Consider the following 72089-nt stretch of genomic DNA (forward strand, 5'->3'; position numbering starts at 1 on the left):
TAGAAAGCTGTTCTGGTTGATTTTAATGGAAATGAATCACCTGTGCCTGTCCTGAGTCTTTAGCAATTTACAGTAAATTTTTTAAACATGGTACAGTGTAAATTGTGTTGAATTGTTTCACGAATCCAAAGTACTTTTTTGAGGAATGTATCTGTGGCTGATGGATATTATTATATTATTAATTATTTAATACAAATGTGGTGTAGGGAAATTCTACCATTTTGATCTTTGATGTAGATTATCAAATATAGCAATTTATGTTAGCCATTCAGATGTTATCAAGAGTTTGTTTTTGTGGACAGCTAATTCCTGCTATGAGTTAATAAATTGAGACCAGTAGGATTAGTCACTTCATATTTAGGTAGACTCTTCATCAGGGCTATGTTGCTTTCTTTGGTCTTCTCTATTAGGTGACCTTGGTTCCTTGGCTTTCAGGTAATTTATGTGCCTCCTAAGGTATTTACAAACTCACCACACTCTGGTTACATTTTTTTAGCTGGGCTTCATTCAACAAACGGTTATTGAGCACCAGGTGGGGTCCATACTCTTCAAGGTTCTGCGATACAGTGTCAAATAAGATACGACTCTTGTCTTCAGGGGAGCTTAGAGTCCCTTAAGCAAGTACAATAAATTGATAATTATAGTATAATCTCTTTAGGCTTATAGCAGCTAAATTAGTCAGGACTCTTTAGATTCCAAGTGATTGTGACAAATTAGTTTATCAGCTGGTTTATATTGGCGTTATTTGTTGTATTGCTGGCACTTTAAGATTTCCTACCTGAATTTCATGTATCCTCAAGATTTTAGATGGCACAGCATCTTCATTTCCATCTGTTACAAAGAATCTCATTTACAAAATTTCCTACCTTTGTTAGCAGTAGTTTCCTGTATCTTGAGAAACTAGGGTGTAGTGAGTTCGTTTCTGGTTCAGGTTATGGTGTCAAGAAACACACCCCTTAAAACCATCTATCCGTGATGGAAAAACCAAGAACTTAAGGCCCCAGTGAGATTCGAACTCACGACCCCTGGTTTACGAGACCAGTGCTCTAACCCCTGAGCTACGGAGCCCTACCTCCCTGCCTTCTAGGTGATATGCTCAAATCTTTAGGGTTTGCGTTTTGGTTTTTATTGATTTCTAACAAATTTGACGTTCCGCTCTCACCCCCTTTCCGATTTTCTAGGCTGTGGTCAAATTCCTGCAGTCTCTGATAGTTTTAACACCCCCTTCAATTAGCTTTTGTCAAAGGAGGTATAGTTTTGCTTTGAATCCAGGGCAGTCGGGGGTCAGAGGTTGCGTGTTGACAATAGTGGGGAATAAGCAGCTTGCCCATTTGCCGAGATGTGGAGTTTGGGGTGAGGACGAAGGTGCGCTTGAGTTTATTTACAGCCACGCCCTCCGCTCTGCAGTACTTTTTGCACGGATTGACGCCCAGGTATTCCAGTTCTTAGTGCCTTGGAGAAAAACAGGCGAAATCTGTCTCAGATTCCCCGATATCAGATATCATAAAAGACAGACTGAGAGGTGAGGGACAAGATGAGGCCAGCTGGAAGAAGGAAGTGGAGCGACCTCCGGGTGACAGAAGCAGAAGCCTAGTCTTTGAGGCTGAAATATCTTTTGGAGCCTCGGTCCCGGGAGTAAAGACCAGGGCCGTGTTTCTCATTCGCCACCGGGCGTCGCTGAAACCCAAATAGAAGAGTACAGTTCGAAGGCGCTGTGACAAAGATATCAGAAGACTGTTAACTCTTACCCTGGTAAAGGGGCTGTGAGGGGCATGAAAAAAGCTGTTTGGGGGCTCATTTCGGACAAGCAACGACCATAATGTCAGGAGACCGGGGCAGACAAGAAAACTCAACCACAAATCCTAGGTCCCCCGTCCCAGGGCCCTGCGCACGGAAACAAAGCAAGGATCATTTTCCTTTCTACTCTCATGGTTTGATAGCTGGCTCGTAAAGAAATAGTAGCTCTTAATTACAAACAAAAAACAAAACCAAAAAACACCTCGACTCCTGATGAATACAAGTAAATTATTAAACAACTCAGCAAAATAAGGTTCACCGGTTGGGAAGTGAGGAAGGCTCTGCGCGTCTGTCCCAACTCTAGAGTACAGCTCTCCCAGCTTCCAGAGGGGAGGCCAAGAAATCTACCAATAGCAGGTCAGTCAGCCAGATCTCCAAAAGATCTCACAGGGGAAAGCAATCCCACACTCCACTCCCCATTCCCCAAAGTCATACACAGGCAAAATAATGCCCTTGTCACCTGGAGTGTCCTAAACGCAAATGACAGTTAAACAAAACAAAACAAGAAAGAGGCAGATTAATGAAGTTGAGAGTGAGGGGAGTGAAGGGGACGTGAGGTCAACGTTATCACTGTTATCCATCCGCAGCTTCTTGAACTTCTTAGGAAGTTCCTAAAAACTGCCTCCTGCCTCCCAGAGGAGCCAGTTTGTGCAGATTCTCCAAAATTCTAAACTTGCCTCTGCAGAAGGAATCTTATCTCCTGAAGCTCCTCCTCATCACCCAATATCAGAGAAGGGGATGCTGGCCCAAGAGGGATCGAAAAGTCCCAGCAAGCCTATGATTTGCAGTTTTGGCAGATTTCATGCTGGGTTTAGGTACAGTGTTCACCTCCTATTTTCTAGCACCTAAAGAAATGTATGACCTCAGTGAAATACAGGTCTGTTATGTTCAGAAGAATCACTCAAATGAATAAGCCAGGCTATGTTCTTATAAAACTATTTATGCACCTGAAATTAGAATTTCATACAATTTTCACAGGTCATGAAATATTATTCTTCTTTTGAGATTTTCAACTTTTTTTTTTTGGTGAGGAATATTGGCCCTGAGCTAACATCTTTGCCAATCTTCCTCCATTTTGTGTGTGAGACACCACCACAGCATGGCTCAATGAGTGATGTGTAGTCTGCACCCAGAATCCAAACCTGCGAACCCGTGAAGCAGAGCATGTGAACTTAACTACTACACCACTGGGCCAGCTCCTCAACCATTTCAAAATGTAAAATTTTAGTTCACAGTCCATACAAAAACAGGCAGTGGATGGGATTTGACCCATGGGGCATAGTTTGCTGACTCCCAAAATAGAGTAAGATATAGAATGTCACATATAGATGAATATAGGCTCTCAAAGTCTTGTTTGAAATTTGAGCTCCATTATTTGAATTTATTTTCTTTCCCCTTTTATAGTGTTCCTTTATTTGTAACACTATTATTATTTTTTTGCCATTATTTTTGTTGCAGTTACTACAGCTATGTAACAAGTTACCCCCAAAATCAAGGGCTTAAACATCACAACATTGATTTGAGCTCAGATGTGATAGCTTATCTGGACTCCACTCAAGTAGCATGGCTTGAAAGCTAGGCTATGATCTCTGAATGCTTGCTTACTCACAAGTCTGTTGACTTAAATGATCACCTTAAATTTTTCTGAGATCTGACCAAAGGCTTTACAGTTGTGTCCTTGACTTCATGTTTAGACCATGTTTTCCTGACAATACCCTGGATGTGATGTTTCCCCAGAAGCCTTCTCTTAATTGTAGCATCATTTGTCATCTGGAGGGGCTGGTAATGAGAAATAGTTTCATTATTGAATATCTAGCAAGTCCTAGTTCCTTTATAATTAAGAAATATTTCTTTAGTTTCTCTCTCTCCTCTTCCATTTTACTATAGGCACCTAGGAAAAGCTAGGTGACACATTGCCTAGAAATGTCCTTGGATAAATCAGGAAATTCATTAGGTATATGTCCACTTTATATTAGGTATATGTTACCATGGCAACAGTGTTGCTACACTTTCTGCCACTAGATAGATAACAAAGGTCTCCTTTCTTCCAGTTTCTAACACATTTTTCCTCATTCTCCTTTAAGCATCACTGAGGTTAGGGCTGGGCAGCAGGACCAGTGACAGGAAGAAACATTCTCCTCAAGGTCTTTCCAGTTTCCGCGTGCCCAGTCCCAAAGTTACATAGTTTAGTGTTTGAGACCATGAGGTAACAAAATCTGTATTGGCTTGTAGCCATTATGAACTTATTACCTCTCAGTCCCAAATTCACCCTTTTTGCCTGTTTTATGGAAATGGATATGAATCTTTAAATAGCTTTCTTTTGCCAACTGGCACTGAAGTTTTGTCAGTAGAGGATGGTGGAGAGTCATTTGAAGGAGTGGGTTTTCCTGCTTCCCATGTGTTACTCGGCCTGCTGCTTCCCCAGGGCCTGGCACCTACACCAGGCATGGCTTTCCCCTGCATCAACCCCTGGCAGCAACAAGCAGCCACTCACTTCCCCTGGCATCTCCCTTGAGTGTTTTGTAGTGGAGTGCCCTCGGTGAGAGACCGCTCCAAGAAGAGCTTCCCAAGAAACGTTAGAAGATAGATTTCCAGCAAGTTCCAGAGGGTAGCTTTCAAGCAAGTTCTGCTTGCACAACACCACAGCAATTTCTCTGCTCTTCAGCGAGCCACAGCTGTGCCCTCTCCAAGGCATGGATCTTAGCTAGGGGTGGGGTGAGGGGTAGAGGGCTCTTCCCTTCCGCGCTTTATCTCAGCGATGGGTTAGGGAGTCACTTCCTAAGGTGCTTTATATCAACCCTAGGGGTAGTGACTGCTCTTTATATCTGTTATTCCTATAGTCTTTAGAGTTCTCTTTACTTTTTTACTAGCCAATTCCTTGTTCCTCCAATCCCCTCTTTAGTTAATAATACTTTATATAAACTTGCCCTGTTCAAATTATTGTGTGGTTTCTCTCTCCTGACCAGACCAAGACTGGTACATACCTAACTATTGCTGCATAACAAACCATACTAAAACTTAATGGCTTAACTTAAACAACACTCATCATTCAATTCATCCAATTTCACTGCTCCCCTGAACTTGTAAAGAAAAACTTGAGACAATAAAATAAATTAATATTAAATATTAAAGGGCTGTCTAGGAAGTATACTATGCAGAAGTTCATTAAATATTGACTGTGCTGAGCCCTGCAAGCATCAATCCATCAAAGACAATTGGATTATGGCATATTTCAGTTGCAATTCTGTATTCACATTACATTTTGATAATATCCATTTTCAGGTATCCCAAATATTTTATTTTATTTTATTTTAAATTTTTTTTAAAGATTTTATTTTTTTCCTTTTTCTCCCCAAAGCCCCCCGGTACATAGTTGTATGTTCTTCATCGTGGGTCCTTCTAGTTGTGGCATGTGGGATGCTGCCTCAGCATGGTTTGATGAGCAGTGCCATGTCCGCGCCCAGGATTCAAACCAACAAAACACTGGGCCGCCTGCAGCGCAGCATGAGAACTTAACCGCTTGGCCACGGGGCCAGCCCCCAAATATTTTAAACCTATATCAGAGACTTTCATTTCTATGAAAAAAAAGTATACATAGACTTTAAGGAAGTACAGGAATATACCCGTGCTTTGTAAGGGAGCAAAACCTGCCACCTGAAAATGTGTCTCTTTGGTATGAGGATTATTTTAGGCTGGTTACTTTTAAGAAACAGAGAATAGAGCTATCACCAGAGATGACTATGAAGAATATGACCTAGCTGTGGTAGACTGGGGGCAACGTAGTAAGGCCCGCTTGTTCAAAGTCCTCTCTGCATCCCTTTGTCTCTGTAGGGCATCACAAATGTTTGTTTACCAAACATTTGCTCTTTCTCTTTTCCTGTGAATTGTCTTCCTCCCTTTTGAAGTCTCAGACCTCTGGCCACTTCTTCTTAGCGTGGAAGGGCATATAAGCCTCAATTGCCTGACTGTTGGGGAGCCTCATCTCTTTATGTACAATAAGAATTAAATATGTTTTTCTCCTGTTAATCTGTCCTTGATTCCAAGGGACATGTCAACCAAGACCTCCAGAAGGATAGAGGGAAAATTATTTTTCCTCCCCTACAGCTTCAAGGTATAGGAACCATCCGTTCAAAAATTCAACATATGCATATATTAATGTACACTGTCAATCTTGCATACAGTTGGAATTGCACTGTTGGTATAGGGAAAAAATGTAGCCACAATAAAAACAATAAAATCTATAAATAGTAACATAATTTTTAAAAGAAATGTTTCTCATTTAATTTTAGAGTAATAGATGAGGAAATCACAGATTTAAAATTGATAACTCTCCAGTTTAAGTGTACTATAGATTTAGATGCTTACAGCCTAATTATAAAAATTTGGTGATATTTACTGAAAAGCGTCTGAGAGCCCCAGAGGCAGTAGAGACAGGATTATTACTGCAGAGCACAAGCAATCCTGCAGAACAGAAGACAGTGCTGGGTATTGACCTGTGTAGTGAAATGAATGATGTTAACTACGGCTTCAGGCAATGAAACCACAGTCTGGAGGGGTTGAGAACAATGGGAATGACTCTCGTCCAGAGCAGGGGGGGGGGTTGGCCGTTTATTCCCTGAAAGTTTCCACAGATCCTGGGGCAGCATGAAGCTAGACCAGCTGGATGAGGGTTTGGGTCACAAAGAACACAGTAGCCCTGGGGTCGGTGTCACAGGTGGGGTCAGACACATAGGCGAAGATTTGTCCGAGGCCTGAGGCCCTGGTCTGGTGGAGCAGCGGGGCCGAGGGCGGGGGACTGGGCTGGGCTGGGCTGGGAGTACTGTGAGAGGCGGAGACGCCAGGAGGGAGTGTTCCTCAGGACGAGGGCACCTACGTCTCAAAGGCTGGAGAATTATTCAGTTCCTCACTTCTTAACATTCGTCCTTTCCTGCTTTTCTGTTCCAGTGAATTCGGAGCTCCCGCTTAATCCAACAAATTCCAGAAATAATTTTTTTTTCTGCGACACAGTTCAGCTCTGATCCATTGGAGTTTACAATATAACACTTTAAGAACTTCAAGACAGCGTGTCAGGATGGCCGAGTGGTCTAAGGCGCCAGACTCAAGATTCTGCTTCCCAGTGTTGGGGCTTCTGGTCTCCGCATGGAGGCGTGGGTTCGAATCCCACTTCTGACACACTCTTTTGTTCTTGCCACGGTGAAGTAAAAAATTTCACCCTGACGGTCCGAACCTACGCTCAGCAAACGAAGCGAAACGGAAATTCCCAATGAAAGAATATTGGGATATTTTCAGAGCCATGCCGACACAACCTCCAGCGCCGTCGGAGATCTCTTCCCAGAAAAAAGTACCGTAACAACTTGTGGTTTTTTCCTTAGTGGTTCCACTGATCAGTCATCCACACTTGGGTCCTGGGTTTTTACTGTGGAGAGAATTACTGAAATCTTCACTGGTTTTTTGTACGCGGAAAAGAATCTGTCATAAAGTTGTATCTAAAAGTTTCCTAGTCACCTGCAACTGTGTTACAGTTCCCTAAACTGTAAGAGGGAAGGTCCCTCAAGATTATGACACTGTTGAAAACATTTGGAGATCATCAATGGCAAAGAAATGTTCACGCTGTGCTCCCTCTGAGATTTCTTCTCAGAATGATGTGATTTAGATGTCTGTCCTTTCGTTTTATGACAGCAAAAAATGAGTTCTCTGAAGTTCTACATAGACTAAGATCTTGGTCCTAAAATTAAGATCTTAGATGTTTTGCAGCTTTGACATTAAATAAATTTTTCTTCCTGTATAGCTTTTAAGTTGCTACGCAGCAATTTCTCTCCTAGCAATGCACCTCAGTGAAATTCCAGCTCAGCTCATGGTTGGCCTTGCCTAGTGTGGTCTGTAGCTTTTTGAGGGACCACATTATTAGAGGCCACTTAGATGTCCATTGGGCACACGTATCTCAGTGGCTGTGTGTGGATTTTGTAGTATGCAGCAGCCATAGGTAGAAGCAGATGTGCATGTAGCAAGATAGATTTTTCAAACTGTGTTGAGTAAAAGAAAAAAAATCAAGGTTAACAGTGCCAACGAAAATTACAATCACACAAACCAACGTTTTTCGAGAGTAGATTTTTTCCAAAGAATATTAAATACTTTAGAGAGGATCTAAAGAATATTAAATACTTTATATGTTGGGGGAGGAGAAAGGGCTGGATACAGTGCAGGACAGGGGAAAACATGTTTATGGATCAAAGTAGAACTGAGAGTGACCTTTCATGGGCTGATAACACAAAGAAGCCATGGACAGCCAAGTATGATTACCTTACCTCTGAACCTGAAGGCTCTTTTCCCCTTCCCCCATGATTAAATCCCACTTTTGACACTTTCCTTCTCACTCCTACAGATTTATAAGCACCCACCACTCTTTCTCCCCCCTCATTCTCCTTGAAATGATGAAATTCCAAATTATTTTTCCCCATTCTTCACTTTCATCTTTTCCAACCATTGTTTTGAATTGGGATTATTTTCCTTTTACTGATTTCATTTTCTGTGTTTCAAAGTATTCACAGTATGTTCTGGGCTAGATGGGGAAACCTAAAATGTAAAATAAAATAAAAATCATTTTACAACATTTCCTTCCCTTTATAAAGTACCCAACACATGCTTAGGATGCTAAGTATTCAGATCTGGGGGTCCCTCCAGCTAGGAAACTGTTACGGAGCTTCACAGAAACTTAGGGAGCAATGTTCTGAGAATTTGCCACCTTCCCAAATGTGTCATTTCTTACTTAACCTGGAGAATGGCAACATAAGGTATTCTGATGTTATTTTTAAATGCAAAAAGTAAAACCAGAAAATGTATGTGTTTGCTCCTATAGTATATCTTTCTCACTAATACAAAAACTTAAAGGCTGCAAATCAATTCTGGCAGTTGTAAATTGTTTCCATTTTGTTGCTTTCAATTTCTCCCTGTGGGGAAAAGCAGTGAATTTTCCAGTTCTTTATCCACTGAAAAGGCCTAGGACAGATGTGTGAGAGCCCTTCCAGCTGAGTTACCACTAAAGAAAGCCTAGATCTTTCTCTAGGTTGTGTGGTCATACAGGAGACTGGCTTTTGATTTCTCAACGATTTCCCTCTGGCGAGGCAGACAATGCAGCACATTTCTGCTGCCCACAAGAATCTAGCTTGAGATCGTTCCCTGGAAAGGGAGATCTTTCTGGTTACTTTGTATTTTTATTTAGTTTTGTTTAAGTCAAACCCCCAGGTTTCGTTACAGTCAATAGGGTGACAGGAAGACATGACCTTCTGATGGAAATCCACTACCTTCTCTCTGGGAAGGTGGGTCACCAGCGGCGGCAAGATTTTCAAATGTGCAGAATTGGCTGCAGAAATACTCCAGGTTCACTAATTGGGAATTCATTTATCAACTGTTTGATTAGAGGTAAGAGAGAGGACTTTTCTTTGCTGTAGTGTGTTCCAGGTGCGCCAAGTCTTGGGCGAGCATCCGCCGGGGTGGAGCTGACAGTGGGGGGTGTCTTTTAGAAAGAGCTGAACTCCGAAGTAAAATTGATGCTCTAGTGCCCCGTGGGACCCCAAGATGGGGCGACGCGGGCGGGGAGAGCAGTTGTGACTGGGAGAGCGAGAGGAGAGCTGAGCTTTCAAGAGTGAGACTTTGAGAAGACTGAAAGAAGAAATTTTGGGTCGACTAAGGCAGGACCAAAAGTTGAACCATGTCAGAAGTGGGATTCGAACCCACGCCTCCATGCGGAGACCAGAAGTCCCAAGTGCGGGAAGCGGAAGCTTGAGTCTGGCGCCTTAGACCACTCGGCCATCCTGACATGACAGCTGCAGCTTCTAAAAAGTGATAATTATGTTAATGAACTGAAGACCGCTTCATCCAGAAAGGAGGGAAAAATTTCTAGAAGTTACAGAAGCAAACGTCTTCAGCACTATCTGCAAAAACTAAAGGCAGAAAAGGATGAGTTTTACAGTGAAGCTGGGAGTTGCGCTGGGCGGCAGAATTAATGCAGCTCTAAAGACCAGGATCCCGCACTACCGATCTTAGTCTCTTTCTCCCACCGACCCCTCGCCCCGCGAGTCCCTCCCTGCTGACTGCGAGTTACACAACTGACTTTAAAGAGCAGGGCATTTGGAAGAACAGATTTTATCGGCGCCGTGTTGCAACTACCGTCTTTCAGCAGCTTTACCCAATGCTCACAGTATTTAATCTTAAGTTTTATTAGTGGGGCTAGGCCTGTGAGTGGGACTTAAATATTCCCTGTACAGTATTATTTTCATCATCTTAACGGTTCCTGCAAGAGTACGCGGTGATCTTGAATATTATTGCACAATGCTCCCGTTTCCTTCCTCAAGGTTCCCCCCCAACGCGCACCTCTCTCCTCTTTACTCCCCTTTCCCCCTCCTCTTCTCTCTCCTCCCCCTCATTCCGTTGCCCCTTTCTTTCTCTCTCTCGCTTATCTCCCCCCTTCCATTCATTTGGCCTGCGATGGGAGAAGGGATGTGAAATGAAGAGGCAGGGCTTGGTTTATTACAGGACATGTAAAAAGAGAAATATGAGAGAGGGTAGGACTAAAAAGAAGGTCTTCCTCTTGGTTTAAAATCTCTACTGAGTAAAAAAGAAAGTTTTTTAAGTCCTTCCTGCGTTAGCTAAGATGAGAGGTGTGCATCCAATGTTTACTTTGCGTTCTGTCCCATAGCAACGTTTTTAGTTAGTCCCCCAAATTAATAGCCTTCAGAAACTTTTCATTTCCTACGGAAGACAATCCAAACATATATGCACGGACTGGAAAACAGTTATTGCAAGATGCTATTTGGTGTGTACAACAATCCGGGCCGCGTTGTGTTGTGTTTGTTTTTTGTTTTGCTTTGTTTTGTTTTTGTCTTCATACAGAGAACCTGAAATACTGTTTTAAAGGTAATGCAGAGTAGTAGAAACATGAGGATCTTGAATCAGACGAGTATGTTTGAATTCAATCTCCATCACTTACAAAAGTGTGATATGTGATGTTTTCTATGATTTTGACCATCTGTGAACATTTCCTTCATCTGTATATTTAGGGGAAAATTCCTAGAGAATTCTCAAGAATCTTGGGAGATTAAAAAAGAATTTATGCAGGTATTTTTCCCTAGCAAACCAGGTGACAAGTAGCAGTTGCTCAAGAGACCATCCACCTTCAAGTTTCTATTTATTACTTCCGGCATTCAGACAGTTTTGCCACAACCCAAATTCCCTGCTCCGCTGCCTTTTCTGAACTGTGGTGTTCCACCTTCCAAACACTTAGAAACTGTGCTCTGAGACCCTCTTTTCTGCCAGTTAATGATCTTTCAAACTTGGCAACCCTGTCTTCTTGGTCACGTGCTCTGTTACTCAGCCCTTGACATCCCAGTCAGGACTTCTCCCTCTTTGGAACTCCCAAAACATATTGGTATTATCGATCAGATGAAAAGCTGAAAACCTGACTTTCGAACAACTATAATATGAACACAGTTTTAAATGTTTCACTAATTAGTGAGTAAGCTGATCAAACTGCTTCAAAGCTGATCAAAGGAGACTATGAAGAATAGACAATACACAACCAAAAAGGCTGAAATAAATTTGCTAACTGATGAAAAATTGGTTAATATCCTATAGGGCAGAAAAACAATGTTTGGGATTATCTCTTCTGCTGGGCAGAATTGTATCTCAATTGAGCAAAATCCTTTGCGTTGATGTACTCAAGAATCACTTGCATTATTATCACTTTTCTGTAAGTTAACTTCTACCACCATCGAATTCTAGAACAGCCTAGTGCATAGGAAGTCAGTCAAAGGTGCACACCCCTATAACATCAGATAATTCCTGGAGGGTCTCCTAGGCAATGCCCAGTGCTTCACTAAAGCAAGGACCCGGTAATTTCTGTTGTCTATTTTTAAGCTTTTGACAATTTTTCCTGATACATATAACAGCTTATAGAAGTTGTTTAACAGTAAACTAGTTAGGAGAGTGTTAGTGGAGATGGATACGTGTTTAATTAGTTCTGACTCTTGTCTTAGTTTACCTATATATAAGCCTGGGAGGTGTATATATTTAATTTCAGTGTTGTGGTCAGGTGCAACATTTCAAAATCTCTTACGCTTTCTTTAGTTTACATACTTTCTAATGGACACTTACTTTTCCAAGGTGAATAAAAACAAATGTATTATTCTGCTTTTGTTCTGAAACTTTCTTCTGTCCCTCCCTGCTTCATTATTTAAAATATCAGATGTGCGTAGTGCAAAGGGAAGTCAAAATCAGCAGGGTCCAGAAGTCGTGTGATTTTTGTTTCTCAAGCCCAATACAATGTGCAAGTCAATTAAAAGGTCAAAATCTGGCAGACCAGAGATATAGCCAAGGTCATTAAAAACTCCACAATTGGATTGATTGAAGTAACTAACTCCATATTAATTTCTTCAGGGAAATTTTTGAAGATTTCACTTATAAGGATGTCTTTTAGGATAAAGAGCAGTAAAAATACATTTGCTACAAATTATATCTGTGCACTTGAAAGAAGTTGTTTTAAGAGCTCCTGAACAGAGACTGGGACCCCTTAGGGCAGAAAGAAGGTAGTGTGTGATGGCAGTTGATTGCATAAAGTCATGGAATTTGTCTTATAAGCTTGAGGTCAGTGGAATGAAGACTCTTCTGCAAGTGAGTTCCACTTGCTCAAAGTGGTTAGAAATAGAACAGGTTCTGAGATAAATATATAATGTGGAATTAGCATCTTCAAGTCTCCGTTGAGGCATTTTGGAGCAGAAACCTTTTCTTAAGTCCTCTAGGCTAGTGCTTCTCTCACTTTAATGAGCTTACAAATCACCTGGGGATCTGGTTAAAACGCTGATTCTTACTTAGTAGGTTTGACCTGCATCAAAAGCAATTGTTAAAGCATAGATTCCTGGGCTCCACCCCTCAAGAAATACTGATTCAGTCAGTCTGGAGTGTGGCCCAAGAATTTGCACTTTTAGCTGCCTCCTGGGCGAGCCTGACACTGCTGATCAGCTAACCACTCTAAGTAACACTGCTCCAGGAACCGCCTGGGTGCTTTGTCAAATGCAGATTCTCTTTCAGTAGCTATGGGGCATGTCTGGAGGTTCTGTACTTCTCACAAGTGGCCTGATGATGCTGCTGTTCCGGTACAGGAGCCACACTGAGAACTGAAAGCTCTCAGTAGTTCCCAAATTTTGTTGTACATTAGAATCACCAGGGAAGCTTTTAAAAACTCTGATGTTCAGTGGCACCCCATACCAAGTAAATCAGATTTTCAGGGAGAGGGAACCTACAAAAATTAGTATTTTGTAAAGATCCTGAGATGATTCCTAAGACCAAAATTTGAGAACCATGGTTCCAGGCCATTTCTGTCTACTCTGATTGTGCTACTCATATGCACGTAGTTTTTCATTGTACGTAATAAAATCAGACCAATTTTTATAGTACTAAGAACACTACCTATTGATGAGGATTTTAGGCTGGTTAATTTTAAAAAACTGCAGATGAGAAGCAGACTCTGAGGAGTGGAATTTGCTTGCCCTTGAAGAGATATTTGCATTTGTGAAGGAAGCGGGGGATGACCTAGTAGGGACCTGAAATTGGCCACCCCAGGATACGTCTCTTTGGCATCAGGATTGTTTGGGGCTGATTGCTTTTGATAAACTGGGACAGGAAAGGAGGCTCTGGGGAATGGAACTTGCTCTTGTTGGGACACATTTACATTTGTAAGGTAAATCTCTATCTGTAAAAGGTGCCTCCCTCTCTGTACCAGGAAGAAGAAGAGAGATGACCTTGTCCCTAGAAACTCTTAATGGGGAAGGCAAGAACTTAAGTTGGTTGCTGTCTGGCAATCTCATGTAACTGATTTAGGGTGGTGGCTTCTGACTTTTACTTAACCCGATTTGATTCTTGTCTAAAATTCATGGGATCACCCAATGACCAGACCCCACCTGCACTGATACCATTTTAACTTTTTTTCATGTTCTTTCCTTTGTCTTCATAAAGAGATGACTCACATACCCATGCCTTATAAAATTAGCCCTAACCCTCAACTCGGGGCAGCAGCAGCAGCTCTGCCTGCCCATGGGTCCTGTCCCCATGCCAGCAGGGGCAGCGGAAGTGGCAGCAGGAGCAGCTCTGACTGCCCATGGGCCCTGTCCCCATGCTATTCCACACTATTCTCTAAATAAAAGAGCACTACTGCCAGATCTTAAGAGTCTAAGAAATCTTTCTTTCGACTCCTCGGCTCACCGACCCCGCATCATCTACCATTTAACATAAAACAGATTTAACACTATTCACTATGTAACAACAATAAAAGTAACTGATTCTCCTCCACATCAGGCAGTTGCCACAGGATGCCAAAATATGTGGTAAATTATGTGGGCTCGGTGAGCAGAGGAGTTGAAAGAAAGATTTCTTGGACTCTCAAGGTCTGGTAGTAGTGCTCCTTTATTCAGAGAGTAGCATGGAGTAACATGGGGACAGGACCCATGGGCAGTGAAGAGCTGCAAACATGGGTTGAGGGTAGGGCTAAATTTATAAGGCATAGGTATGTGAGTTATTTCTTTACAAGACAAAGGAAAGATTATGTTAAAATGGTATCAATGGTCTGGTTATCAGGTGGTCCTGTAACTTTGGATAAGAATCAGATCGGATCAGGTCAGGACTCCTATACTTCCTGGAGCATCATGTAGATCAGTATGTAGGGCAGGATGCCTTGGGCTTTTCTCCCTGAGGCAGCCTTGATCCTCATCAATAAAGATGGTATGTTTTAATTCTTATAAAAATATGACTATTTTCATCGGTATCTTCCATACATTTAATTATTAAATTATATTTTATTCATATGTAAAAAGCAAAACAGGTAGTTGAAGGAGATCAGAGTACGCCATCCCAAAATATGCCACTTAAGAGTAAGGATTGTTTTGAACTGAAATCAACAAGCTTTCTGCCCTTCTTCCTGTCTAAAAGCAGGGCATAAATTTCCATTTGTCCTGGTGTCTCCCTCTCCCTTAAGACGGAGAAAACTACTCAAGAGACAATTCTTGCCATCTGAGACTACTCTTATCTGCATAACAAATCCTACTAAACAACCCTTACTTACCATACCATTATCAATCACCTTCCCACAACTTACCTCTCCCCAGAAGCCCCAAACCCCCTTTCCTTTGGCTAGCTTCTTCTCCACACTTTATTTCCTTTATTAAGATGGTATAGAAGCCCCCAATTCTAAACACATCCTTAAGGCACATTTCTTTGTGAACTTCCATGCACATGTGTGTAATTAAAATCAGTTTTTTTCTCTTGTTAACCTGCCTTTTGTCCGTTTAATATTCATGGCCCTAACTACTGAACATAAGAGGGTAGAAAAGAAAGTTTTTCCTCCCCTAGATGGTGTTGGCCAAAAAATATCTGATAAATAATGAAGTTATTAGACACTAGTTAATACACATTATCTGAATATGTTAATAATTAAAATGGGCTGGCATCTTTTCTGATTTGAATTTTGTAAAACCTAGATAACATAATGATAGAAACACATAAAAATTTGTTTCATTACACTTTTAGGTGAAATTTTAAAAGACTGATGGCTCTTGATGTTAATACAATTACATTTACTAACATAGCTAATGGGTTTTAAAAGTTGGGCTAATCTAGTACTGAGACAATAAATATCTTTATTGATTTAAAGGCCTTTTAAAAAATAATTGTTCAACACTGAATTTATGTATCTCTAGAAAATAAGCTCTTTGAAGACAAAGATAAGATTTTTATCCTCATTGCTTAGGACTGTGTATGGCATATAGTAGATGAAAAGATGATTTTCAATAAAAATAAAACCATGACTCTCATCCAGATATAAAAATTGGCACATATTGAAGACTTTGTTTAACTCATAATATGAGAATCAAGCAGATTTTGTAACCAGTCCAAAGGAGAATCCAAAGAACAGGCACATTTATACATCAGGAAAATTGAAACAAGTGTGAAAATGGATATGAAACTAGCTTCTTGTACATTAAGGGAGGGAAATCATTTGAACCTCCACAGGACAAGACAGCTTGCGTGTCTATAGACAAGAATTATTTTGCATTGTTACCAGGTATTTATAATTTGCAGAGTTGTAAATCAAATCAGAATTAAATAACCCAGAGAGGAGTCTTTGAGACAATGTGTTGTTTTCCATTGACTCAAGAAATTTTCCCTACAGTGCTCATGAAATGTTTGTTGATTAAAACAATTACTGTAATGAAAGATAAATAATGTCTCCAGCATCAGGGAAAATTTACTTTATGGGACCTATAGGCCAAACTTCACTGGCTTGTGATTCTAGTATTCTTTCTTTCATCATCTTGCCTTTTTATTGCATAAAACACAACTAACATATTTGAGTTCTATTTTTCTTTTAGGTTTTAACATCTAACTTTAGGGAGATTAAAATTTTTTCTCTCTTTTAAGAGACTTGCTGTTATCTTTTTATACTAACAAAGAATATCAGGATCTATAGACTAGATATAAGCAATCACTGGTGATTCTGTTACTGCATAAAACTGGGGTTCTCTTCCTTGATGATCATTTAAAAACCCTGATTATTATAGCATCAGCTTTTGGGAAAGGAAGTCAACTTTATTCTGTGAGATTGATCTGCAGGGAGACAGGGGGTGTGTGCCTTCAGATCTGTCTCCTGATTCAGGATTTGGGGAGAAATTTAAGAGGTTAGGGATAACAGGCTGGCATGCAGAAACACTGGCAGGATACATTTTGATTGGTGGGCTTCAAGCATTTATGGTAAAGTTTTAAAAATTTATGATAAGGCTCTAAACAGTTATGGTAAAGTTTTAAATGTTTATGGTAAGGTGGGGAAGGAATTTTAACACGAGTTGTTCCTGAATAACAGACCATTTGCTTCTGAAAAGAGTCTGACTTTTAAGTTCCAGTCATGTCCTGGTCCTTTGGTTGCATGGGGAGTAGAATCTTTGGTTCCCTGGTCATTTCAGGTCAAGATTTCTTCTTCTGTACATGCTCTGGCTACATGACTTCAAATTTTCTGAAATATGGTTCTTAAGCACTCTGTTGATAAGAGGTGAGGTCTGTTCAAACTGACTACATGGGTCCATGGTTACAATTCTGCAGTCAAGGCAAATCTATTTTCTCTATTTCTCATTTGGTAATTTTAATCTAGTTTTCATCTTTCTTTATTAGTCTTTCATATTTTTCCTCTCTTAAAATCTGTTATATTAATTCTGGAATACTCACTTAGATATATTTCTTCTACTTAGTCTCTCTTCATTTGTATCAAATTTCTTATTTAACCTTTGAGTGTTTAATGACAAGTATGATATTTTTAATGAAAAGTTCTTAATATTAATATAGTCAAATTTGTCAATCTGTCTTTATCATTGGAATTTTTTTCTTTTATTTAAAAGTCCTTTTCTATCTTTAGTTCTTAAAGATATTCTTCATTGGTATCCTCTAAATGTTTGTATTTTCTCTCTCCTCTGGAATGAAAGTCACTTCAAGGTCAGTTTAGTACAATTCAATTCAGATGACCCCATTAAAAACATCTACTGAAGGAGCACTGCAGGTGAGTGTTTAACAAGTGGGATTTCAAAATGAAGCCTCCATATTTTTTCCTTGAGACATCAGGCTCTCCCTTTGAGGATCCAGGATCTGACTTTTCAAAGTTGAGAGCAAGATAGTAGAGAAAGCTGGGGGAAGGCCAAGAAAGAGGATGAGACACCATGAAAATTTGGGGAGCAGAATCAGCTATATGATTTATGGGACTCAGGGAAAATGAAAATGGGGGCCCCTTGTTCAAAGAGAAGGAGGAAAGTGTTGTTAAAATTATGAAAGTGTACACAAATAGAAGTGGGCTTGAGGCTGACTCCCACCAAGACTACTACCCAACTTATTCCAGTACTGCCAGGCTGCTACCCTGGGGCAGGGAGGACAGACAGCCACTCTGCCACACCCTGATAGGCACCAGGTTAGGCTGCAGGTCCCTGACCCCTCTCCCCTGGATCTCCTAGGGGGCTTACTGATGGAAGCAGGCGTGGGAGGGGGTTGGGAAGGAAAGTAAGGCAAGGTACCAGTGGCAAGGCAAATTGGCTGCTGAAAATTCATCTCTGAGAGACAAGACCTGTGAGAACAGAGGCTTCAACTAAAGCCCCACTCCTGTGCTTGCTCTATGTCCTGTTGGACGTCACTTGCAAAATACATGTTTAAAGATAAAACTACTAAGAGTTTCAATAGGGCAATTGCAGAGCATTAAACCCCAAGAGCAGGGCCCTCTGAGTGCAGGTTTTGCGTGGAGGGGAGCTGTGTTGTGCAATTGCATAGGTCTCAGGACCATACAGCTGGCCCTTTGGGGAGAATAAATCGGATTCAGAATCTTGTGGGAAAGATACTGGCTTGGTCCCTCTGGTGATGAAAATGTCACCTACAGCTCCTCTAGCAGCTCTAACCTGTGGCTGAACTGTGACTGCAACATGAGTCTCCTAAATAGGTACGTTAAGCAGCTAAATAGCATTTGAAAGATAATTTTGAAGGCAGTAAGGAGTGATAGAAATGAAATATGTGTAGCGTTTCCCCTGGAATCCAAAGCTGAACAAAGGCCCACAAAGAGGGAGCAACCACAAGTACTCAGGTTAGCTTTGCTGGACTAAGAACATTTGCATTGAGCTTTTGAACAGTCTTACAGAGGGCCACTAACCACGCCAAAGCCTGGACCACAACTGTACCTTATCACATTTCCAGATCCTCCTTTCAAGGTTTTCCTGGAGGAGCACTCGCTTAGAACTTAAAGTTACTGGCTCACAAGACCAGAGGGCAGAGATTCTCTTTTAGAAGGCTGTAGCTTTATTCTCTTAATGCAGCTGGGGAAGTTACTGGGAGTGAAATCAGCCGGGGTATTGATGACCTCATGGCTTCTGTCTAAGGAGGTCAACACGAAGTTTGTGGCTTCTGTAGCAGAGAAAATGAAAAAGAGTAGACCCAGGGCCCTGCAGAATTCAGAGGGGAGTTGAGATGGAAAGAACAGCTCAGAAAGTGTTTCAGTCAGCATTTTCTGAGGTTGGAGTGTATACAGCAAAAATCACTCTTTTGGATTTGAGATATTGGTGGCCAGGTTCCTCGTAAAAACTGGCCTTCTCTCTGCCTTTGGAGAATAATGATTTCTGGTTCCTCAAGAAGTTTGGAGTATTGATAATCTCTCTTTGTAAAACTCCATTTAAAAGTTTCACCTTTCCAGTAGCACCTCTATGTCCAAGACTTGCTTTTTTTCCCCTACATTAGAACAATCCAAATCATACAAATGAATGTGGCACATAACCATGAAGCTGAAAGGAGAGAAGTCTGGTTTTGGAGAAGTGGGCAGCAGTTGGCCATGGGTTCAGGTGTGAACAAAGATTCTAGCAAGGGAAAATCACTTTGGACTTTGATAACTATAAGGCCAAGTGCTTAGAGAAGAAAAGGAAAAATGACCTGTGTGAACCAGGAGGCAATTTCAAATATGTCTGAGTAAGGGGTAGTAGCAACCTTGGAAGGTGGGAGAAAGAGAGCCAGTGGACGAGAGGAACAAGAAGGAAAGCTGAGGGAAAGGGCCTTAGTTAACAAATGACGAGACAGAAAAGCTTAAAAATGGCTTTCCAGGATTCCCTGTCTGGAAGAATTAAGATTTGCAGACGAAAACAGGTCCACACACAAAACTAAAAAGCGATCCAAGCCTCATCCAACGTCCACAGACCAAGTGGTCAAAACGTACAGACAGACACACAAACTTATTCAGTCTTATATATAGAAATAGCCGCCATAATCTTGTGAAGGCAATTTCACTGTGGTGGGGAACAGAGAACTGAACCTCCTGTGAGTCTGTATGTAGTCTCCATGTCTCCCTCAACTCTGTGAGTTACAATTCTGAGAAGTATTTTATTTTCCTTCTTCTCTTCCGCTACATCTTCAGTTTCTACTTGGTCACTCCAGCCTGGCCGGAGACAGGGCCACACGACTACATAGCGCCCCTGCCCTGACCTCGGCCTTGCCAAGGACGCGGAGGAGTCAAGGCGTTCCTGCTCCAGCGTCAGTACATGCGTTGTGGGAGACGCGGAGAAAAAAATCAGTTCTAAATCCATCCCTAGAAATCAGTGTATGAGACCCCAATGGGTTGAATACCAAGTTCTTGAGATCCAGTTTCAGAGCTTCGATTTTCTTGAGTAAGTTGGAAAGGAGCAGACGTCTTAGAGATTTGGTTATAGGCAGCAATATCGAGAAGGAAATATAGGGCAGACCCAGAATGAAAGACGGAGGTTGGAAGAAATTGGGTGGAGAGAAAGTATTGACCGTACCTGGACGTTGGTGTTAAAACATGTACACAAATTAATAAGAAACAAGAAAGCACGACTTGGCAGGGAGCAGAGTGGCGCAGCGGAAGCGTGCTGGGCCCATAACCCAGAGGTCGATGGATCGAAACCATCCTCTGCTAAGAGCTCTGTTTTTCCACAACGCTGGATCAACACATTCTCTTGTCAAATTCCAAGATTCCCACAAGAACACTAGGCAAAGGAAACTAAGTCCAGACACTAATAACAGTGACACTGTTGCCTTACACTTCGTGTTTTCTTTTGAATCTTGAAAATTGGCCATTATCAAAATTGTGTCTTTATAACATTTTTAAAGATCATAACATATTGGGAAACAATGCAACATATTATTTATTGCCTATATGCAATGATATTGCGTCTCCTTCTACTCTTCCGCCACACCTTCAGTTTCTCCGTCGCCCTGACTCTGCTTCTTTGCCTCTGCAGAGGTGCTAACGTGTCTCATGAACGAATGAAGACCTTCCGTGACAGAAGCCGTGAACACTGTTTCACCTGCCTGGTCCTTTCTGTCTCTAAATAGGACGGAACTCAAGATAAAATGTGGAGTTGAAAAATAGAGTAGGACAAGGATAAATGTGGACTCCGTGTGTTGGTGTGGAGGAGGGCGTTGTATTACCTAGTGGTTTCACTTTCACTGAAGGACGGATGGGCTGAGAAATGGCTAAATTGGCAAACAGGTTGGAGAGATGAGAGGACAACAGAGTGGAGAGAAGAGGGGGAAAAGAGACTAGAGAGAGAGTGAAGAAAAGGAGAGTGAAGGAAAGGTGAGGAAGGTGGGCGTGCTGAAAAATGAGATGGACGAAAATTTTGGAGAAGTGGGTTTTCAAGGAGTTAGTTTCCTGGACGGAAACAGCTCTTGGGAGCGGGCGTGACGTTTGTTTATTTGTTGCTCCAGCATTAAGATTCCAGGCAAGCCCAAACTCTGAAAGAAAACACAAGAGGAAACAACGGGAATTGAAATACCTGCCTTGAGCCATAACCTTCATCCTTCTTTACCCATTTTTTGATTCTCCTGAAGTGTTTTCCCACCTACTGATGTCATTGGCGCAACGGGTACTCGGCAAGCTGGTGAAGGAGCCCGCGCGTCCGCTCTAAAGCCGCCTCTAACGAGTAGGTGCTGCCTCTAGGCTCTGTCCGCAATCGCTAACTGCAGGAATATTCGCTCCCCAACGGATCCCACCCTATTCTGAGCCAGACTTTCTTTGTCATTCCCTCTGCAATAAATACCACCCAGTAATTGTTTGTGTACGGAAAAAACAGTTTGGGGGGTTAAATGGAATGCTCAATACAATAAAGCTCGGTTCCAACGCGGAATCCTTGGGCATGTAACCAGCACCCTAGGAAGACCCTCATAATTTCCGAGATCATCAACATCACTAGCACGTCTTAGTGCTTACAGTCATTTTATACAGAGAGTTAAGGTAGACAGTGCGGGGCCTGGATAGCTCAGTCGGTAGAGCATCAGACTTTTAATCTGAGGGTCCAGGGTTCAAGTCCCTGTTCAGGCGCTACTCGTTTCTTTTATTTCGGTTAGGTCTAGGTAAAGGAAACCTAACAGCCAAAGCTGACGGAGGCATTGCCCCAAAAGCTTTTACGTCTAGTCTTCGATTATCGTTTCCCAATATTCATTGAAACACTTCCCCAAGTTTTCAAGAGAAATTGAAAAAGGGCATCATATAAAAATAATAAACCAGCGATAGAATTACAGAGAAGTAAGCCAATGTAAAATTCCCTTGAAACGATTCATTAATCTGCGAGTGTGGGGGAAGAATTTGGGTGGACCCCAATAGCATGTAAGCGAGGAGTGATTTTGCATAGTCTGTCTCTGAGGTTCCACATGGTTTAGAACAGCTCTTCCTACATAGAAAATTTGCAGCACCTTGCAAAAAATACTGATTGAAAAACTTATGCCCAAACACATTTTGAAACTGTATTAGAGCTATTTTTTGTGTTTACATTAAAAAGTTTCTGTCATTACTCCAGGATTTGAATTATGGCTAAAAACCCCAATCATAGTAGTGCATAACTACTATGGGCAGTGTGAAACAAAAGTACTGAGAGTTCAATGTTACTTATAATTTTTTTTTCTTTACCTTAGGTCAAAATAACACACTTAAAAGTTCACTGTGTTAGTTTTCACTCTTTCTTTTTGGTTATATTATTAATGTAAAATAATGAGGTCCACACCGTTTTGAATCTCTGTCCCATCCTTGTTTATTTTACTTATTTTTGTGCGTGCAAAGAGATATTCTCAAAGAAATGTCACTCTGCTTCATTGGGTCATTCCCCTTTCTTCCCTCCATCCTTTTCGACTCATTCCTACCTATCCTCCATCAATCTTACCAGTTTCTGGCTTATCCTTCCTGTATCTCTTTTTGAACAAACAATCAAGTACATAATTTTCTTATTTCCTCTTTTTTCTTACACTAAAGATAGTATACTACAGATATTAATTTGCACTTAATCTTTTCTCTTAACACTATATCCTAGAAGTCTCTTCATGTCAGCTCATAGAGATCTTCCCTGTTCTTTTTCACGGCTGCATAGGTACTCCATTGCGTGGAAGTAGTGATCTATTTAACTATTCTCTTATATATGAGCATTTGAGTTGATTCCAATATTTTGCAATTACAAACAATGCTGCAATGAATGAATATGTACATGTCTATTTTCATTTTGTTGGAGCTAGATTTTCAGGGTAAATCATTAGAATTGGGATTGTTGGGTGAAATGATTAATGTATATGATATTTTGTTAGATACAGCCAAATTCCCCTCCATAAAGTTTTTATCAACTTGCATTCCCACCAGTAATAAATGAGTGCCTATTCCCCATAGCCTTGACATATTTTTTATTTTTTGCAAATCTGATAGCAGAAAAGTGGTATCTATGTTGATTTCGATGCATTTCTTTATCTATTAGGGAGTTTGGACATATTTTTATAGGTATAAAGGCCTTTCCTTTAGGGAAAGGGGAATGCCCAGAAATTTCAAGGAACTGCTGGTCAAATATCCAAGTTGACATTGATATCTAAGGTTCCAACACATTATCAGGGCCTCCCTGCTACAATGGGGATGCATGAAAGCCAAGTAATAAATGGAGTCTGGGCCCAGGTCCAGTGGGTCACTGATAGATCTGATGTTGTTCTCAGGTATACTCTCCAACACATTTTGTGCACAGTCTCTGTCTCAGAGTCAGCTTCCTGGGAACCCAAACTAAGTCTCTTTCTAAGACAGAGTCTTGAGTTTAATATTATTTCTTTTTTTATTGACAGAAGTATCTAAGTCTACAAGTTTTCCTCTGATTACTGCTTTAGCTGCATCCTATCAGATTAGCCTATCAGTATTTTTGTTTTCTAGAAATTCTACACTTTTTGTTTATTTTTTCCTTTGGCCCTAGATGTTAAAAGAAAGTTTTATAATTTTCAGGTGGTAAGAAAATGTTGTTTCTATTATTACTACATTTTAGAATATATTAAGTTTTTCTGGGGGAGGGGGAGCTAATATATGAGGAATTTTCATGAATATGTGGTGGACAATTTTCTCATTTCAAGATGCAGACTTTGGAATCTATGCATCAGACCAATCACACATAAACCAATGAGCATTTGAGTTGTTTCCAGATGTTTAATATTGTACACAATTCTACTACAAACACTTTTGCACATACCGCATGATATAGAGGTACAAATATTTCTTGTGTGTATGTTCCTGGAAGAGAAACTGTTGATTTGTTAGGTTACATAAATGTTTAAGTTTTTGAGGTAATGACAAACTGTTTTTCAAAGTTGTAAAAATGTATGCCTCTGTCTTAGTCCATTGGGGCTACTACCACAAATTACCAGAGACTGGGTGGCTTATAAACAGCAGAAATTTATTTCTCATAGTTCTGGAGGCTGAGAAGTCCAAGATCAAGGTGCTGGCAGATTCCCTTGTGGTGCGAGCTTCCTGGTTCATTGACCACTGTCTTCTTGCTGTGTCCTCAAGTGGCAGAAGGGACAAGAGAGCTCTCTGGGGTCTCCTTTAAAACAGTACTAATCCTATTCATGAGGGATTAACTCATGATCTAATCACCTATTAAAGGTCCTATCTCCTAATATCATCACATTGAGGATCAGGATTTCAACATATGAATTTTGGCGGGATACAAACATTCAGTCCATAACATTCTGCTCTATGTAATTCAGTTCGAATCTAAGGGCCTGAGAACCAGGAGTGGCAAGGGCAGGAGAAGATCAATGCTCCAGTTCAAGCAATCAGGCAGGAAGATCTGAATTCTCTCTTTCTTTGCCTTTTTGTTCTATTCAGGCCCTCAAAAGCTTGGATGATGCCCACCCATACTGGGGAGGGCAAAAGACTTCACTCAGTCCACTGATTCAAATGCTGATTTCATCCAGAAACACCCTCACAGACACACCTGGAAATAACGTTTACCGAAATATCTGGGCACCCTGTGATCCAGTCAAGTTAACACATAAAATTAACTAACACAGTCCCTTTTGGCAATGCATGAGAAATACCATATATTCAAATTCTCTCCAAGTGTTGTTATTTTTGTACATTTAATTTTTATTCTATCAAGTGGAGGTAAATGGCATCTTGTTGTGGTCATGGTTGCATTGCTTTATCACAGTGAGGTTGACTATCTCTACCTAGCTTTGGATTTATACATCTGACTTTTTTTTCTGAATACTAGTTATTTATCTATTTGACTGCCCATTTTTCTATTGGGTTGATGTGTTTGACTTATTAATACACAGGAGTTCTTGATACATTTTTTGTTTTTCTTTAATCTCTTGCAATTCAATTCAACTATTTGAATTGCAGTTAATCTTTTTCAGTGTAACTTGTGTTTTCATTTTAAGCTATAATTTGGTTAAGAAAAACTGTTCATTTCATATGCACAAATACATCAAGGCTTTCTTGAACCTGTAGCATTTCTGTGTTATTTTTAGCCAGTCTTTCCAACCTTTATTACTCCAATATACATTGTCATGATGTGGTAGTCACTTGCCTATTGATTCTCGTGTTCTTTCTTCACCCTTCTCCTGCACCAATCTATATTCAAGAGGGCTGAACTGCTTAGGCTGCATTTCCCAGGCTGACTTCCCACCTGTCTGCAGCTTAGTTTAGTAAATAAAATATACTGTGGGAGATTAGAGCACCAATGCGATCAAGTAGCCAGATAATTTCCACTCCTCTCTCTCTTTACTTTGGGCACCGTCTACGGGAATAGCTGCGTATTCTTCTTGACTTCAGTTCTCACAGAATAGGGCTAGTATGATTAGACTTTTGGTCTGGATAGTTTCAATTCCTGTCTCTTCCTGAAGGTATGATGGTACTTTGCTTTTCTTTTTTGGGAGACTTTGAGAACATCTTCACATGTACAGAGCATTAACTTTTTGAGTGTGAGTTAAATTTTGGTAAAATGCTGAGATTGGATAATGAGAAGCAAAAGGGGTAGGCCTCACATGTCTGTTTGTGCTCAGATTTATTCCTCACCTTTTTTTGTGCTGTATACCACAAAGATGCTGGAGTGTGTAAGGTGCATTTCCCAGACTCCTTCTCAGATGGCTTCTGATTGGGTTTAACCAACGTTAGTCAGTGGATGGAGATTAGAGGGAAGAAGCATGAGTGAAAACTGGGTATTACCCACCACTGCCTGGCCTTGGCTGCATCTCCTCAATGCAGCAAATGCCTAAAGGACAAATCTGTTATGGTTTCAGTTTCTTCCAGGTAGCCCCATCTTTTAGCTTTTAGTGGCTTCCTGCTGTTGCTGATCTCTACCCTATTTGTTATATCAGCTCTTCTATCATTACCACAGCCAATTTACTATATTAAATTTCTCCATATTATTACCTAGAAGAGTATACACAGCTTCCTGATTGATTCATATATATGCTATTGAGAGTTTTAAATTGTGTTTTTGGCATTTACATTCTTGATCTTTCTCATGTTAATCTTTATCCAATTTCATATTTTCCCCCCATGGGTATAGTATATTTTTCCTATCTCCATTTATTAGATAGTTTCAACTCTCCTCTGATCTGAAATGCACCTCTGTCAATATACCAAATTGTGTATAAGCATAGATCTCTTTCTGAGCCATCTATCCTATTTTGTCAATTTGAGCCTCTATTCCGGTGCCTGTATTGTAATATAGGAATTACTGGAGTGTCTAATAAGTCCTGCAAGCTTGTTGGCAATTCCTTATCTTTAGTAAAAGTATTTTTGCTCTTATAGGCCCTATACACTTAAGTACAATTTTACAACAGTTTATCAGTTCTTAGAAAACACTGTTAGAATTTATGTTGGAACTCCATTGAATTGATAGGTCAATTTAGGAAGAAATGATGTCTTTGAGTTATTGTCTTCCTATGCATAAACATGATATATTTCTCCATTTATTTAGGTCTTTAATGTCTATTTTGAAAATAGGCTATTTTGTCATCCTGCCTCTTCTAATATCGTTAGAAACTTTGTGTTTTTTATCTATTAGTTATCATATATTATTTAAGAGCTTTGTTCTTCTCTTTCTTTAGACAATCTCTTTCGTTTCTTTAGCCTGAGCAACAATACCATAAGACTGTATCTTCTTCCTCCTCGCCTCCCTTCTCTCTCACCACAACCAATTTTAATCAGTACCTTTACAACTTTTAATGTATGCTGTGGTGTGGTTGACTAAGTTTATGAGCATAACACCTTGTCCTTCATTTTTATTGTAGTGGATTAGTCCCCTGAAATTTGTGTCTATTCAGAACCTCAGAATGTGACCTCAGTTGCAAATAGGTTTCTGTAGATGTAATTAGTTAAATTAAGATGAGGTCATACTGGGTTAGGGTGGGCCCTAAATCCAATGACTGGTGTCCTTATGAGAGAGGGTACACAGAGATGCAGACAGAGGGAAGAATGTCATGTGACAACAGAGGCAGAAGTCGGAATCATGCAGCTACAAGCCAAGGAACACCATGGATTGTGGAAACCACCAGAAGCTAGGAACAGACAAGGCAGGATTCTTCTCTAGAGCCTTCAGAGAGAGTATGACCCTGTCAACATCTTGATTTCAGACTTCTAGTCTCTAGAACTAAGAAATAATAGATTTCTGTTGTTTTAAGTTAACTCAATTTGTAGTCATTTGTTCTGGCAGTCCTGGGAAACTTACCAGTTTTCTCTCAGTACAGACATTCATTTTAGTCATGGATGTTCAGGTTGTCTCCAATTCCCTGCTGCCTTGAATTACTGCAATGACTATCCTCTGTGAAGCTGCCTATGCAACTGGGCTGGAATTTCACTGAGGAATACCCCTAGTGGTGAAATTTCTGCTACTATACAGTAAGTGTTTGTCCCATACAGGAACAAACACTTACTGAATGCCAATGCTGCAAAATCTAAGACCTAGATTTTAAGACTCAGCTCGTACCTTTATTCCATGTAGAAATTCATACATATATATATGTGATTGCTATTATGACGAACTGAAACAGAGGAAGTTTCGGTTCTAACATCTAACTCACGGAGGTCTGAGAAAAATTCCCAGGGGAAGGTGACCCTTGAGGTAAATCTAAAATAACGAATAAAATTGAAGCGAAGAAGGAGAGAAGTTATTCTGAGCGGAGGGAACTTTTATTTTAAGTTTAATGCATTCCTTGCTGTTAATGAACATTTCTTTGTTATTAGTGATGAAATTATTTATAGCAATGTCATAATCTGTCGTGGGACTGAATTCTCTGCCCAGAAAAAAAAAGTTCAGTACCCAACGTGTGGGTGCCTCTTCAACTGAGAGTCTTTTTTAAGATGTGACAACGTCTTCCTCGTTAGTATAGTGGTGAGTATCCCCGCCTGTCACGCGGGAGACCGGGGTTCGATTCCCCGACGGGGAGACTGGAAGCGTGGTTTTCTTGCCTGGGTCTTAACAGTAGCAATTTTTCTCGAGGTTGTACTCCAGGAAAGAGATCCTTCTGCCTTATTTCTCTCTCTTTTTGTTGTAATTGTTTTAAGTTGAATTTCCGCGTGTTAGCTTAGGAATGCGTTCACTGAGCAAGCGACGGCCTTTGATGCAAATCCACTACCGCCTTCTCTCTGGGAGAAGTCACCAACGGCGCGGGGATTCAGTGTGTGCTCATTTGGCTCTGGAAATATTCCAGGATCTTTAAATGGGAATTTTCGTTTGTTGACTGTTTGAAGTGTGAGAGATGCGTCTTTCTTTGCTGGAGCGTGTTCAGGCACGCTAGGTCTGGGCGAGGGTCGGGAAGGGGCCGGGCTAGGGGAGTAGGTATCTTTGGGGAAGAAAGAGAGGCACTACTGGCGGGGGAAGAAGGTGAACTAACGGAGGGTGATGCTTCGAGCGGGAGATCCCAAGATGGGGCGGTGTGGGCAGGGCAGGGCGAGCCGTTGTGAATGGAAGAGCGGGAGAAGAGTTGAGGGGGCAACAGCGAAAAGAAATCTTAGGTGAAAGGGGCTCTAAATTGTTCGCACAGGAGCAAAACTACAAGCTTGTCAGTCGTGGGATTCCAACCCACGCCTCCGTATAGGAATCAGAAGCTTGGAACGCCGCAAACAAAGATGCTGGCGCTGAAAATCACTAGAGCACCCTGCTATCGACTATCTTTTCCCATGGCATAGCCAAAATTCCGGGCAACACTTGATCAAAGTCCTTTCAGGAAGTATAGATTTATTTTAAAAAGTGAGAGAGAGAGACTAGAGGAAGCAGCAATTCCCAGCTGTCTGCGAATTGGAACGACGGGAAAGGATGAGCATCGATTGATCTGTCAAAAAAATGAAACCAAACAACCTAAGATATTATGTTATTATTATTATTATTATTATTATTATTATTGCTGAGGAAGATTCGCCCTGGGCTAACATCTGTGCCAATCCTCTTCTATTTTGTATGTGGGTCACCACCACAGCATGGCTGATGAATGGTGTAGGTCCCCACCCTGGGATCCAGCTGGAACCAGGGCCTCCCAAGCAGAGAGCAGGGAACTTAGCCACTATGCCATGGGGTCAGCAAAAGATACTATTTTTAATGCAATGTAGACTTGAGGAAAACATAAGCACCTTGAATCAAGTATATCCGTATTTGAATTTAGGCTCCATAACTTACATATTGGATAAAGTTTTAGGTTATGTTGCCCCCTCAATCCCCTCCCTTCACCTGTACATTTAGGATAATAATTCCTACCTCATGATTCCTGAGGAAATTAATGAATGAGTGATTAGTGGAAAACTGGTTAATAATCTATAGGAAAATAAAAAGTAAAATTTGAGATTATCTTTTCTATTGGGCAAAATGTATTTGAATTGGTATGGACAAATATCACAGGCATTACTATAAATTATCTACCAGTCAAATTTTTCATACAAAGCTCTAGATTAGTTTAGTAAATAGAAATTCAGTTAAGCACACACACTCAGATAGAATCAAATAATTTCCAGAAGTCCATTAGACAATGCCCAACACGTCATTGAAAGGTCACCTAATAATTTTCTGTTGCCCTTTTCCAAGACTTTGACAATTTTTTCCTGACAGAAGTGAACCTTTATATAAATTGTTATATGCTGTTTCAAACTGGCTTAATCTGGAAGTGTTAGCAGAGATGGAAATACCTTTACCAGGTCACTGTTTATCCAGTTGTAAATCTAGTAGTATATGTTTTTAACTTTAGTGCTGTGGTTGGATCAAGCATTTCTAAGTCGTTTATTCTTTCCTTAGTTCACGCTGTTTCTAATAGACTCTTCATCTGAATGAAGATGATTGAAAACAAAGGCATTATCAGGTTATTCTCCATAATCTTCCTTCCATCACTCCCTACTCGCTCACCCGCATTTAGAATCCCTTTTGATTGTGGTATGAGGGGGCTTCAGCAGAAAAGATCAGCAGACAGCATTAATATTTCCAGAATGCAGGTTACTTTTGTTTTTCAGGGCAATAAAAAGCCTGAGTCAATTGAGATGGTCAAAACTTGGCAGACCAGAGATAAAGCTAAGGTCATTAGAGGCTCTACAGTCTAAGTGACTGAGAGAGTTCACTCCATATATCAATCTCTTCAGGAGAATTTTCTAAGCTTTTGTCACTGGCATATGCCCTAAATGGCTTGAAGGAAGTTTAAAGGTGCTTAACACTTCCTCAAGATTGTTTTTCAGAGCTATGCTGGGACGAGATCCCAGGGTCACCCCACCTGAAAGAGTCAAGCCCTACTGTAAGCGCAGCACCTGTGCAGATGACCTGAAGACGACCAAAAGATGCCTTTTACTTCACCTTAATACTAAAACCTCCACCCTAGGAGGACCCTAGCCTTATTAGCATAATATGTGATGTATGTGAGAGGATGTTTTCAGACTGCACCTGCTCAAGCTAATACCTGCCTCCACAGGTGATGACAAAATTTCCCTTTTAAATATGTTCAGTCCCCTCCCGAAATAAAAGGACCTGCTTCCCTTTGTTTAAGGAGAACCACAACTTTGGAAATGATTCCTCATGGTCTCCTATTTGCTGCAAATATACTTTACTTTCTGTGACAACTACTTCTGGTGGAGAGTCTGATTTTGACTCACCAGGAAGCAAACTCACTTTGGTTTAGTAACATTTTTACATCAAAGTTGTCTTTTGAAAGATGGGAAGCAGCAAAATTGTTTATTTGTGCAACTGAAATAAGTTACTCTGTAAAAAAAGATATTTTGGTATGGCCAACTACTTTGCATAACAGCATGTAATTGACTCATAAACTGGAGCCCAAGGGAACAAAAACTTCTGCAAGTGATTAATGTTACAATTTTGTTTGGGAAATAACTATACTTTGAAACAAACTTGGAATTAAATTTTTTTTTAATTTTGAAAGACTGAAAAATCTTTTGAAAGAAACATACATTACGTAGAGTTAGTCTACATGCCTAAGTTATGTGCTTCTTGAGGCATCTTGGAGCAATAGCTTTTTTATTCTTAAGTCCTCTAGGCCAGAGCTTTTCTTGCTTTAATGGGTTTACAAATCCCTGGGAATCTGGTTAAAATGAAGATTCTTCTTTGGTAGGTGTGACATGCATAAGAATCACCTGGAGCAATTATTGAAACACATATTCCTAGGCTTCAGCCCCAGAGATATCGATTCAGTGAGTCTGGATTGTTCCCTCAGAATTTGCACTTTTAGCTGGTTCCTGGGTGCTGCTGAAACTGCTGGACAGCTGACCACTCTTTGAATAACACTGCTGTAAGCCAGCACATCTCATACACTAAACTGTGTCAGAATCATCTGGTTATTTTGTCAAATGCAGATTTTTCTCTAGTAGATCTGGGGTACATCTAGAGCTTCTGAATTTCTAACAAGGCTCCTAGTGATGGAGATGTTGCTGGTACAGGATCTGTTTCTGCACAAAATTGGGGTTCTCTGCTAGATGTGCATAAACAAGCCAATCAACCATGGCATCAGCATTTGGGAAAAGAGATCAGCTTTATTCTGTGAGATTGATCTGCTGGGAGACAGGAGACATGTGCCCTCAGATCTGTCTCCCCCATTCAGCATTTGGAGAAAAATTTAAGAGGCTAGGGGGAACAGCCTGGCACATGGAAACACTGGCCAGACAGATTTTGATTGGGGGGCTTCAAGCATTTATGGTAAGGTTTAAAACATTTATGACAGGGTTCTAAACATTTTTTATGAAGTAGGGAAGAAATTTCAGCACCAGATCTTCCTGAATGAGGGACCCCTCAATTCTGATAAGAGTCCAAATTTCAAGTTCTGGTCATGTCCCGGGCCTTGGGTTACATGGGAAAGAAGATCTTTGGTTCCGAGGTCATTTCAGGTCATGATTTCTTCTTTTTGTGCATGCCCTGGCTATGTGACTTTGCAGATTTTCTGAAAAGCAATTTTTAATCACTCTGTTGATAAGACATAGGGTCTGTTGAACTGGTCCTGGAGGGCCCGTGCTTGCAGATCCACCCTTGGAATGTTTTCAATGGTTCCCAAATTTTGCTGCACGTTAGAGTAACTTCGGAGATTTTAAAATCCCTGATGGAGTATTGGCACCCTATAGGAATGAAATTAGAATGTTTGGGAGTGGGAGTCAGACTTCAGTAGGTTTTAAAGATTCCCAGGTATGAGAAGAGCAATAAAAGTGTCTTTTGTTATGTTAATTAGGTGACTTTTGGATCCCATCTAAGGATGGGGGATGGTTACAAGGGGAACAAACCAGGTGATTAGAGGGTTGGAAATTTTGGTCTCGCCCCTCCACCCACAACCTTCTGGGAGAGGAGAAGGGCTGGAGGTTGAATCAATTGCCAATGGCCAGTGGCCAATGATTTGATCAATCTTGCCTATGTAGTCAAGCCTCCATAAAAGCCCAAAAGGCCTGGGTTTGGAGAGCTTCCATGTTGGCGAACATGTGGAGGTTCTGGGAGAGGACGTGGAAGCTTCTCACCCTTTTCCCGTACCTTGCCCTATGCATCTCTTCATCTGCTGTTTCTGAGTTATATCCTTTTATAGTAAACCTGTGATCTAGTAAGTAAAAGCTTTCTCTGAGTTCTGTGAGCTGCTCTAGCAAATTAACCGAACTGGAGGGGGTTGTGGGGGCCTCTGATTTATAGCCAGTAGGTCAGAAGTACAGGTAATAACCTGGACTTTCAACTGGCATCTGAAGTCCAAGGAGGAGGTCAAAGCAATCTCCAATTTGTAGCGTGTGGCTCAGAAGTGATGTGGGCTGGGTGAGCCAAGGACTCAAAAGAAAGATTTCTTGGACTCTCAAGGTCTAGTAGTAGTGCTCCTTTATTCAGAGAATAACATGGGGACAGGACCCACGGGCAGTGAAGAGCTGCAAACATGGGTTGAAGGTGGGGCTAAATTTATAAGGCATAGGTATGTGAGTTATCTCATTACAAGACAAGGAAAGATTACGTTAAAAAGTTGTTAAAATGGTATCAGTATAGGTGGGGTCTGGTTATTGGGTGGTCCTATAACTTTAGATAACAATCAGATTGGCTCCAGGTCAGGATGTCCTGTGCTTCCCAGAGAATGATATAGATTGGTATGTAGGGCAGGACTCCTTGGGCTTCTCTCCCTGGGGCAGCCTTGATCTTCATCAAGAAGCACAAGCAACAGCCTGGGCTTGTGATTGTCATCTGAATCGGGGGAGGCAAGACAGTCTTGATACAGGCTCAACACAGGTTGACATAAGGGAAGCCATATGGTAGAAAAGAAACCATATTGTAACTTTGAATGACCTCTGATTAACTAATCCAGCCCTGAACCTCTTTTTCTGGAGAAGATTGGCCCTGAGCTAACATCCATGCCCATCTTCCTCTATTTCATATGTGGGATGCCTGCCACAGCATGGTTTGATAAGCAGTGCATAGGTCCGCTCCCAGGATCTGGACCAGCAAATGCCAGGCCACTGAAGTGGAGCCTGAGAACTTAACAGCTATGCCGCTGGGCCGGTCCCTGAATATTAACTTTTTTGATGGTCAGATCATTCTTGTCTTTGAATGAAGTGGAGCTCAAGATAAGATATGGTGAAACACCTTAGAGGAAGACCAGGAGTCATGTGGAATCTCCAGGTATTGGAAATGGTGCATTACCAAGTGGTTCCACTTGGCCTTTATAGACTGGAAAGGAAGGGCTTAGGTGGCAAATCAGGGGTAACAGAGAAGGAAGCAGAGAAGAGAGGAAAGGAGGAGAGGGTACTGGGGAGAAGAAAAGGAAAGGAAGGAGGAGGAAAAGCCAGTAGTAGGGCAGGCATGCTGAAAAGTGAGAAGCAGGAGAGAAGTAGATTCTGAGAGAGATGGTCTTCTCTAACTGAAGAAGCCCTTAGAAGTATGTCACCTCCCTTTTTTTTTCCTGATCCTAAACAATCCAGGAAATCCCAATGATGAAAGTACAGAAAAGACTCCAAAGAGGGAAACAGACTTAAATCTCCTGTCTTATAAGTTACAACCTTCATCCTTCATTCCCTATCTTTTGATTCTCCTGAGGTTCCTCCTTGTTTCCTCCAGTCATTACAAAATTGGACACATCTTCTGCTCAAGTTCATAAAAGAACCTACATGTCCTGCTCTTATCCTGTCTTCTGCCATCTTCCAGGGCTCTGCTCTGGCCAACTACCCCCTTTCTCCAATCCCTGACTGACTCCAGCAAAAATGCTCCCAAATGGATCCTGCCCTTTTTTGAGCTAGACTTTTGTCTTCATTTCCCCTGCAATTGTGCACATTAATTGGTTGTTTAGGGAATGTATAGTGGGGGGGTTAAATGATCTGCACAGTGATAAAAGGCTCCTGTGCCAGTTGGAGGCCCTAGGGTAGAGGAATACTTCTTCCTCCCCTGCAGTCTCCATGGTCTCTCTCTATAGGTGCCCAAAAAAGTCTCATGAACCAATAAACACTGAATGAACCATAAGCACTATTTCCTCAACTGCTAGGTCATTCTTGTCTTTGAATGATTTGGGGTTCAAAATAAAACATGGAGGAGAAAACTAGAGGAGGCCCTGGATTTTTTTCACCCCAGCCCTAAAGAACCCAGACATCTCATTTCTGCAACTGCGGGGAAAACATCGAAGGAGACAACTGGACTTGATTCCTCTGCATTGTGTCAAAGTTACAAGCTTCGTCTTCTTTCTCCATCTTTTCACTACTTCGAAGATTCTCCTCAATTACGTATTGCAATCGTTGCTAAAAATGATCATCTCCTCGCCCTCCCTTACCCGTTAGGAAGGTGGCCTGTGTGTCTGCTCTTCAAACACATCTGAAGAGTAAATGCAGTCTCCAACAGTCCTTCTGCCCAAACCGAAGAATTCCCTTTGGCAATAATTGACTCTAGGAATAATCATTTTCCCTGCAATTGTACACATTAATCAGCTGCTTAATGAATGTACAGTGTGGAGGTTAAACAATCTGCTCAGTGATTAAATGACCCAAGTGGTTGAGCCACGCTTTCGGAAGACCTTAGGATTTCCTGAAGCCATGGATTGCTCCAGTTTATCCCAATGATCAAAATTATTTATGGAGTTTAGTTATTTATGGGACAAATTGGAGCCATAGTCAGGGCCTGGATAGCTCAGTCGGTAGAGCATCAGACTTTTAATCTGAGGGTCCAGGGTTCAAGTCCCTGTTCAGGCATAAAGTTCAAGTTTTATTTCAGTCACCTATAGAAGAAGGACCCTGTACTTTACCCAGTCGAGCTCATTGTCCTTACAGAGTTTCAAGCGTAATCTAGCTTCATTTAATTTTTCTTTCTAAGGACAAACTGAACCACTCCTAGATTTTGCAAGAAAATTTGGAACCATGGGTGATAGGAAAAAGAGTATTCTAACAATGAAAATAATTCCTGGTTGGATTACTATGAATTATGCCATTTAAAAGTTCCCTCGTATGGTGTGGTTGTAACACCACGCTCTTTATTCTAGAAGGCGGAGTGCAATTTGGTTGAATCCTACTAGAATATTAACTCTCTGAGAGCAGTGGCCTGTATCTCCTTGATCTCTGAGGTTCCCCAGGTCTTACATGCAGTGGTAGACACAGAAATTTTGCCCACACTGCAAAACACAGCTGATAAGCAAAAATCCAAACATGTTTTGAAACTGTGTTAGCCATCCACATTGTGCTTTCATTAAAGTTACTCTCCTTACCCTGGGATTTAGATAATCTGTAAGAACTCTGGAAATGGGCATTTGTGGATTTTTTCTGCGTACAATGCTATAGATTTTTGTAAGACTTTAAATGGTTTTTGGACAGAAAGTTGAGATTTTCACCTGGTAGGTATTGTGCATGCAAAGCAAGATTGTATTTATTTTATAATCATTTCCCTCATTTCCACTATGTCTCATGTCCCCAGGAGAAGAGGAGTGAAGGGATTCCTGTGTGAGAAACAGATATCTGAAAAGTTATGGGGGATTTTCCACCTCCTTAAACTGGACCTCAGAAATCCTCCAGTAGACAGAGCAGAAGGAATCCTCTGCATCTGGATGCGCCTGACAAAATGTCAGGTAGCTCCTCCACAGAAAGATTTATTAAAAGATAAGAAGTCTGCTGTTCTCCAAATTGAATCTCTGGCCCACGCGCTCTTGAGTCCTAATTCGGTGAGTGGAAGGATAAGATTCCCAGGAAGAGCTGGAAGAATCCACGGCTTCAGGGACTGTCAAGTTCTCCCCAAAGTGTGGCTTAATCACCAATCAACTGGTTCATGAGACATTTTTTGGAGCACCTACAGAGAGAGACTATGGGAGCTGTAGAGGAGGAAGAACTATTTCTCTACCCTCTATGTCCTTCTGGCTGGTTTAAGAATTAAATTGATGTGAGACAGAGTAACAGGAGAAAAACAAAGTTTAATAACATGTATACATGTTATTATACATGTATATTATACATGTATGTATTATACATGTATACATGTAACTTGTATAGGAGAAACCCAGGAAAACTGAGTAACTCGCCAAAATGGCTGAAGCTACCACCTTAAATACCATCTCCAGCTAAAGACAAAGGAGGATGTTGGGGGTAGTGGTTTGGGACTACAAAGGGGAGGCAGGGAGGAAGGCAATTTATATGGAGTTGAAAAAGCAAATGCTTGATAAACAAATGTTTGTTGGGCTATCTATAGACAATGTGACCCTTAGCAAGGGCCTCTCCCAGTCTATCATACCCAGGGTTATCTATGGTGATGGTCTGGCCTGGGGACAGGCCTTCTATCTTAAATTCTTTTAGGCAGTTAGGGGTCAAAGTTTCTTTCAGAATCTTTAGCACTTAAAAAGTAATCAAGCCAAAGAGATACACTTTGGGGTGGCCAATTCTGATCCCCCACAGGAAAAAATCCCTCAGCAAAGGTGGCAAAAGAGGAAGATAGGAAGAGCCTAGCTCCATGAGGAGCCACACCAGCCCAAAACTGCCTAACCCAAGACTACTTACTTTTGAATGAATAATCATCCTATCATTTAAGACATTATTTACTGTTTTTTCTATAAATGAAGAGAAATGGAATCTTGACCAAATATGAAGAAAATAATCCATAAAAGTCACACATTACCCATGATACCAACTATTACAAAGTAATATATGTGTATATGTCATTGCATTATATGTTATGCATAGAATTTTGGGAAATAAAAATAATGTGAGAAATATATACCTGGGGGAGCAGCATTTAGATATTACTAAATATTGATCAGAGGTGAATGTTCTGGTCACAAATTCCAATGTGTGTTTGTGTGTGGGATTTCCTCACATCAGCAATTCTCAGACACCAGCTCAGACACAATTCAACTCTAGCATTATCTACTGGGAGATAGCATCAGATTCCACCCACAGGTCTTAACAATCCCACAAGACTGCACTCCACTTCAGGCACCAATAACAAGTCCAGGTTGTTACTTCTGACTCACAACTATAGAGGGGGCTCCCAGACCCCCTCCTTGGGTTCAATTAATTTGTTAGAGCAGCTCATAGAACTCAGGAAACCCATTTACTCACTAGATTATGGCTGTATTACAAAGGATATTAATGAATACAGATAAACAGCCAGATACACAGGCAAGGTATGGGGAAAGGGCACAGAGCTTCCACGCTCGCTGAGGACACCACTCTCCCCAAATCTCCACATATTCGTCAACCCAGAAGCTCTCCCAATCGGCTCCTTTCTGGGTTTTTATGGAGGCTTCATTACATAGGCATGATTGATTAAATCATTAACCAGTGGTGATTGACCCTCAATCTTCAGCCCCTCTCCCCTCCCAAGAGGTCAGGGGATAGAACTGAAAGTTCTAGCCCTCTAATCACCTGGTTGGTTCCCCTCGCAACCAGCCTTCCCACTCCACCATCCTTAGGTGCTTTCCAAAAGTTACCTTATTAACACAATAAAAGACACCCTTGTCACTCTCATCACAGGAAATTCCAAGGGTTTTAGGAGCTTATATCAAGAACAGGGACAAAGACCAAATATATATTTCTTATTATAAATCACAGTATCATCGAGATCATTTTGACTTCACCTATTGTCCAGGAAAGGAATGAAATAGACATCTTCATTCTGTCTCTGAGCTTTGCACAATTTTAGGCACCTTGTTCTGACTCTCAAGGTCATTGATAAGATAAAAATCAGAAGTGGAAGAAAGGATGGGAATAGGAGATCAAGTGAGGACTAGAGATGGAGCAGTGGGCTGGAGAGGATGATAATCTTGGTTGGGAAAGAGTGGAGACAGGTTAGGCAATGAGATTGTGTGTTGCACAATTCCTATTTGAGCTTTCTTTGCTTTTACTCAAAAACACCAGACTTCATCCCATTTCATCAACTTTGCCCTTGCCATTCCGTTTGCCTGGAAATATCTACCCCAGACATTCACATGACACAATCCCTTCATTCTTTCAGGTCTTTGTTCAAATGTCACTTTCTCAGTGAGGCCTTCATAAACAACACTATTTGATATTGTGAAAATCTCTCTCAAATCCCATATGTCTTCCTTCCTTACTGTTTCTTTATGGCATTTGTCACCATCTAGCTGTCTACATATTTTAATTATGAGAAGGAGAAAAGCAGCCCTGGACGTCTAGGAGCTGACCTGGCACTTACAGCTAGGTCTTGATGTTTTATTGTTGAATTTAAACAATTTCCCAGAACATCCATATCAGATGAGGTCTCTCTAATAGATTAAGACAAAAACAAGACCACTCCATAATCATGTCTGAATGCAAACAAAACATGAACATTGTCCAAGCCACAGAATACCAAACATTTCCCTCTCCCACTGAATATAAATAATTTCTGCTTCTTTACCAATTTCAGCTTTATGTTAGCTCTAGTCTGCCCTCCCTTTAGACAAGATTTGTTACAATATCCAGTCATAGGGTCTGGCCCTGTGGTGAGTGGTTGGATTCATGTGCTCAGCTTCAGCAGCCCAGAGTTTCCTGGTTTGTATCCTGGGCATGGACCTACACACTGCTCATCCAGCCATGCTGTGGTAGCATCCCACAAAGAAGAACCAGAGTGACTTACAACTAGGATATACAACTATGTACTGGAGCTTTAGGGAGAAAAAAAGAGGAAGATTGGCAACAGATGTTAGCTCAGGGCCAATCTTCCTCACCAAAAAAAACACAACTTAAAAAAACAAGATATCCAATCATAGAATTGCCCTCACCTCCTGACAGTATACAGACCCAAAAGCAAAACTACTTCCTTAAACCCTCCCCCAAATCGCCTAATGTTACCACCAAAGGGAGGTTGCCTACCGCAAGACATGCCAATAGTCAGGAAGCAAGGTGGTAGGAGAGAATGGGTTTTATTACTGCTTGCTAGCAAGCGGGAAGATGGCTGACTAATGTCCGAAAGAACTATCTTACAGAAGAAAAACTACAGGCTGGTTATATAGGGGGCTGGAGCCCACCTCTCTGGGTGGGAGCATCCATCTGATCTCCAGGTGGGAGAGACATCTGGTCTTAGTTCCTGATAGTCTTTCGTTTTACTGGATATGCATCAGAGACAGGAGCAATGCCCTACACCCAGATCTTTCAGTTGTCCTTGATGATGGCTATCAGCATAGATGCTCTGCCTAGGGGGTCATCACATTCCTAAGGAACTCAAAAGAACAAAGTTGTCTACTTATAGCAGCTGGGAAGGGCCATAAAACCTACAGAGCATGTATATCTCCTGGAGAATGCATATCCAGCTGGGTTAATTAATCAGCTCATTCAAAGTTATAGTATGGTTTCTTTTCTACAATATGGCTTCCCTTATGTCAACCTTGTGCTGAGTCAGTATTAGTAACCTAAGTCCAAATCCTGTCATCGGTTCTTTCTAACATTCTCTTACTGAGACCCCCATGGTTCCCCTGGTGTGCTTTCTCCCTCACTGCAACATGTAATAAAACTAACTTGTTCAACTACAGGTGTGTCCCTGGGGGGTCTTTGGTAGGAGAGCATTGGCATTCATTAGTTTGGTGTACCGTCTGTCCCCCCACTGTTCCATTTCTGCATCTTCAGTACCAACTATGGAATCTGAAACTGAGTCTACATCCAATAAATATCTCTTAAAGAAATAAAGTCAGCTTTATCCACAGCAAAGCAAAAGGTAACATTCTTAGAAAGGGATGGTCAAGAAAGCAGCAGATATTGCCATATACTTGGCTCTCCAGAAAGGTTGGATCAGTATAGCTGGAAGAAAGCTAGCTGTTTTCATTCAGAGTAGCATGCTGCCCTTCTTGGCAAGCTCTTATTTGGCAAATCCATGTAGTATATATATACTCACTGCACCTCCACTCCCTCCTTACGTTACCAAGCAAAATCTGGTGTGAGTGGGAGTTTTAAAATTAAATCAACCATACTGCAACTGGGAAGCTCTCTTCATCTGTCAGGATCCATGCTGGATTATCCTGCCAACCTCATCAATAATTAGAGTTTATTGACCTATATCGAAATAAACGGTGACTAATGCAAGTCAGTAAATTTTTCCATGCCTGCTTTTTTATCAGTTTATGTCTCTTCCTTCTACCATGTGACCATATCTCTAAGTATTTCCCACTTTAAAGACAAAAAAAAGGTAAAATCTGTTTGATCTACCTGATAAACATCATCCTATTGAGGAAGCTTTTGTTCACACTGCTCATAGGTCACTTGATTGACTGCATTTGTGACTTCTGATCCAGTCATCTCTGTTCTTCATATGAGTGTCAGGGAGCTATCCTATAGATTATGGGCATTACTGCTTAAAGAAAAAAATAGGTTACCTTTCTAAATGGAGCAGTTTCCTTTAAATGCAGACTGTGGAAATAACTTTGTTGATAGTCCTGCTCAAAATCCTTTTGGATATCTCAAACTACCTTCCATCATTTAGACTTTATTAGAGTTCATCCAAAGACTGCCTTCAGTTGTATTGGAACGGGGAGGGGGGGAATCATTGAGTATTTTAACAATTGTTTTACTGGTGAGAATTTCCACATTGATTTTATATTTCTAATGTGTTCATTTTGGATTATGGACATGTGAGTGACAAATTGTGATCTAATATCATATGATGGACCTTGTATGGGGCAGTACCAAGTTTATTTCTGTTAAATATGCTTCTTGCCCATGGATCACATCCTTTCACTCTTCCTTACAGATAAAGCTCTTGGCTCATCTTCCCAATCTGGTGCTTCTCACACCCTGCACTGCTGCTCTCCTAGTCCAAACCATCATCATCTCTGCCTGGATTACTACAATGTTCTCCTGAGGATGGAGCCTGAACTCAAACCCACTTATATCTGAATCAAGTATCTCATTCTTTCCACTTCTCTACAAGGCATTAAAATAATATTCTAGGTGCTTAGTCAGACAAAAAAAATTACAGACAAGTAAACAACAGCAAAACCAAAACCAACTCCCCTGTGGCCACTGTCCATACACAAAGTAGCCTGCAGTAACTGATTTACACTTGGGGTCTGTAATGCTGGGAGCCCTACCCTTAGGAAGTGGAACCAAGGACAGTGTGAACTAGCCAGAACCATTATGTCACAAAATGAAAAATAAACAATAGATTAAAACCTCTCACCTTCACCACTGAGAGAGAGACAGAATCTATTTACTACTCGGTAATGGGCATCAATCCTTTTTACTTTTTTCTCCACTGTCATATATCATGTAATATTATTACATCCCCTTTCCCTAGGCTATTGGGAAGGAATTAATAGGAGAAAGAAAATGAGGGAGTTTGAAGCCAGTGGATGAGAACAGAGACGGAAGAAGTGGAGGTCGTGGGGAGAAACACCGGGAAGAGTGTGCAATACTCCCGCACTCTTAGAGGGACAAATAGGGTCATAAAAGGCGAGTTTAAGCCCTTCTCACTGGCTCTCTCCTTTCCTATGCCACTTTTTAAATTTATTGTGGGAAGGAGAGAGCATGAGCACCGCGGGAAGCTGCCTGAAGCGGTCTTCGCAGGCAGCGCTAACATGATCTACCGGTCCCTTTTGTGTGATTTGCAGAATTCCCACGCCACGGGGACCGTCGCGGGCCGTGTGGCTGGCGAGTCAGTGGGAGGAGGGGAGCGCGGTTCGGGGCGGGGGATGGGCTGGGGGGGTGGTGGAAGCGGCCTCTCATCCTCCCGGCTCCCGGGCTCTGGGGCTGCCTTAACTTTGTGCAGTAGCGACAGCCTCTAGCTTCCGTCAACACTTGTCTTTTTCGCCCCTTCCGTGTCTCAGGCAATCGCTTCAGAGCTTGTATTTAACCCTATATGTTTTGGATGTAATACAGGTCTCACGAGCTGTTGACTACAGTAGTTGTTTATACAACCCTTGCAGACGAGCGTGTCAGAATGGCCGAGTGGTCTAAGGCGCCAGACTCAAGTTTCAACTTCCCGTACTCGGGGTTTCTGGTCTCCGAATGGAGGCGTGGGTTCGAATCCCACTTCTGACAGGACGCTGTTTTGGTTTTACCACGTTCACATTCTGCAACGTCTCTGGTTGAATCACAACCTCCTCCTTAGGTGGCATTACCGAATTTTACCCTTCTCCCTCCGTTATCACCCATATTTCACCCTTCTTAGAGTGGTTTAGATGTCTTTCCCTTATGCCTGCCTGCCTGCCCTCCTATCTTTTCTTTCTTCCTCTCTTCCTTTAGATAGAAATGACATGATTACAACTATCTACATGGAATAATCATGTAGATTACAGTAATATAATCATAATAATACTGTAATATATCAGCATTAAAAAGTAAGCGAAGGTACAGATAAAGTAAAGGTTAAAAGTTCCTATTTTCAGTATTTTAACAGTTCTGTGAGGGTAAGTGGCAGGTGTTTTGAGCATCGTTCCACACTTCTGCATGTCGCTCCTTCTCCATTGCCCTTGACTGATCCTCTCTTTTTCTTCCTCTATGGGCCTTCCTCTTTCCTTTCTTGCACACCTCCCCCTCACTTCTCTCTGCTAGCCTAGGGGTATGGGCTGTGAAGGGAAGAGGTTGAATGTGATATATTCTATGACATAAGATAAGAGCCGTGATAGGCAGAAGCACTAGAACCGTGATTCTCAACCAGGGGTGATTTTGCTCCCCATCTCACCCCCCATGGACATTTGGCAATGTCTGGAGAGATCTCTGGTTGTCACACTGGGGGATGGTGCATTGGTATCTAGTGGAAAGATGTCAGGGATGCTGCTAAACAGTCTACAATGCATAGGACAGCCCCTGCAACTAAAAATTATCTGGCCTAAAATGTCAATAATGCCAGAACTGGGAAACCCTGGACTGGAAGGAAACTCTGTCCTTGTTTTATAACCACTGTTGATTCATAAGTGGTGTATTAGTTTTCCATGGATGTCATAACAAATTACCACAACCTCATGGTTTAAAACAATACAAATTTATTTTCTTACGGTTCTGGAGGTCGATAGGCTAAGATTAGACAAGGTTGTGTTCCTTCTGGAGTCCTCAGGGGAGAATCTGTTTCCTTGCCTTTTCCAGCTTCTAGAGGCCGCCTGCATTCTTTGACTCATGGCTCAGCCCTCCGTCTTCAAGAGTACATCACTTCAACCTCTGGTTCCATCAACACATCTTCTTTTTCTGTCTTTTTTGACCCTCCTGCTTTGCTCTTATAAAGACTCTTATGATTACATTGGACTCAACTGGATTATCAAGGATAATCTCCCCATTTTAACATCCCAAACTTAATCACATCTGTGAAGTCCTTTACATGTGAGGTAACATATTCACAGGTTCTTGGAATGTGGACATCTTTTGGAGCTCCACTACTCAGCCTCCCACAAGTGGTTTCTTCTATCTTTCCTGAGTCAGTGAAGGTGAGAGTTTTTCATGCACTGGTCACTCTTCATACTAATATTTATTAGTCCTCTAGTTAATAGCTTTCAGAAAATTTTAATTCCTATGGAAGTCAATCCAAATATTATAAGCAACAATTGGTGGTCAGTTATCTAAGGTTACCTATTTCATGTGTGGGTGATGATTTGGGAGTGTTGTTTTGTTTGCTGTTGTTTGCTTAATTATATTTGTTTTGTTCCTCAGGTAGAATACCCAGAATATTATTTTAAAGCAATGTAGAAAAGTAAAATTAGAAGGACTTTGAGTCAAGCACATATATGAGTTTGAATTCTGGCCCTCTCTAAAAGGTAGGATTTTCTTGTCTCCAGAAATGTCCTAGAATTTCAGTAGCTGAAGACTTCAAATATCCCTGCCCTACTTCAGATAACCCGAATCCAACATTCTCTACATCTCGGGTCAGCAAATCTTTTCTGTAAAGGGTCAGATTTTGCCAAGATTTTGCCAAGAGGCAAAATCAAGGATGTTATGTAGATACTTACATAATGAAAGAGAAAACAAAATTTTTAACCAAATTCAAAATATAATTACAAAATTGAGTAAAATTTTTTGTAATATAGGCCTATTAATGAGAAGAATGGATTCTTTTTGGAGAAATAATGTTTTGCTTAATTGAGATTCAAAATTAGTATTCTCTATCATCAAATAAACTAAGCAGAATTGGTAACATCTATCCACACATCAAAAGCCAACGAAAATTTCTGAAAAGCATTTGCCTTGTTTGTTGTAATTAACTATTGGCATTGCTCACAATGTTTTCAACTCCTTTATCAACTATTCCCAAAGAAGGCTAATTAGATTACTGTTGGAATTAACTCGTAGGATTTCCTTCTCTTCTCTTCTTCTGTCCATCTTATTTTCAACCAAATTTTAGTCAATACTACATCTCTTAGTGTTTGCTTTGGTAGCGTTTAATAATCTTTTTTTTTTTTTTTTTAAAGATTGGCACCTAAGCCAGCATTTGTTGCCAATCTTCCTCTTTCTTTTTTTCTTTCTTCTCCCCAAAGATTCCCAGTACATAGTTGTATATTCTAGTTGTAGTTCCTTCTGGCTGTGCTATGTGGGATGCCGCCTCAGCATGGCTTGATGAGCAACAGTGCTAGGTCCATGTCCACGATCTGAACCAGCAAAACCCTGGGCTGGTGAAGTGGAGCAAGCAAAACTTAACCACTCGGCCACGGGGCCGACCCCTAACAGTCTTATGCATAGAATATTTGTCACCATTAAATAATATTTTTTTCTCTAAGTTATGAGAGATTAAACATACAGTAAGTTTATTATACTTTCTATGATATTGCTCCATACTCTTTCAAATTTTTAGTTATGATGTTATAGCGTACACCATTTCTATTTTCTCTGGTTATCCTTAACTTTCTCATTGTTGTGGGGCTAGATCTTCAGTTTAATACATCCAGTACCCCATCCCAATTCTTTTGTTGGAATTTCTCCCCTTTTTTTGTTTGCCTAGAATACTTCCTATTGTTGTTTCTTCAAGGAAGGCCTATATGATCAATGTTTCCAGACCTCTTGCATTTTCAAATAGTTAATCCATAATATTTGACTTAAAACAGAGCTTAGCTGAATATGTAAAACCTTGGCTCACGGTATATGTCCTTGAGTGCATTGTGGATGTTTCTCTACATCAATATTTCCAGCATTGGATGTTATTGTAGAGAAATCTGACACCAATATAATTTTCTTTGCCCCAGTGTTAACTTGATCTTTGGAGCTGCTACCCAAAAGATTCTTTATCTTCAAAGTCAAATAACTTTACTAGAAAATATGCTGTTGCTGACCATTCTGGATCAATTTTCCCTGGTATGCTTTATGACCTTTCAAATAGATATATTCTATCTATATTCTTCCTTTAGATTATGAATATTTTCTCATATAATAATATAGACTCTGTTTTTCTTTTCATGGGAATTCCATTTATGTGTATTTTTTAAAATCTTCCTTGCCTATATTCTATATCAGCAGTTGGCAAACTTTTTCTGTAAAGGGCCAGAGAGTAAATATTTCAGGCCTCACTGGCCATCACGTCTCTATAGCAATGACTCAATTCTGGTATTGAGCAGAGTAACATGAAAGTGGCTGTAGACAATAATAAATGAATGAGCATGGCCACTAAAACTTTATTCAAATAAAGTTTATTTTGAATTTTCTACAATTTTCATGTATTACCAAGATCATTCTTCTTTTGATTTTTTGAACCATTTAAAAATGTAAAGATCGAGGGGGCTGGCCTGGTGGTGCAGCAGTTAAGTTTGCACGTCCTGCTTTGGCGGCCCCAGGGGTTCGCCAGTTCGGATCCCAGGTGCGGACCTATGCACTGCTTGTCAAACCATGCCGTGGCAGGCGTCCCAGATACAAAGTAGAGGAAGATCGGCACAGATGTTAGCTCAGGGCCAATCTTTCTCAGCAAAAAGAGGAGGACTGGTGGCAGATGTTAGCTCAGGGCTGATCTTCCTCAAAAAAGAAAAAAAAAAAGTAAAGATCATTCTTAGCTTGAGGCCATACAAAAACAGGTAGTGGAGTGGATTTGGCCCCTAGCTATACATTAGCAACCTCTGTCCTACAACTATAGTTGCTTTTATAATTTATTTGATCACATTTTTCTGGGTTTTCTTTTTTTCCATTTTCATTTCTATTTTCACTATCCATTTATGTGCCACCACTGGTGTCAATTCCCCCTTGTGGTTTTTGTAATTTTAGTCTTCAATTCTGACTTTTTTTTTTTGGTGAGGAAGACTGGCCATGAGCTAACATCTGCTGCCAATCTTCCTCTTTTTTTCCTCCCCAAAGCCCCAGCACATAGTTGTATATGCTAGTTGTGGGTCATTCTGGTTCTTCTATGTAGGATGCTGCCACAGCTTGGCTTGATGAGTGGTGTGTAGGTCCACACCCTGGATCTGAACTGGTAAACCCTGGGCCACCGAAGTGGAGCATGGGAACTTATCACTTGGGCATGACACCAGCCCCATAAATCTGACATATTTTTGTCTTTTGCTTCTGCTTTATAAGTTATCTCATTCCCCATTTCGCAACCTTCATTTTCTTGTCACAAAATATTTATTTCTGGCACTATATTCCCTGAATTCTTGTTTTTCTCTTTTGTGGTTTTTTCTTCATAGCTATTAGTGCTTCATTATGATTTTTATAAATTAATGGTGGAATGATAAGTTATTTGTTATTATTCTTTGTAGCCATATTTTGTTGACAAATTTATAAGGTATAGAGGAAGATCAAGCTGTAATTTTTATATTTCTATTTATTGCAGCTTTCATGGATATCAGCATACTTCTATTCAGATCTAAATGAGATAGATTTCCCTGAAACAGTAGCAGGAGGCTACTGGAGATAAAAGAGGAAGCAGGGTAACCAACTTTCCAGGCTTCAGGTCTCAAAGATTCCCTGTTATGTTGCTTCAATGAAGGCATGAGCTTTGGTCCCTCTGTAATCATGCTTCCCTTGGCTCGCAGAACCTAGCCCAAGTCAGGAGGATTTCTATCCATCGCTCTGAAAAACTTGGACTTCTTTTCATGGACTGAAATGATGAATGGTATTTCCTTGATGTTTTAAGGTGAAGTACTCAGTTTCCAAAGTTGTGTTTTCCTGGCAGTCGTTTAGATGCTCCCAAGTCAAACACAAGTGCTTTCTCAGCCTTCTTAGCCTCCTTCACCCGAGACAGTGTCGTATATAATCTTAGTTCTATTTGCAAAGATTTCAGCTCAGGTTTGGTTCTCTACTTCTAGGAGAGATTAGAGCTCAATGTTTCTGAGGCCTGCTCCCTCTGGGATTCCTCTGCATCCCTATTCTGCCCTGAGGGCCTGTCCTAACTCCCTATATGACTCCTGTTTGGCTTTCTAAGGCAGCACTTATTGCATTTTGCAGTGTCAGATTTTAATGTGTCGTAAATTCACTGAGAATTTTGTTTCTATGTATAAGTTCTTATTGCTCATTACAGTCTCCGGATGAGGAATCCGGAAGATTCTAACTAAGCAGCTGCCCTTCCCCTTCCAGCAGTACCTCCCTTGGACCTGGGCAATCCCGGTTCCTGCTCCGGCCTGTCGCCGTAGGAGGCCCGGCGAGGTTTCCTGAAAATTCTAAGTCCGAGACTGTGTCCAGCCTTTTCGGATGGTGGTGCAGTGTAGAGGAGACCGGTTCCAAAAAACCCACCTGGGAAGCGAATAGCTCCTGCTGATGGGTGTGGCATTCCTTACATGGGATCCTGAGAAATCTTGCCGCCAGATGGTGCTCATACTCCGATTTGGGGTGACTGCAACTCACATCGGACACAATTTAGGTCTCTGGGCTCGCCCGTCCATGTTCTCACCAGCAGGCTACCTCTGCTCTGCAGCGCCTGAGGGCAGTGGGGGCGATAACAGGCATCCTTTATCCTGTTCTCTGCTCCCACTCCCACCGCTGGCCCCAAAGGCAGTCAACCCTTCCCCTCCGCACACTCCACGTCAATGTCGGGGAGTAGCAACACCTTTCTCCTCCGCGACTCTCGAAGCCATTGTCTCACAACGCCAACAGGCCCTTGTGATTGATATCCCTTCTTGGCTCCAATCAATGTTCTGGATAAGGAACAGACATTCTTTGCATGAACAGGACCCTCTTCTAACTCCACCTACAAGACCTTTGCCTAACCTTCTGTATGGTGGCAACGTAAGGAGGAATGCATAGTGCAACGCAATCAGCATAGAAAGCAATGATATTTTAGGAGTGTAAAATGTTGTTCTTCATTTTCTCATTACAATTCCAAAAAGATATAAACTTAACATGACCAGAAAAAGGCATTATATTCACTTTATCCTGCATATTCTGAGTAAGACTTGCATTTGTGGTCTTCATTAACAAAGCACAGTGAACTTTGAGTCACCATAAGCTAGCATTTACTGGTGACAGATCGATGATGCAGTGTCTTGAGTAACGATGTAACCATCACTAAGTAAATGATATTAAGGAAATGCAGAGGAAGAGATCTGTGTTGTTTAACTACAAATAGACAAGCCGTTGAATTGTGAGTAGCAATAGCAAACTTTTTCTCCTGGTAGGAAATACGAAATTAGTCAGGAACAGTGCATTTGACAATAAAGCATGTGAAGGGTAGTTCCCAGTCCTGACCAGGAGGAGATGGTGCCTGCCCCCCCTAAAATTCTCCGTTTGCATCAATTGGACAATAAACAAATATGTAAGCACCTCTGTCCATTATTCTAAATCTTCATCAAGTTACTATGCCTCACACTGGCCCATAACTTTTCAACACACTTTAAAATTAAGTTATTTTTGCAGACAGAAGCCCTGCAAAAAAAAAAAAAAAAAAAAGGGAAAAAGGAAGAAAGAAAAAGAAATTTGCCTGTGTCTCACTGACCCTAAGGGTGGCTCTGCCTACTAGAGCCCAAAGTATTTATTAAATACATGTTCTGCTTTGTTTCTTTGATGGCAAATCTAGTAATTCTTGTGTTGGATTCCTTTGCTTTTCTTTTTACTTATCCTTGTCTGTCTAGCCCTTTTTGAAATTTTAGATCTGTTTTTGTGCTTCTCCTTCTCTGTCCTCTGCATTGTTCACTGTTTTTCACACTGTCAATTCCTTTTGTGCTCATGCTATTTTTTTTTGTGTGTGTGTGGCTCTCCAGATTCACTCTTCTCCCTGCTCCACGCTGATCTAGGCCTTTGGAACCCACCTGTATGGGTTTTCATGCTCTCTGGGTTCCAGTTTGCTTAGGTCAATGGGAGTCCCAGCAGGAGGTAGGTGGGAGCAAAGAGGCAAACTTTAAAAGGAGAACTTTAATGTGCCTAGGATCGTTTGCATCTATTGCTAATTCTGCCTTAACTTCCAAATAGCTTTCAGTAGAGTTTTGCCACAAGATCAATCAAATAAGGTAATCTATCAGCCCAAATATTTTTTCTTGAAGATATTTTTCCAGTTGACCTCTGCTGGCCTGCTGCACAGCTGTCTTCTGAACTTCTCTTTGCTCTTCTGTTCATAGTGTGTTGTATCTCTCTCCTGAGCTGATTCCCTGCTTCTTAAGTCTCATCTTTTTTTTGTTTGTTTGTTTTTCTCCACTGTTTTAGTGGAGAGGATTCTAAAGGGGTTTTTAGGTTATAAAAACAACTCAAAATCTGAGGGAATGATGGAAAGAACCCTTGATATGCTTATCTTTTAAGTTATACTCTCCCAATTTACACTGGTTGCCCTACACATATGTTCTCAGTATTTTGATCATTCATTTTGGACTGGTCATTATCTCCAAAGTTTTTCTTTCAGCCCTGTCAGCAGGGTAAAGGCCTATGTGGCAGAGATCTGAGAGTAGGGCTTGGGAAAGAGTGAGGATTTCAGCCTTCAGCATTCATATTCCTTTGGATGCTTAACCTCTCCTGTTCTCATTATGGTACTCATATCCTCAACTGTAACAGTCTAACCCCATTCTTTAGTATCTTTGAAAAATAAATCTCCAGACTTTTTCCTGGGTGGGAGAAGGACAAACACTCATTAATACACACGTACAGAGAATGTAGGGGTTTAACAGCTTCTCAGATTTCAGACAATCTGCTTTAGTTTAAGTTTCCCTTTAGCCTCCAGTACATAGTGCTCTCAGTTCTTGAGCCTTTTGAAGAACTTTTTATATAAATCAGGTCAGTTCTGCAAAATCTACTACTATTTGTCCATCTGCTTTTTAGCTTTGAAATTTCTTGCTTTTATCTTCTTTTCTGTTCTTCCTATATTTGTGCTTTAAAAAATCTTTTTACTATAGTTTCAGTGAGTTTTAGGAAGAAAAAAAATAATACAATATGCAATTTCTATCTCAATATCTTAATTTCAATATGGATAATGTTTGTTATAGAAATTCCATGTAATTTCTAATCCATTTAAATTTTTAAGTCCATCTGAATCAAGCTGGCAATGCTTCAAGTCTTTCCAAAATATGATGACTATTAGGCATCATACTATGACTCATTAGCATTGTCTTCAAATAACCACACATTGCTTCAAGTGATTTTGTGTTCATGTCTTGTCTCCCATGACAATTCACCTTGACTTGATTTTCCCAAAAATAAGCCCTAAATTCAGAGTACTGAAAAGTAAGATGTCTTTTATGCCTAAATTCTTTAGGTTTTCTAGAATGGCCTCCAGGTAACACACAGATTTGTTCCTCCATTTTATAAAAAGGAAGAACAGGGCTGGCCCAGTGGCACAGCAGTTAAGTTCACACGTTCTGCTTCAGTGGCCCAGGATTCTCAGGAAAAAAAAAAAGAAGAACAATAGAAATAATTAGGCTTACTTAGTCATTTTCAAATTTTGACTGACTCAGAAATATTTGAGAACTCTTTTATTTACCAAGATTGAAATTCGAAAGAGAAAAACAATCTTCCTAGGTTAATTATGCCTGAGAGTATAGTTTGTTACAGATGCCATAACAAAACAAGCCAGGTGGCTTAAACAACACAATCAATCACAGGAGGGGCTTAAACAATCTTAACATCTTAAACAATGACAAACTGAGTGGTTTAAACAACAGAAATTTATTTCACAGTTCTAGAAGCTAGAAACCCCAAATCAAGATGCTGGCAAGGTTGGTTCCTTCTAAGGGCTGTGAGGGAAAATATGTCCCGGACCTCTCTCCTTGGCTTGCAGATGATCATCTTCATGTTTACATAGTGTTCTCCCTGTATCTTTTCATATCATCTTCTTTCTATGTGTATCTGTCTCTGTGCCCAAATTTCCCCTTTTTGTAAGAACACCAGTCATGTTGAATTAGGACCCATCCTAATGACCTCATCTTAACTTACCTAATTACATTTGCAATGACCCTATTTCCAAATAAGGTCACACTCTGAGGCACTAGGGGTTACGAGTTCAACATATGTGGCGGGGGGACAATTCAATTCATAATAGTAAAATATATTAATATAAATACGTTTCAATGATCTTTTACTTTTCAGCTTACAGAGAACATGCTCATGTTCAAGCACAAAGACAGCTATAATAATTGTCTGTAAAGTGATTGTCAATCAAGAACAATTGTAATATATGTTATGATGTAAATCAAAAGATTCTCACTGCTCATGCTCTATTCCTACTCAGAGGATAATCTTTGGCTACACCTCACAAATTATTTGTGTTATGCTACAAGAGATGATCCCACTATCTTAATTCTGCTAGAGCTGACTTATTTAATACATTAGCTGGAGCTGTAGTCTTACAACTACGCCGTAGATAAGTTGACAACAATCTTAAACCAGGATTGGTAAGAAAATGTTAAAAGTGCAGCCAACAATGTTTCTAATGCTTATCTGACCTACTTACAATGTAACCCTCTCAAAACTGTGAAGATGCTGGGGTCAGAGCCTCAAGTCCCTTTTGCACATCCTACAAATTAATTTTATTTCATTGTCCCTAAAAATAGGATATAAATATGCTGGGTCATTATGCGACAATTTTCAAGTGGATCAAAGTTTTTCTTTTGTCAAAAAACCATAATTTTAACAATAGCAAGAATGTTGCATGACTCAGTTTTCCTACTTGATGAAATCTGTATTACCTATTTAGTGAGGTAGACTCAATTTCTCAGAATTGTTACTAAGGAGATTTGTAAGATGCTAACGCTTACTCCTACTCTCCACTGCCCATATCGTCCTTGTTCTGCAGATAAGATAGAAAGGAGAAGTGAAAATTTCAAACTTAAGCTTGCCAAACTTTCAGAAATTCTTAAACTTCGTTAGCCTTAATATTATTTTTGACTTTAATAACAGTGAGATAAATTCCTCTGGGAGCCCATTGACTCTGCCTATGAATCAGTAACTGAATATCATGAATCTGAGACTACTGCCCCAGTCCCAGTCTCTGCCTTATTACAGGATAACATTGCTAAATATTACAAGAGACATACACAGAAGACAGTTTCATATTCAACAGTTGCCAGAAATATTTTCTACAGCATCCTGTGAAACGTCATCCTGTTTTAAATCCCACCCTTAAATCACTAGAAGACTGTCTCCACCGGAGACCTCCAACTCTGGATTCTTAGGAATCTTTGAAAAGCAGATGACTACAAAAAGGAAACAGCTTCCACCCAAAACTGCTGAACCAAACTGATAACTATATGAAGTAGACAGCTTCTGCCTAAGATCCATGAAACAAATTAATGAAAGCAACAGATTGGCGTGCTTTGCATTGTGTACTGTTGTTATTTATTTTCTAAGATATTTTATTTCTTTTTGTTGGTTTGAGATTTTGAGTTGTTAACAGACATGTTCTCTTAACTATGAAACCTGCAGGGTCCCTATCTTTAATATTACTCTTTGTAGCTTGACTAACTTCTTGGTGTGAATATGGCTTCTGGCTACAACTTGCTTATAATTCAGATAAAAAAAACAATTAAACCAACTACTGAATTTGTACTCACTTTCCTTTGGATCCCACCCAACGTCTCTGGTGCCTGCTCCTTTTGATATAGGGACGAGGTTCCCTAGAACTTTGGACTTAACTACAAAGTGACCTTTTAGATAATAAACAAAATTCCCAAATTCCCTGTCACATTATACCCAAAAAGGGAGATTTCTATCTCCATCAAACACCACTGGTGACTTTTCATGGGATTTAGCTTTCCTAAGTTTGGGCAGAAATAGAGCCACTTTTGATATAATACTGACATTGACATGAAACAAGCACTGTCTCAGGCGAAGGATGTTATACTTGCATCCTGATAGACTTTTCTGGGATCACAAATATTATTAAAAGTTCAAAAAATAAACAAATAAAAAGTAGCTAGCTTAGCTATTATGTCCACATTGACTTTGTGAACACTTCAAATTGGGTTGAGGTCTGTTCTCCTGGTTTAATTTGGATACATATGATTCATAACTTTAAAAATAGGCTGCAAACACTGACAAAAATCTTTCTTTTACTAATTATCTATCTTGCAATGCTCAAATGTTTAATCTCCAGAGCCTTAAGTGCTACTACACAGCTATTGTTACGTCGAATGTTTCAAGAGCTCATCTTACAGAAAGAGGAATTAAAAATAAAATGTGAAAGGCATATGATTTTAGAGAGAATGTAGGAAAATTAACTTTTGGCTTTGGCAATGGAAGTTTGCTTAAACAAAGGTACAAACATTTCTAAGTATTATTAGAAGAATTAATATAGACAAATACCTAAAATTCAAAATTTTCTTTTTATCAAAAGACACCATAAAAAGTTGCTGCAGAGATAGAGAAGATATCTACAACACATATAACTGGCAAAGGACTATGTTAATTATATTTTAAACTGTTAAAAAATACTGATAAAAGGCAAACAACCAAATAGAAAATACAAAAAAGTCCTGCGCAAGCACCTCAAACAAAATGAAATCCAAGTGGAAAACTAACATTTGAACAGGTGCTTAAGCTCATTAGAAATTAATGAAATGGGAATTAAAAATCACAGTATCATACCAATATACATACTTCATATGAGAAAAAGAAATATTTCTGTCAAAACAATTTATTGCTACAAATTTAGAATAACAATAGCTCACATATATTGTAGTGAAAATTAAATTGGTGCAACTACTTTGGAAAACAGAGAGGTATTATTTAATAGACTTGAAGATCCAAATGGCAGAGTCTGTTAGTGCTCACCAGTATCCACATGTGCCTCCATAATTGCCAGCCTCCTTTGGGTAGGTTGTTAGTTCTGGCCAATAGAATACATATAGAAGTGATATGAGTAACTTGTAGGCCAAGAATCTTCTGCATAGTGTGATTTCCCTAAGTATTTGAATCATTATGGATAGAAGTGAAGCACTAAGAGGTAAAGGATATAGAAACTAGAAGCAGCCTGGATACTTGTGTTACCACATGGAGAAGGGCTACCCAACAAAGCCATACTATCTGAATTGGTCTTTGCATGAGCAAGAAATAAATTTTATTGTATATTGAGATAAGCCATAGAAATCCTGGAGATGTTTGTTTCAGCAGCCAGTGTTGATTATTTTCACTACTACATCTCCTCTATATCCCCTGCCATATACATGAGAAAATAAATTAATAGAATAAATAAATAATGAAATATTGTATAACAATTAAGATAAATGAACTAGATAAAGCAAAAATATGAAAAATCATATCAGTATAATAGTGACCAAAAAGAAGGGAATCATAAACAAATACGTATAGTATGACAACGTATTTGAGGTTAAGAACAACCAAGATAAGTCTATAATATTTGGAATGCATATTAAATTAGTAAAATCATAAAGATAACGATGTGATTACCATGGGAATCAGAATACATAATTATTACTTCCGTTGGAGGGAACATTATTATTGGAAAAAGACACAGGGTATTTTGAGGGTGTAATAACGTTCCATCTTGCCCTCTTTGGTGGTTCTACGGATGTTCACTTTAATCATCTGATAAAATCTACGTGTAGGAGTTACAGCTTCCAGTCATGATCGAGTCACTTGTACTGGATGAGCTCTCCTGCTGATAATAATTAAAACCCTGAAGAAAATGTAAACTATTTAAAAACCACTGGTGAGTGACCAAAGGCTGGAAGAAAACGGAGGGAATTTTACTCAATAGAAGGAAGCGCACTGGATTATGTCTACATTTACACAGCTCTTTCCACCTGGAGACCAGTTCATTCAGTGTACAGTGGACTGAGCTCAAGGAGGAAGGGGCAATATTGCTAGACTGAGGAAGGTGGATATCAGGGAAGCCAGAATACTAGAAACTGAGAGAATTAACTCAAAAAGAAGACAGAAAAGGAAGAATAGAGGGACAAAGAACAAAAGTGACAAATAGCAAAACGGTACACTTAAACTCAACCCTGTTAATTATTACATTAACTGTAACAAAAAAAGCAAAAAACAAAAAACTACAATTCTAATTAAAAGAGAGAAATTGCCAGATTGGATAAAGGAGAAGGCCCAATTATTTGTTGTTTATAAAATATGCATTTTAACAGAAAGACACTGAGAAATTTGAAGACAATATCATAATATGTAAGAGGAAATGTATCCAGTGACTCTTTTCACCAATTTACATCTACAATAAATTTTTTATTCTATTGTTTGTTGTTGTTTGTTTATTTGTTTAAGTTTCAACCTTATAACTTTCTTTATTAATAGAGATAGGATCTACTGTGAATATTTACATTCCCTCCCACACAATCACACAACCACACCATCAGAGCCAATTCAGAAATTCAATTTTGAAGAAGCCACCTGCTTCTTGTCAGTTGGACCCTCATTTAGTTGTCTGGCTATAATTGTATAAGAAATGCATTATTATATCTCTGAACACAAAAATGATATAACTGAAAAAGAAGTCAGGATTGCAAGCAGCGACCATATTTCTTTCACTTATTGCTGTATATCTAAAATGTAACAGAGACTGGCATAGAGTAGAGTCTCATTGAATTTTTTTAAATTTGTTACACTTATGTATTGTAATATGATTGACATTGTAGTGATAATTAGCACCTTTATCATGTTACATAATTATCATTTCTTTTTAGTGGTTGGAATAATTAAGTTCTAGTCTCTTAGCAAGTTTGATAATTATAGTACAATATCATTGTCTGTACTGTTTATTTGTTCTTAAAAGAAAAATGAAATGGCCATTTCACTTTATATAGAAAACCAAAGGAATTTTTTGTAGTGTCTTGACCACTTGATTTATGGATGATGGGTTGGAAAATAGAGCCTAAGATAATCACTTTATGGTTATCTCTGTAGGTTTTTCTTTTTTAGATAGTGACAGTCCAATGTTCCAGAAGAAGAATTGGGCAAAGCCATTTTAAACTGTTTTATTAAATTATTTTTAGGCAAAGCCATTTCCCCCAGGTTTATTTCTTGTTCCCTCAGACTAACTTTCTCCTTTCTTCCTTCTACCAGAGAGGCTGCTTCCTTGCCAAGCAAGAGTGGTCATTAAAACTTGTTCAGACATTTTTGGTGCCTTCTTCAAGTCTGTGCAGATCCTATATTCCCTTGGTCCTCTGTATTAGTATTAATCTTTTAGTTATTAAAGTCCAAACTTATCATCCTTCCTTCATCAAAGTCTTTGGTGAAGCTAATTTTAGGCTCCTTCTCTTGTGATCAGGTGCCGAGTCATCCAGATTCACTCCTTGGCTTTCAAATGCATAATTTTAGCCTATTTCATTTTTAATGAGTTTGTATCATTCTGAAGTAAAAAATTTTAGAGACAAAATTCTCTAAGGATGAGAGAATGTTTTAAGTGGGATTCTGCAAATACAGTCCACCAATACCTCAAGAATGTTAAGGAAAAAGAAACAATTGCTCTCCCAGTGATGAGGTGTTGTGGTGAAACCAGGCTAAGATTCCAGAGCCCAGGGCAGCTGTGCCTTGTCCAAACTGAGGAGATGCTGACTGAACTCCTCAGGGAGCCATCCTTTACCCCTTCTTGATTTCCCTCTAAATCTCCAGGGTGCCACTCTTCTCCAAGAGATTCCTAGCATTCTGCCCTTTTCCCTATTTTCTGCCACAGAAGTGTAGGCTTTGTGTTGTCATCCTAGAAGTGAAGCCAGGGCCATCACTTCCACAGCTGGTTCATATCCAGATGCCTCACACTTTTCTTCCAGGAAAAAGATCACCGGCCCTTTACTCTTTCAACCATCACTCTTACTCATAATTTTGGTTATGTCCTAAGGAATGTATGAAAGTGGTGTAAGATAAAGTTATGACCTGGAATCTTGGCATTGTTAGTACCAACTCTCCAAAACTGAGCAAAAGCTCCAAGCAATTTTTCTTCTCACTGTGACAGACCAGATTCCTTGTGGATGTCCTCTCTATAACTATTTATCTTTGGACTCCCAGGAAATGTGCATGCCATTTCTACTTCTGCCTTGTTACTGCATTCTCATTAGCATCAATATAATCTGTCTATCCCCTGCCCCATTTTCAGTTACTTAAAAGTTCTTATTCAGAAGTCCTTGGCTCCAGTAACAGCTCTACTTACAATATGTAGCCACTCGAAGGAATGAGAACGATGTTTTCAGCTTTGAGAGTGACAGAATATACTTTTCCTCCCATAGGATTTCAAGTATAATTTAAGCCCCCAAAATTCTTCCTGATACCTGATGTTCTGATTCTTTCTTTTCTCGTGCTCTCATATCTTGTTGCATCCTGTTCTCAATCTAAAGATTCTAGACTCAGTGTCCTACGGAGAGACCCTAAGCCTTCAGTTGTGAATCTAACTACTTGGCAAAACCTATTACAGGCCAGATTTAATAGTGGTTTATTGAATGGAGCTCATCTAGATATATTAAACTAAACTAGTCAAAATTGAATTTCGTTCCACTGAGGTGAGGGAAATTGGACTGAAAGCAACTTGAAGAAAGATTTTTCCCATCTCCAAACTATTTCCCCCACTCTTTCACCTATGTGCATGGAAAGGAATTCTCCCCATATTGCCATATGGAGAGCTTACACATCATGAGCCGCCAGGAGAAAAAGAGGACTCAGGAACTGCAGCAACGCTGAGCTGGAGACCTTCCATATGGACCTTTGGTACTAATTCATAAGTATGAAAGGCTGAATGTTCTTGCATATAAAAGCTAATAAAGGTGGTGTGGATACACACAGAGATATAAAGAAGAAAGAAAGTAGGCACGGTTCTGTGTCTGAGTGGTTAAGTTCAAGCACTCCGCTTTGGCAGCCCAGAGTTTTGCTGGTTCAAATCCTGGACTGGGACATGGCACCGCTCATCAAGCCACGCTGAGGTGGTGTCCCACATAGCATGAAGCAGAAGGACTTACAACTAGAATATACAACTACATACTGGAGAGCTCTGGGGAGAAGAAGAAGAAGAAAAAGATTGGTGACAGATGCTAGCTCAGGTGCCAATCTTTAAAAAAAAAAGAAGAAGAAAAAGAAAGAAAGTAGATTTTCCAGCCCGGCACCTAGGCAGTGGCTTTGGCTTTAGTTTCTTTCACCACACATTTTGTACCCGTGCTTAGCTCTGAAGATGTTTAATCTTGACACGAACAATATATCATCAGCAAAATAGCTTTTGGTATTCTTACTAGGTCTGAAAATAAAATAGGTATTATTAAATCACAAGAAAATTATTTGAAACTGATAAAGCATTAACATATAAGAATTGCCTGTAAACCTTAAATTAAAAGCAGCAGATATAATTAGGGAGCAAGCAATAGAGATTAGCAGTTTACAGGAGTTTACAGGAAAAAATTAACAACCATAAAAACCATGAAGTTCTCAGAGTCGTCGATTAGATGAGAGATGGAAACTCGATGTGATATCACTTTACAACTCTTAGGCTGTTAAGCTTGATAATGCCACAGAGTGTCAGGTTTTTATGGATACTCAGTTTTGTTGGAAATGCTGCATTTATTCTGGATAGCAATCTGGAGCCAATCAACCCAATCAATATATATGCAGAACATATTCTCTAACTATTACGTCTCTTGGGATATATCCAGGGAAAATTTCACACAGGTCCCGGAAGAAATGTGTACGAAGATGTTTGGGCAGAGTTACTTGTTGTATCAAGAACTAAAAGGGCATCTCCTTGGGAGTATAGAAAGGCAAAATATGATGGATGCGCACCATGAGATGTGCTCAGCATTTGAAGGACATATAAATACAATAATGATGGTTATGGAAAAAGTCAGAAATAAAATATGTGTGTAAAATATAATTCACATAATATGCAATAAAATATTCACAAAACATTGCATATTTGGTAAGGAAACATGATAATAAGAATGCAAACATTTAATGCAGTAGAATGATTTCCTATGAAGAAGAAAGATACAGGGAATAGAATACATAGATAAAAAGAAATCAATCAACTGATTAAGAGAGTCTGTACACAGACTTATTTATTGATGACCTCATCAATAAATCTAAAATAAATCTAAAAATCTAACAAAACTACTATGGAATGTTGAAAATAATTGGTGATCTCTGTGATGCATTATTTTTTAAAATGAAAATTCTACTTCCACCCATGAAGGATTAACAGCTAGGGGAGTTACCCTCTGTCTATACAAAAATTAGGGGGAAAAAATGAAATAACCATTAGAAAACAGAGTTTAAGAAACAGGCAGTGCAAGATTGTGATCCTTGAGGGAAGGGAAACAGAAAATGTAAGTCCTGTGATTGCACCAGTCAAGAGAATTTTGAAGAAGAAAAAGATAGTAGTATTTATCATACTAGCTATCAAGACTTATTAGAAAACTCATGTAATTAAGAGCATGCATTGTTGGTGCAGAGATCAACCAATAATACAAGTGATGAAATAGAGAATTCAGAAATCGTCAACATATACATGTAAATTTAATATATGACAAAGGTAACTTACTAAGAAATTTATACAGGAATAAATAAGGGTCAGAGGCTGTGAAACCACCACATCCTATTTCTTTGCCTAGCCTGCTAGACACGTGACATAATATGAGGAATGGGTAGCGGACAATATTCTATAGGTGGTTAATTGCGACACCTGCTGATTGTGGTGAAAGGGTACATCATCACCAAATCGTTGTGCAAGTTAAAGAGGGGAAAACCCATCATGTCATATGACACGGCTTAAGAAAAAACTTTATTGGGGGATTTATGAGCACAGGCTCAGCAAGCAAAGGCAAAAGTTAACCAATTCTCCCTTCATATCACATGGAAGCATGCCAGGTGCAGACACTACTGGCAATGCAGTGGATCTGTAGTCCAGAAGAAGAAATATTATTGCAAGTGGAAGACACTTTCAGGGGCCTTCAGTGGGAGTGGGCCAGATTACTTGATGCTAAGCAATCTGGATATAAGATACGAGGTGTTTATAATACAATGGTACAACCCATGCTGTGGAACGTTACATAATTTTCTGGGAAGATACTTGAAACTAGGCACCAGTGGAGGAAATTAAAGAAGTCATGTTCTAGGAGGGAAAGAAGACATTTTTCGGCTCTATCTCCATTTGTACATGGGGAGGGAGGTGGGGAGAATAACTTACAGATCCTGGTTTTGGACCAAAATTAGCTCTAGGCAACCTCATCCATCATCCATTTAAAAGCAAATTAAATTTTAATTAAGCTTTTAGAGCTGAAGCCTCTGTGCTACCAATGAGCGCTTATAGGGTTGAGAGTGAGAGACTGAAGAGCAGACCTGGGTCTTGAGTTTCACCAGCTAGAGAACTGAGGCATTTATAAGTGGACGCTGCAGGATTCTTACAGACACAATTTAGAACGCCTCCCGGCAATCCTCAAGCAAAGTCTGGGAAAACAGCAAGTTGAAATTGTTTTTCATAACAAATATGTAGTTATTAGTATTCATTTAATATTCAACTTGTATCACGTGTATCCATTCTCTTTCCCCTTATTTGGTCTTGGAGCCACTGTAGTGACACATGGGAGTGCTTATGAAGACACTCCTCAGAACCAAAGACCAGAAAGTAGTAATGAACCTCAGTGAGAAATGTGGGGAAGTGGAATTTGCTCACTGTGGAGAAATGTCCAATTTGTACAGGAACAGAGAAATTATTGGCATGGGTGTCCATTTGGTGTCAAAACATATACGACTCTGGCGGGACTCGAACCCGCAACCTTTGAATCTCTTTGTCTACGCTAGAAGTCCAATGCGCTATCCATTGCGCCACAGAGCCCGTTGGAGTTTGTGGCTTGGCTGGAGTCTCAAGATCGTTGATTATTTATTTCCTTATCAACATATTTCGTGAAAACTTACTGTGTTCCAGTCACCGCCAAAGCTCAAGAAACATAAAAACAATTAAGATAATGCAAGGGACAGGCAATTTCCGACATGGGGGAGTCTCTGAGCCTTCCAGTGACTATTATCATTCGTCTCCATGAGACAAGGAATAGTTTGACAAAGATCAAAAACTACATCTCATTTCATCTGTTCTCTCCATTTCCACACTCGGGACCGTTGGCTTCCCCAAAATGGAATTTGAGAAACTTCTAGCAAGTGGCGTTGGGAAATATTTTTAATACTCGGCCGGTCCCACTACTCCCTTTCCTCTGGCTTCCGTCTGGAGTTCTCTTTCGCTAAAGGGAGGCTCTTCCCTTTATTCTTTTTGAAAAAGATGGGTTCTATATGCTGTTTCGTTACTGGGCGCAAACCCGCTGTCGGCCTCTCTCTCACAGAGGGCTAACGTCTCTAAATGCGTCCAGGTCACGCTGGAAATACCCCAGGTTTTCTAACTCGGGAATGTTCTTTTGGTAACTCTTTGGGCTGAGATACAAAGGACGCCCTTTTTCTTTGCTGCCACTTTTCTGTGAGGCTGTGTGGTGCAGCCGCACCAGCTCCTTTACCGACTGTCGGTAAAATAGGTTGATGTCCTTATGGACAGAAAGGGAGGAGTTATAGGTGGAAGTCATTGAGGAACTCAAGCGCGAGAGTCCAGGATTTGTCGACGCGAAGAGGCGAGCGGTTGTCATCTGAGCAACCGAAGGAGAGTTGTGGGGGAAAGAGAGGAAATCTTACGTGATCCCTACTGAAGCATGATTTAGGGCAATATAACAAAAACAAGTATGACCCTGACGGAAGCGGAATTCAAGCTCACTCCTCCACGGAGTGGGAGACCAGAACCTTCGGAGTCAGGAGCCTTAAGACCATTCAACTACCCTCATATTCTGGTCATTCACAATGAGTGCGGGAAAGGAGCTTCTCCTGGCCTTCGACCTCTCAACTCTACATAGCATCCAGAAAAGAAAATAATTAATTCTTAAACTTGCAGGACAAAACACGAGCTCTGAACTGACTGCAAAAACGCAAAGCAGGAAGAACGAATGTTAGACTGGAGCTGAAAGCTGAGCTTAGTCAAAAAGTTCTTGCAGCCCTAGAGCCCTGGTGCCAGGTGTTGAGAGGAGGTTTCTGTTCACACCCGGCTCCACTCCCCCGGCCCCCTCCTCTCTGGCCCAATTGCTTTTCTTGCGCTCGGCTTCCTCCAAGGACCACGCCGCCCATCACTTCCTTAGTTTCCCGCGGAGACTTCCGGAAACCAAGGGCGTGAGAAGGTGGAGGTAGATCTGGTCAGTTGCTGGCTGCAGAGACCTTTTTCAGCCAGTTTGCTGCAGTGCTGACGTCTTCTTCCTCCCACAAGCTAATTTAAGAATGAAGATAGGTGGAGAGGGCACCCCTGTCACAGGCTAAAGGCTCCTTGTACTATTCTCGCTCAGCATTTTAACTGGCTCCCTAAAGCAGACATACTGAGCCTTATTCCACACTGTTGTTCCTTTAGTCCCCTTCCCATGGTCCCCAGAACTTCTTCCTTCATTTTCTAACCTTCTGTACTTTTTTTCCCTCTCTCTCATGCTTTCTCCCCTTCGTTTTTTCTGTTGGCCGAGGGAAAAGGATGGGAAGTAAAGAAATAGAATGTGGTATAAATTATACGGCATAGAATATGAGGTCCATTAGAGTAAGAATTAGAGGAAACCTCTTTGCTCTGGTAACCACTTGGTAAACACTTGTGAGTAGTGCGTGATTCTCTTTTATTTTATATCTAGATGAAGGTGAATGGTTTTCATACACTATTTGCTCTGCATTCTGTAACATAGTAACTCTCCCTACTTGATAGCTTTCAATACTTTTATTCTTTATTGGAGAGAATCCAAACATTTTAAACAATAATTGTAGATCATTTATTACAGACTACCTATTCTCTCTATGCCCAACAATCAGAAGGTAGTTGAAATTTTTTGGTTTATTTGTCTGTAGTATTTTGGTCATGTAGAATATTTTTAGAAAGCAAAGTAGGAGAGTGGTGGTTGCAGATGGCTGTTAGCTGAGTGGATGTAGATGGATTGAACTCAAACTAACCCCTTATTAGCTACTTAATATTCAAATTTATTCTGCTTCTTAGGGCCTCTTTCCTCCATCAGTAAAATGGGGATAACAACTCCTACCTCAAGGTTTTGGAAATATAAAAAAGAGTATAGACATGTAAATTGGCTAGAGACCAGGTGGCTCAAAGCACAAATTCAGCAAATTATTAGCCTTCATATTTCCATTTATTGAGTTTGTATTCAAACCTCTCTGTGGTTTGAATTTCACCCTACTCTGTATCTTTCTCATTCTTTGCACTACATTCCAGGCACATTGAAAAATATCCTATAACTCTTTCACCTTGTGAAAAGCTGTGTTTTTGCCCACCAAAGTCTTTCTAAATTGCCAAATCCAGTTCTGTCATATTTTATGTGTTTCAGTTTCTCATGTCCCAGGCAGGAATTCTCTCTCCTTATTTTGAACCCCCCAAATTGCTGCTGTCAATTATTTGATATCCCATATAAGCTGCTATGAACTGTCTCAAGTGAGTTGGGAAGATCAATTCTGACAATCCAGAAATATAGCCAAGGACACTATAGATTGCTGAATATACTTAGTTGAGATAAGTAAATCTATATACTTTTCTTTTTAGAGAATTTTAAAGCTTTCAACTAAGAGTAACTCTTTTTGTGGAAAGCAGTAAAAAAGTATGCCATTAATTTTATCTCTGCAATAAACAAAATGTGAAGTTGTAAGGACTGGTTAACAAAAAGTAAGATGCTTTAGTCTATAGAGTAGTTAGTTTCTTATTTCCAGCAGCTTGATAAGGCAGATATCTGTAACAAGGCCAGAAACTACTGGTCAATAGAATGAAATGTTCTTCTGTAGCTCCTATTCTGTCTTATCTCAATAACATCAAAAATTCATCTGAGAACATGTTTTCAAATAAACGATATGATACTTAAACATTATTTTTATTATAAAGTTCTCAAGGCCATTTCTCTGTCATTGACTTCTCTGATTATGTACCCACATTCTTAAAATACTTTGGAGAATTTCCCAGTAGGATTGTGTGAAATCAAAACTGTTTGGTGCAGTGAGACCCAGTGTTATCTGACTTTTATTTATCTGCACAACTATGATGACCTACCACTATTTCTTCTAAATTATGCAGTCAATTATGGGTAAACTACTTTGATTTTCTGAAAACCCAGATCTCTCAGACCACAGATTTTGTGTGAAAGCAAACTTTTCTCTCCACCAATTATTCCCTCTCCTATGATTCCTGGACCTATATATTGTGCCATTGGTCCACCCCTGCTTCACTGATAACACCTTTCACACTGAGGAAGGTACTAGGCCCTGACCAGTACTAAACTCTGTATTCTTCGTTTGCAGAAAAGGATATTTTTCTTTGGTAGGCTCAGAAAATTGGTTTGCTGCTTCCAGACTGCTGTGATAATTGACTGAATGACAATGGACATCTTTGAGAATCAAGCTTATTTTTCCCAGTAGTCTTGGCACACACAGACTTAATAGTTACCTGTGTTCACATAGACATTATCCATGATCAGTGACCATCCTCTTCAATCTGAACATGGGGAGCATATTGGGCTGTTGATCCTGTTAGTCACAGAGACTAACATTAGACAATGGTAGTTGTTTCACCTTTATTCTCAGACTCTGCTGATAGCAGATCCATATCCTAAGTCTCCTGAATAATAAATTCTTCACTCTAAATTAATGTCTCTGATGTTGAAACTACCTAAAACTCTAACTGGCTCATTCCTTAATGACCAGTCAGCAGGGTTAGAACCTCCATGGGGAAACCCCAAATAATTTCAAGTCCTTTAACCAGTCTGCCCGGTCCTTCCACAGTCTCTTAACTCTTATCAAAGTGCTAAGGTGAGATAATAATGAGTGGGACAGACATTTGCTGTCTGGAGGGTCTGCAAACATTTGGTTTGGCAATAAAGAATTTCCTGGCTCATCCAAGGCTTCTTGCTCATAGATTTAAGGCCTCATCCCTAGCAAATCGAGATCTTATGGAGGATAGTGAGATTCAAGCTGTCTTAACTATTGAGTTTATTCTCTAGCCACTCATCTCTGAGGACATGTCCATTCACGTCTACGTCTCTGAACTGCTGAATGGTGGGCTAGAGCTGAGCAGCACCTCTAGGCAGCCTCAGACTTGCAGATTCTAGTGGGAGAGAGAACCAGAATGAAGGGGAGTCAAAAGAATCAGGGTCACATGTGTTCACTTTCACAGCTAAATAGTAACTAGTGACTCTTTTTGATGGCGTTAAACTGGGTTACCCTTCTCTTGGCCCAAAAGACTATTCAAAATTGCACTTGAGGGGGGATGCCAGCTGAAAGTCAATGGGGAGTTGACTAAACTCCCTTCCTAATGGAAAAGGAGGATTCCCAGGTGGGCTCCAAATCACTCAAAAAAGTTCACTTCTCTGCTCCTTAGTGAAGGACTTGTGAGCATTCCAAAGCAGAAGAAAAGGCACAATCCCAGAGAACAAGTTTTCTAAAGAGCTGGACTTAGTGACATTCTGTGGTGTAAAAAGCTCAAAGGACAAATAGAAACATGTAAATACCAGACAAAATTTGGCAGTATTGTAAATAAAGACTGATTCTGGGTTTAGAGCCTATATGGTTCGGGTGAGGAGGATGTGGAGCCAGCTTCTTGTTAATAAGCATGACAGGGACAATAAATTTAGACTCTGGCTGCCAATTTTGGGAACCAGAGGATGTTTCTAGGACACAAACAAGTAAATCTCGTAAAATTTTTGATTTACTACAAAGGAAAAGTTTCCTCAATCCCTTATCCCGAAAACTCATTTGTAGTTAAATTTCACCAGCTTCTCTGTTCCTCTGAGGTGACAGGAATAATATTCCCTTCTTTGTATTCTCACAAGATGTTATTTCTTCCTGCAACCATAGCACTTAACAAATACAGCCATTTCAATTCATTTTAAGCTTGATAACAGTTGACTCAGTAATTTGTTTTGCACAATATTTCCCTAGGGGCTTAATCTTAATAAAGAAAAACATTTTGTGCACAAAAACAATTGTGGCATTTTTTAAAATTGATAACAGTAGCTCAGCAGAAATAAAATACATGTTTAACAGGGGGGAATATTTAATTAATTCTTCATCTGAATAACGGAACATTACAAAGCCACTAAAATGACATTTAGGAAGCTCCTCAAAAACTGTTTATGATATAATATTCAATTAAATTAGTAAAACACAAAACTGAGAAAGATAAAAGCAGCCCCTGATGTTTGGGAGCTGACCTGGTACTATGATCCAGAATTTAATGTTCTTTTGTTGAACCTAAACAATTTCGCAGAACACCAATGTCAACACTTTCTGTGACAATGATGGATCAAGACAAAAATAAGATCACTCTGTAATCACGTCTGAACACACAGACAAACCCAAAAACAGTGTTAAAAAAATAATCCAAAATTCTCTTATCTTGGGAAATATGAGTGACTACATCTTCTTTACCAATCATAGTTTTAGAATTGCTCTATTCTTCCTTCCTTCGGGATAGGATTTATTAAGCTACCCAATCACAGAAGCACCCCTGCTTCCAGACAGCATCCAGTCCAGAACAAAGCCCTGCTCCTTTGTCTTCCCCTAAATCGCCTAACACAAGACTAAATCATGTAAGTACTTTCTAGTAGTCTTTTACTGATGTGTACCCACGATTCCCCGTGGTGTGTACTCTCGATTGCTACAAGGAGTGATAATCCCAACCTGTTCAACTGCATATGTATTCCTGGTGTTTTTGTCTGGAAGATATCAGCACAATTTATGTTCTATATGACTTCAACGTTTCACATTTTCTTACATTCAAAATACTGGAGGGAGGGGAAGGAGATACATCAAAGTGATGCTATTATTGGTTTCTGGGAGGTAGGATTATGGGTTATTTTCTCCACCCACCACCCCAGTGTGAGTTAGTCATCATTACCCAGGTTTGATGGGTAGAAGGAACATTTATTTTACTTGGCACGAGAACGATGAATTCTCTAAATGTAGACTCAAGGACTTTGATGTTTTTGAATGTTTCCACAGTAGTCCATGGTTTGATCAACTGTGTTTTTCACTCACAATCACATGGGCCTTGAGTTTGTTTCTTGAATAATTGTCACTGGTTAGAGGCTTATAGAATTCACAGAGGCTTCTCTACCCCTCTCACCCGCTAACATTTAATTAGACCTTAAAAATTAGTTTGTGTGCATGCTTTGATGAAGAACTCTTTTATGGGCTTTTATATTCATAATAAAATGTTGCAAATTTTAAAAAATGTTTAGGAGCCCTCATGACAGAGATCTACCCCCAAAATATTCCTCCAGGGACAGGCAGAAAATGAAGAGTTAAAATAAGGTGGACAATCTTTTAAATCAAATGGTTGGGAATTTTCCAAAGAATGCCAATGGAAAAACACATTAGAAATGCTCTGAATCTATGAAAAGACAGAGTGAGTGATATGCTCTTACTTCCCATGATCACATGCCTTCTGTTTATCAGTCATGGCACAGTTGATCTTTTCTGGACACAGATGAAAGGAAATTATTTGATCTTTAATTAGATCTAGTTTTCCCTCCCCCTAAAAATAAGACGTTCTCAGTGATATCTGAATTAAATAGAACTCTATTTAAAGAATATTTTGTTACTTCTGGTTAAATATAGTGTATTAAAGACAAGCAATTATCTCAGCTTTCTCAAGAGGCATCATATTCATCTGCTCTCACCTCTTACCCATTAACAGTTTTTTGGTCATAAAATGGGGACCTGTCTATCTATGCGTCTTGGGATCTGATCTGGCATCCACACTTAGCCATTTTATTCTAAATCATTTCTGTAGAGCATGTGGAAATTCTGCTGCAGGAACCAGTGAGTTAGAAATGTAAAAAGAAGAACAGGAAACGTGCTGTGTTGGTTGAATTTAGAGAAAATGAGCTCTTGCATTGCTCCCCCCCACCTCCATTTGTTTTTTAGAAAACAGCTGGGATCTCACAAGAAATGAAACTCGTGGACCGACTATACCTAAAAGTTTCTTCTTAGCGCGTCTGGAAAGTGAAATCGCATTGACATTTGCAAAGCACTGTCCCAAGCACAATGATTGTAATACTTTAGGTGTAAGCCTGGGAGCCTAGGGACAACGAGTGAGGGATCCAGAAGAGGTTTTCAGCATCGTTTCTCTCTCCCTCCACCTTAGCCACAAATCAGCAGGAGCATTTCCTCCCCTGAAACCCGTTAAGCACAGTATCATTCTTCGAGGAGGCTGGCCTCCTGGAAGTTCTAGCAGAAGAATCGGTCCCATCCAGGCCTAAAACTAGGGTTACCCTGACTCCACCTCAGTGCTGAGTAGATTTGGTTCCAGTTTTTCGGAGACTCCAGCACCCAGCACGAGCCCAACTCATCCACCAAGGAGGCAAGCGCTAGCTGATGAATTGACCTGAACTTTCCTCCAAACGAAAATACCTGCGTAGTGAGTGCTCTCATTCTAGTGCTCCTAAGTGTCGGGAGCTGCCAGAGGGTGTTTGATCTCCCTCCCCAAGCCTTCAATCATCTGACTCTTCTTGCCCAACTCGTTAAACACACTTTGCCTACTCAGGAATCAGCTTTACACCTACTACGTTTCCTTTTATGATTTGAGAACAGCTGGCTCACAGCTGTAGTCGTGGCCGAGTGGTTAAGGCGATGGACTAGAAATCCATTGGGGTTTCCCCGCGCAGGTTCGAATCCTGCCGACTACGTCCGAGATTTTACCCTACGCCAAAACGTTGCTTTACTGTGGGATTCCCTGCGGAGACAACACCTACCTGTACATTTCTCCCTTCTCTTATCCTCCCACAGTGGTGCAAGAGGTGCAGTTTCTTGTCTAAAACTTTCCTATTCTTAGACCCAGCAAAACCTCACTGCTACTGCGCTCCACACGCTGCCAGAAAAAAAGAAGTGCTTCTCTTTCCTCAAAAGGTTTGCTGTAACAGAGCCTTATAACACGCCGCCCCCAGTGATGTGCAAGGCTCAAGGGTGCCTCCGAGTTTTCTGTCCCCAAAACGCTGCTCAAAATAAACTATTTCAACAAGATAAAATTGATGGAGTGTTCCTCAGATAAATTGTAGAGAATATTTAGTCTATGTCACAAAATGGAAGCTATTTTTATTTTTTAAAAAAATTATTATAGAGTAAAACTGACTTTTTGAAAGCATATGCATATATTCCTGTAACCTCTACCGTAATCAGGATATAGAGGAGTTCCATCCATCCATAAACCTCCCGTGTTATCCCGTTACAGTCATCTCCTAACCCCACACTTAACAGCTGACAGCCAGATACATATTCTGTCCCTACAGTTTGGCCCTTTTTGAGAATGCTATTGAAATGGAATCGCACAGTATGTAACTTTTTGAGATTAGCTTCTTACACTTGAGCTAGAACGTGCCCTGAGATTTATCAAAGTTTTTGTATATATCAAAATTTCATACCTTTTTCTTTTGAATAGAATTCCATGTATGAATGTACTACAGTTTATTTATTCATCCACCCACTGAAGAGCGTATGGGTTGATTCCAGTTTTGGCAGTTGTGGAGCAAAAAAGCTATAATCATTAGTGTACGCAGGCTTTCATTTTTCTTGGATAGATTCGTAGAAGAGGGATTGCTGGGCACATGGCAAGTGTATGTTTAACTTTATAAGAAATTGTCAAGCTATTTTCCTGAATGGCTGGACTATTTTTCATTCTCACCAGCAGCGAAGGAGATTTCTAGTTGCTCCTCATCCTCACCAGCCATTGATATTGTCAGTATCTTTAATTTTAACTGTTTTAAAAGGTGTGTAGTAATATCTTATTATTTTCATTTGCATTTTCTAATGGCTAATCATGTTGAACATCTTTTCGTGTGCTTATTTGCCATCCTCATACTCCTTTCGATAAAGTGTGCCTGTATGTCTTTTGCCCATTTTTTTGTTGGATTGTTTGTTTTCTGATTTTGAGTTTTGAGGATTCTTTACATATTCCAGGTACAATTCCCTGTCAGGCACGTGATTTGCAAATATTTCCTGCCAGTCTTTAGCTCCCTTTTTTCATTCTCTTTACAGCGTCTTTTGCAGAGCAAATATTTTAAATTTTGATGAAGTCCAATTTATTATAATTTTTTCTTCTATAGACAGTGCTATGTCTAGAAACATATCACGAAACCCAAGGTCATGTAGATTTTCCCCTATGCTTTCTTCTGAAAGTTCTATGTTTACATTCATATCTGTGATCAATTTCTAGTTAATTGGGGTATAAATTGTAAAGTTTACATCAAGACTTCTTTCTTTCTTTCCTTCTTTCTTTCCTTCCTTTCTTTGCATACGAATAACGCATTGTCCCAATACTATTTGTTGAAAAATATAATTTCTTCCTTGATTTTTTTTCACACTTTTGTCAAAAATAAACTTTCTACATTTGTGTCAGTTTATTTCTGGAGTCCCTATTCCGTTTGATTGCTCTACCTGCCTATCCTCTGCCAATACCTCACTGTCTTGGTTACCGACAATTATGCTAAGTCTTAAAATCAGATAGTATGATCTTATTTAATTTTTATTTTTCAAAATTGCTCGAGCTAGTCTAGTTCCTTTGCCTATCTATATAAATTTTAGAATCAGTTTTTCTCTATCTATAAAAATTGTGCTGGGATTTTGATTACATTGCATTAAATTTACAGATCAATTAGGAGAATGGACAGGGTAATGCTGGAGTTATTTTCTCTTATATTTGCTGGGGGTTTTTTTTAGTATTTTGAAATCCTTCCCTCATGCATTCTGTCCATGTTCTATAGTTGCATTCAGTGTGAGAGAAAGAGTAAAATGTGCTTACTCCATCTCACCTGGCAATAAGACAATTCTTTTTAATGATGATGAAGAGACCACGATCTCTTGGAAATAAAGAATACGATAGCAGAAAAAAGTAGTTAATAGGAAATTTAGAAGATAAAGCTTAGAAAAACTCCCAAAAAAGTAAAAAACATCAAAGATGGAAAATAGTAGTGAAAAGAAAGTTGAACAACCAATTTAGGAGATTCAATATCATCTGATTAATGGCAGCTCCAGAAAGAGATGAAAGAAAAATTGGAGAGAAATTTTATCAGGAAATACAGGAAAAATTCTGAGGACTGAAGGACTTGATCCAGATGGAAAGGATTGCCCTTTATGGTTAGTGCTTTTAGTGTCAAGTTTAAAAAAATACTTCCCTAGTTCAAAGTCATGAAGATAGTCTCCTATGTTGTATTATAGATGCTTACTTGCTTTATTTATTTACTTATTTATCTATCCATTTATTTATTTAACTTTTACGTTCAGATCTACAGTC

General features: G+C 40.0%; 10 non-coding genes across 10 annotated transcripts; 7 read left to right on the forward strand and 3 right to left on the reverse strand.

Annotated features, from left to right (window-relative positions):
• Positions 1-995: 995 nt before the first annotated feature.
• On the reverse strand, positions 996-1068 carry TRNAT-CGU (transfer RNA threonine (anticodon CGU)). Its single transcript has one exon. It is a non-coding gene; the product is annotated as a tRNA-Thr (tRNA).
• Positions 1069-6862: 5794 nt separating this feature from the next.
• On the forward strand, positions 6863-6969 carry TRNAL-CAA (transfer RNA leucine (anticodon CAA)). The gene is made up of 2 exons: positions 6863-6900; positions 6924-6969. It is a non-coding gene; the product is annotated as a tRNA-Leu (tRNA).
• Positions 6970-9506: 2537 nt separating this feature from the next.
• On the reverse strand, positions 9507-9613 carry TRNAL-CAA (transfer RNA leucine (anticodon CAA)). The gene is made up of 2 exons: positions 9576-9613; positions 9507-9552 (listed from the first exon to the last, which is right to left on the reverse strand). It is a non-coding gene; the product is annotated as a tRNA-Leu (tRNA).
• Positions 9614-20209: 10596 nt separating this feature from the next.
• Positions 20210-20281, forward strand: TRNAM-CAU (transfer RNA methionine (anticodon CAU)). The gene has a single exon. It is a non-coding gene; the product is annotated as a tRNA-Met (tRNA).
• A 1334-nt stretch (positions 20282-21615) lies between these two features.
• Positions 21616-21688, forward strand: TRNAK-UUU (transfer RNA lysine (anticodon UUU)). The gene has a single exon. It is a non-coding gene; the product is annotated as a tRNA-Lys (tRNA).
• Positions 21689-27987: 6299 nt separating this feature from the next.
• TRNAD-GUC (transfer RNA aspartic acid (anticodon GUC)) lies at positions 27988-28059 on the forward strand. Its single transcript has one exon. It is a non-coding gene; the product is annotated as a tRNA-Asp (tRNA).
• A 7146-nt stretch (positions 28060-35205) lies between these two features.
• TRNAK-UUU (transfer RNA lysine (anticodon UUU)) lies at positions 35206-35278 on the forward strand. Its single transcript has one exon. It is a non-coding gene; the product is annotated as a tRNA-Lys (tRNA).
• A 7150-nt stretch (positions 35279-42428) lies between these two features.
• Positions 42429-42535, forward strand: TRNAL-CAA (transfer RNA leucine (anticodon CAA)). The gene is made up of 2 exons: positions 42429-42466; positions 42490-42535. It is a non-coding gene; the product is annotated as a tRNA-Leu (tRNA).
• An 18964-nt stretch (positions 42536-61499) lies between these two features.
• On the reverse strand, positions 61500-61586 carry TRNAR-UCU (transfer RNA arginine (anticodon UCU)). The gene is given in 2 exon segments: positions 61500-61535; positions 61550-61586. It is a non-coding gene; the product is annotated as a tRNA-Arg (tRNA).
• Positions 61587-69407: 7821 nt separating this feature from the next.
• On the forward strand, positions 69408-69489 carry TRNAS-AGA (transfer RNA serine (anticodon AGA)). Its single transcript has one exon. It is a non-coding gene; the product is annotated as a tRNA-Ser (tRNA).
• The last annotated feature ends 2600 nt before the right edge of the window (positions 69490-72089 follow it).

The sequence above is a fragment of the Equus asinus genome, chromosome 8 (genome assembly GCF_041296235.1).
Source record: "Equus asinus isolate D_3611 breed Donkey chromosome 8, EquAss-T2T_v2, whole genome shotgun sequence".
Lineage (NCBI taxonomy): Eukaryota > Metazoa > Chordata > Mammalia > Perissodactyla > Equidae > Equus > Equus asinus.